This window comes from Lotus japonicus, chromosome 2 (genome assembly GCF_012489685.1).
Source record: "Lotus japonicus ecotype B-129 chromosome 2, LjGifu_v1.2".
NCBI lineage: Eukaryota > Viridiplantae > Streptophyta > Magnoliopsida > Fabales > Fabaceae > Lotus > Lotus japonicus.
Genome location: NC_080042.1, coordinates 13,393,239 through 13,458,031, shown reverse-complemented (window position 1 = coordinate 13,458,031; position 64,793 = coordinate 13,393,239). Strand labels below are relative to the sequence as shown.

Sequence of the window (64,793 nt, the reverse complement as noted above, 5' to 3'; positions counted from 1 at the left end):
TCTTTCCGTCACTGGAGGTTACTCGTGACGAGGTTGTTACTTACAGCGGGGGCTGTTTAGATATTGTATATTAGCTCTATTACTTTTCGCTTTTGGGTTTCATTTAATTCAGTCTTGTCTTAGTTATTATCGAAAAAAAATATTCACGTTTTTCCGCATTAAGTTTACTTTTGGTTACTAAAGTGACGCCACCGAAATCGGGGTGTTACAGTAGCTTTTTGTGTGGTTTTCTTATGGAGATTACAGAGAGCTGGTTGGACTTAGGAGGTCTTCCTTAGGCCGCTGGGCCAATTTGTTCTCAGATTTTGAGGTATGGTGTTGCGGACACAGGTTTTACCTTGGATTGTACATATTGCCTTCGGGCGTTACTTCCTTTCTGTCACCCGTCGCTGGAGGTCACTCGCGACGTGGTTTGTTTTAGCGGGGCTTGTATATATATATATAGATGTATATTAGTTTCTTCTATCTTCCGTCGTGAATGTTTAATGTTTCTGTCTTTAATTATATTATCAAAAAAAAAATAATTCACGTTTTTCCGCTTAAGTTTTTCTTTTGGTTACTAAAGTGACGCCACCGAAATCGGGGTGTTACACATTCTGTTGCATCTGGTAAGAGTGATCCAGGGCTATAAGTTTCGGATCTCTCCAGAACTATAAGGTTCGGACTGGTTGATAATTAAATTTGCCACCCCCCTTTTTAAGACGTCTGAGAGTTGTTGAACTGGATTAATATGAAACTTCAAGATTCGGATCTCTCAAACCAGATACTGTCACAAAGGGAATCGAATTACCTCGGTCGCGATTCTTGTTCGCTTTTGGTCGCTTCTGGGTCGCTTTTGGTCGTGAGTTTTGAGAGCTCCGAGTGTTGAAGTTTTGTTGATAACTGAAAGTGAATCTGAATTGATCTGTGTTCTGTTCTAATATTAATACAATCCGAAAGTTGAACATGCGGATCAATCCGAATGTTCAACCTCTGGAGTAAAACACGGAGGGGCAATTTTGGTTTTTCCCCACTTTTAAGTGGGGTGGCAATTCTAAATGATGGGTTGAGAAATCTAATTCCCAGTTAGTGCACCAAGTGTGTCAAGAGTTTAATTTCGAGTTATTGCTTAAATTTTTTTGAACAAATGATTTATACTTTTTTATTAATTAAAGTTATGTGCTTTTTTAATGTTTTTTTTGCACATGTTCCAAAAAAAACCATGAGATCAATTGTGTTGTGAACACTCACGGGATCAATAATAAAAAAAATACTCTTGATCCATATCCATGAAATTGTTATTTTCAGCGTCTATAGGTCTAATGACACCATAATCCAGTAAAAAAATTGTTGAAAGGGAGTGAGGAGAAACGCATATCAGGGTCAATAACACATGAATTTTGAAGGAATGATATTGGATTACAATAAAACACACCAAGGACATGAAAAATTGATTTCGAAGGAGAATAATAAATTACCTTTGTATAGTCATGAAGAACCACAAAAGGAGATCTTGAAGCCATGTAGAAAACTCAAAAAATCACAACACGCATGAGGCGGCTGAAAGTTCCGGAGACCAAGAAAGGTTGAGAGTTGTGCAAATAAGATGATGGAGAAATTCAAATAATGGAGAGATTAATGAAGAATAAGAGTCTTATATAAGCTTTTAAAGTGAGAGGAGTGTAGGTTAAGGAGAAGGGTGTACATTAAGAGGAAAGAATGAATGAATGTCATGTAGGATTTTTATTGAATTTAGCCAATCATGATGCGCCACGCAGGCGATGATTGGACCTAGAAAAACCCCTGAATGTATATATTATGGATTAATTTACATTTTTTTATTTGAAATATAACCATTTTTACTCTTGTAAAATAAAATAAAAATATACCCATCAGATTCAATCTCAATTTCTTTAATTTTCGTGAGCACCCTATTTCGGTCATATGAGTTGTCAGTTTCGACGTTCGTAAGCGAACCCATGATATCTATGATGATGTTAATATCAACAGTGGTAACTGATAATTTCTTGACCTTACTCTTGAGAGAGCTACATAAAATTGGCCATGTGTGAATATTGGGCAAGAAAGGTATAGAACAACATGGGACAATGACTAACCTTGACTTTTATTTATAGTCATTGCATAGCACAGACTGGTCGAAAATTGCGTCTTTCAAACTTAAACGAGTAACCTAAGTCATATGACACCATGTCCATTCTTGGAATGCAAATGTCATCCCCAATGTTGGTTCATGTTATTACAGTGGAAATGTTTGTTCCAAGATCATCCACAATTAGTCACGTCTCATTGCATAAACCGGCTGCTTGATCTATATTTCTCAAAAGCATTATAAGAACACATTTCTTCAAAGTTATTTTGTGATTTGGAACTTCGGAGCATGAAATATCATTTAAGAACTCAGTAGTAAATCACTCGGACTCTAGTTCGGTGTCCTCATCTTATTTGCAAGTGCTATCAGAGCTCAAGTACTCCGTAGTATTTCCTGGAAGTAACTCAAGGCTAAAATCACTAACCTTCTCAACAGATTCCAAGGTAGGGCATTGTTCCTCAAAAACTTGTCATTCTTCATGTTTTGCAACAGATTGGGGAAGGTGAAGCCAACCAAATCGAGAAGAGGATTTTCACTATCATGTATTAAAAGATCTGCTGAAATTTCAATATCTGATTCACCACGCTTATTTGAATTGAAATCACCATCACCAATTTTGAGAATTCACTCAACAAATTCTTTTATCACTGATGTGTGTTATGGTGACCCTGCCATTCCTAATCTCATGTTTCTAGTGAGCTTCCACAGATCAGAAGAATTTACCGCAGCAGATACGATGTCTTGCCTACCCCATTTTGAAATGGTCGGAAGAATTTGTCTGAAGTCACTACCAAGAACTACAACCTTACCGTCAAATGAATTGTTCTTGTTGCTTTCATCTTCTTGTCTCATGATTCTCTAAAAGTCCTATTTAGTGCATCAAAACAATTCCTATTTAACATATGAGTTTCATCCCAAATGATTCATACCCATTGAACGGATGACCACAGATAAAGTAATCAAGACGAAAATTTTTCCACTTCCTTCATATCCATACAAAAATACAAATCCACCATTATTAGACAACACTGATTGCATTGTGTTGTCATACACACCATTCTATTCATATGTCATCATATTTAGAAAGCATGCATGTTTAGCTGTCATTTCTTCTTTACTATAGTTAAACTCCTCCACTATGAACTTGTTTTGAAATTCTTCCACATCATCCAATATCGAATATGGTAAACAACTAAGATCCTTCATCCCCGTGTCATTTCGTTGGAGGATTTTTTCTATCTCAACCAAACATAATTTTTCAACTGATTATTGTCTATAAAAATATCTAAAAAATGTGTTAAAGGTAAATACACATTAAAGTGAAAAAATAGATAATTAAAGTGAAAAAATGAAAAAGACCACAAAATTAATAGTAATATACAACCTGATATTTGAAGTACTCTCCTTTTTTCATACAAAAATTCGCCAGCTAGTAACCTCCATGTAGCATTCCAAACGAAATCTTGTTTACTTATTGTGCACATGAATAGAAAAGTAGCGAATAACTGTCTTAACTGGAGACTGTAAGACCCTAACCTTAACTATGTATTACTTAAGTGATTTATTGAATAAAAATGAAGGTTTTGACAAGGTTTGAGTTTTGACAGATTCTGGCTGTCACTTTGTGCGAATTTTTAGAGGGTCTTAACGACCAAATTTGGGAAACCTTTCTTCATGAGAGTTGTAGACCTTTACGTTAAGAAAATTCTCCAAATGGTTTAAGGTCATTCCGATCTTTGTAGCTCGAGATATCCTAGTTTTAGTGAAGATGGTTAGGGCTGTACGGTGCCAGCGGATTAATTGGTAATTTTTCCTTTTAATTCCGGTTTTAATCTTGTTTTTAATAAAAAGTGATTAGGTTCTCTTTTGATTCAGACCTGCTTAAGTGTGTGATTAGTGGTAGTGTTTTAAATTGCGGATGCGGTCGCGGTTGCGGTTGCGGATGCGGTCGTTGCGGATGCGGCCAATGCGCTTACCGCAATGCGGGTTGCGGACATTGCAGTGTGATTTTTAAAATAAAATTTACAAAAAGTAAAAAAAATTATACATAATTAATACAAATCTTTTATATATAATAGTAGATTGTTTTAAATAACATTCAAACATATACAAGTATAACAATGGTTCAATTTAAATTAAAATCATGGAATTCCCATTAAAAAAAAACCTTATTCCCTTATTCTATTCTATTTTTTCTACTTCTCCAACACTAATCTTATCTACCTCAGAGAGAAAAAACCACGACTACCAAAGGTCCTTTTCCCCAATTTCACCTGCCCCTCCCTCAAATCAGTTTCCATGGCTTTGTGAGACACCAATATTGGAGGGAGCCATTGACGAACTTGGGGCAGAGGTGCTCTTGTCCCTGCTGCTTGGATCACTGCTGATTTCTTGGTCCCTTGTTTTGTCTATTTTCCCTGTCATCGTGTCCTCTGTTTTCCTTTGTAATTCTGCTATTTTTCCTGTCTTTGTGTACTCAAATACTCAACCACGATCTAAAATGGGACAACAACTCTTCATAACAGCATAGTTGACCCTTACATCGGAAGAAAGTTAGGAGCTTGTGGCGTGGAAAGTTCAGATGCGGCTGAAAGGGTGCATTGCGGGTGGGTTGCGGCAACGTTGCAGCGAGTTGCGGGTGAGTTGCGGTTATGTTGCGGCCGCTACATGAGATTTTAAATCACTCCGCAATTGCGGTGAGATGCGGTTGCGGACACCGCCGCAACGGCAATATTGCGGCCGCAATTTGTGATGCGGTCCGCAATTTAAAACACTGATTAGTGGGTCTAGGGCTTGCCTTGTTTTTGGCTTAAAAAGAAGAAAAATCAAAACCCTAGCCCACCTATAGTGTAGCCGCAAGTGATAAGGGGTGAGGGGGGGGGAAGAAACCCTTATTTTTCCTCCTCATGCAGAAATAGAAGTGCTGCACTCACGTAAGAAAAGCAGAAGAGAAGAAAAGAAAAGAAAGAAGAGAGAAAGAAGGGAGAGGCCGAGAGAGAGAATCGAGTAAGAGAGGGAGAAGAAGAGAGGGAGCAGCCGAGAGAGGGGGAAAGGAAAGGAGAGGAGACTTGAAGAGAACGCAGCAGCAGCCCTAGAGTTTGATCTAGAGCCACCGCCACCTCCTTGAACCCTAGCATCGCCGGCCGCCGCACGCACGACGAAGGGAAGCCGTGCGAGAGAGAGAGAGATCGAGGGAACGAGAGGGAGAGATCGAGTGGAGAAGAAAGAAAGGGACTGGACAGCAGCTGTTGGATCTCTTCTACAGCAAAGAATCCTTCTTTCATCAAGGTTTTAGCAAGGTAAGGGCCGGTCCTAGGAGGGGTAGGTTACCTAGGAATTCTTGCTAAGATTTGCCTTATATTATGTTGTGATTTAGAAGGTTTTCCATGAGGTTTTGGACATGATATGCTTGCTGGAAATCTTTCATACGATGCTAGGTCTGGTTATGCTCTAAATGCTATGTTTGATGTAGGTCATGATGCCCTAGTCTATCTTAATGCTCTCTTATAATCATATGAAATTATGTCAAGAAATTGGTAGTTTGCCATGAGATTTGTGTAATATGATCCTAGTTGCTAAATCTGAATTTTAGGTGATGAGTTATGTGATTTATGATTGCTGGAAAATGGCCTAGGAATTCATATATGAGAAAAATAAAATTGTTAGAGAATTCTGTGTTGTTGTTGTTTCGGCCGTGGCCCTCTTGGGGAAATTTCTGGCTGAATTTCTTGCTTTTGTTATCATGTTCTATTACATGCTGTGGTGCTGAAATTTTTATTGAGAAATTGTAATATATGCAAATAACATGTTTGAATCTAGTTGGAATGAAATGACATGTCTTGAATATTTAATTTACTGGTATTGCTATTTAATTAATAGTTCAAAGGGTCGCTCACCTAGCTGTAATCCCATTTGCCCTCTGTGATTGTTGTGCTGTTAATATTGTTGTGTGAAGAGAATAATCAGACTCTAGGATTGACTTTAGAGCCTTAATATAAAGAGAATGAGACTTAAATCGCTTGCAAGTAAAATGTGATTAATCGGACATAGGTCTAGTGAAGACTATGGGCCATGAAAACGATGGTGCCGTTAGAGACAAACGGTAGCTTGCACGCGAGGAAGATTTTGTGGATCAATGTGGATCCATGTGATTTGGTTGACTGCGGTCACCGTGAGACTTGAGATTGTGGATCATTGCGAATCCATGTGATTATACATCTGCGGATGTATGTGATTGGCCAAGGAGTTTTGGTGGGTTGTGTGATGTGAGGATGCGCTAGTCTAACTGACAAACTGTCATAAAACTTAAATTCCATAACGAATGATTATTGTGCTTTATGATATGGATTGTGATTATTTTGTTTGCGACCGGACCCTTGCGCTACTTGTTTATTTGTTATTTGTGGGGGGGGGGGTAGATGGCCGTGAAGATAACGGCGACGACCCATTCCTGGAAGCTGATACTCCGTGACGAGCCACTACCGGATGACGACTACACTCCTGATGAAGAGGAAGAAGAGAGACATCCATTTTCTATTTGGGTTGAGAGTACCGAGTTCAGGAAGCATTGAACAATTATTTTTCTTACATTTGGATAAATAAAGTTGATGTAATTTACTTTGGTTTTAGATGTATAATCATACTTATTTTATTTAATTCGAAAGTTTTGGGATGATGTTTACTTCCGCAAGATTTGTAAAGGTTAATCTTTCAAGAGTTTTGCAATTAATGAACTTTTGTCATTAATTAAAGATGGCTTAATTGCAGTTTTCCTCCCTCATGTTTCACCGTTGTGCGAAGTTCCTCCCCCATGTTTAAAAGGAGCAGATTCGCTCCCTCATGTTTCAAAATGTGCAGATTCGATCCTTCCGTTAGTTTGCCGTCTGAAAGCTAACGGCAGATGCTGACCTGGCTTTCATTAATTGACGTGTCTCTGTCACATGTCCACCAGGATGCCACTAAGCTGCCACTAAGCTCATTTATGCTTGAGAAAAAAAAATCACGTGACAAACACGTGACTTCCCTAAATTACATCACCATCTTCTTCTTCCTCTTAACATCTGCCCTAGATTCAGAAGGGAGCAGGAGCACGACGGCAAGGAGAGACAAGAGGAAGACGAACGAAGGCCATAAGAGAGAAGAGGAAGACGAAGGCTAGCAGAGGAACACGAAGGCTAGCAGAGGAACACGAAGGCCAGAAGTGAGAAGAGGAACACGAAGGGCATTCGAAAATCCATAAGAGATTGAAGGAGAACGAAGAAGCATGACAAGAGTTAACGATGGGAGCCAATCTTCGACAAGCACTTACAGTGATGCCACTGTTCGTAGAACTCTCTACTGTGACTGTGGGGTGTTGTCTCCGTTAAGGACTTCATGGACAGAGGAAAATTTGGGTCGAAGGTTCTATGGGTGTGGACAATACCAGGTACTTTCTGAAACAAACTTTCAATTAAAATGTAATTTTCTTACATCAAAAAACTAATATTTGTTCTGGGCAAAATTGCAGGGTAGGGGTAAGGAGGTGTGGGTTCTTCAAATGGCATGATCCTCCTGTAAATACACGCCAGAACTTGATGATTTCTGGATTGCTGAGTCAGATTGAAGTCTTGAAGAAGAAGGAGATGTTTTTAATTAGGTGTTTAGGGTTGTGTGTTATTGTGATTGTACTGTTGATCATTGTTATTGGTATCATGGTTATCAAAGCATGATTTTTTAGGTAGTATTTGTGGGGGTATGTAGTTTGAGGTTTGGTATGTTATTGTCATCATGTCTGGCAGCCTGGTTTTTTTTTAACTTGAATATGAATGCAATGAAAATTACTCAGTTCTATCCTATTTTCTTTGATTCCTATGTTACATATTGAATGAATTCCTATTAATTTGTAAACATCATATGCAAATAGCCTAACTGACCATCATCATCCATAAACAACATTCAGAATAACTGAATACTAAACATCATCCATAACAGAACATCATCCATAACAGAAAATAGCATAGTCAAGTTACACACAACTTGAAAGCAAGTGACATAGTCAAGTTACACACAACTTGAAAGCATTAACATACTCGAGTAACACAAAATAACAGTAATAAGGTTCTGCCCAGAACAAGATAACATAACACTTTGGCAGCAGCCTAACAAAAAAATCTTATTATGCATTGTTGCTTTGCTTAACATCATCCTAAAACAACAAGCTTCTGCTTCTTCCCAGGCCTTCCAGTTCCCTGAGAACCACTTGCTACCCCTGGAGCATGAGTTGTTATTGAGCTGGCTGTCTGTGAGCACTGTGTCAGTATATATGGTGCTTGAACTGGCTGCTGAGGTTGAATTGGTTGATGATTTTGAACTGGTTGTGCAGCTTGGGAGGCTTCACCTTGAGGTTGTCTCCTTCTACTTGCCCTTGGAGGTCTCCTTCTAGTTGGAGCAGCTTCATGTGCATTGGTATCAACAGCAACGCCATTTCCTTCACTAGCAGCTCCAATCCCACTTGCTCTTGTAGTTCTCTTTGTAGTAGTCACCCCTGGTTGTTGTGCACCAGTTTCAACAGCAGCATCATTCCCTTGTTGATTAGCTCCACTCCCACTTGCTCTTCTAGTTCTCCTTCTAGTAGTCAACAATTGTTCTTGTTCACCAGTTTCAACAGCACCATCATTTCTTGCTTGAGCAGATCCACTCCCACTTGCCCTTTGTTCAGGATGAAGCATCTGGGAATTATCCTGAAAGGGAAACAACCTCAACCTAATCAGTAATGCATATGACAGAATATAATCAATTGTACTAAACAAAATTAATCATTATCTCACCTTGTTCCCTCCCACTGGTATAGCCCTGTCAGCAGCTTGCTTACCAGTACAAGTCCTTTTGTTATGCCCTGGTTCACCACACCTCCTACACTGAATTGTGGTCTGGTACCTCCTCAGCATATTGGGGTCTCTGGGCTCATCATTTGTTTTCCTCCTCTGCTTTTTGGGCCTCCCAGGTGCCCTTCTCATGAAAGGTGGATCAAGTGGAGCCCCCCTGTTCACTCACAACCTCAGACACAGTCCTCTGTTCACTCACACCCCCATGCACCACAACCTCCTCTCTCACACCCTCAGGCAGCACTCTCTTTTCACTCACACCCTCGTGCACCACACTCTCTTCACTCACAACTTCAGACACCGCCCTTACCTCACTCACCCCCCTTGCAAGACTGTCAATCTCAGCCTCTGCCTCCCTTGCTACACTCACAAAAGCAGACTCTGTTTCAGAGTCAATGTCCTCCACAAATATCTGTGTCCCTTTCTGCAATTCACCAGTTTGTACTCCAGTTTCTTCCAAGTGCTCAACATAAAACTCAACTTCAGAGAAACCCTTGACATCACTCAGAAATTGATGAACATCTCCATCATCCCTAAGTGGTCTGCGGCCATCAAACAACCCTAAAGTAGGAGCCCTATACCACAAACACTTATATGAAGCATACCCTAAATGTGCTGTCACTATCTTGTCTACTTCTATTGAATTTATTTGATCTGGATCCCAACCTGGCAATATTTCAGACTCCCCTTCAACATACGCACATGTAGGCTCAAACACAAAATGACCTTTATGCCAAATAATCAATGTCAATTTACTCACAACAGTAGGCCTGCAACCAACACAGTTAAGATTTCAACAACCCCCATTAAATTCCATTCAATTTACAATGAATGTACACTACCTAAAAGTAAACATTGAACAAAAAATAAGAGGAAAAAAGGGCAGAAATGTTGGTACCTAAATCGGAAATGGTTTGGAATATCGTCGGCTCCAAACAACTGCCACCCTTCGAGGACGGGCTCCTTTCCTTCTCCCTCGACAGGTTCTTGAACGACAGGCTCTTTTCCCTTCCCCTCACGTGTGCTTTGTTCACCGACAGGCTCCTTTCCCTTGTCGTTGCCTCGTCGTTGTCGCCCTCTACCTCCACGCCTGGGACCACCAGCCATTGAAGGGAATCTCAATGAAGAACCGTGCGATTGAGCAGTTTGGGAAGAGATCAATGGACTTTAGAGATTGAGGGGAAAAATGGAGGAGGGAAATCGCACAAAGAGGGTTTCTAATTTTGGTGAAGGCTTATGAAGTCTGATTTGGGGATTTAGGTTTAGCATATTTTCATTTATATTTATTTTTCGTGTTTTTCTTTTAAAAAATAGGGGTGGTATGCAAGGGGGGGTGTGAAAAGGAAGCCAGGTCAGCATCTGCCGTTAGCTTTCAGACGGCAAACTAACGAAAGGATCGAATCTGCACATTTTGAAACATGAGGGAGCGAATCTGCTCCTTTTAAACATGGGGGAGGAACTTCGCACAACGGTGAAACATGAGGGAGGAAAACTGCAATTAAGCCATTAAAGATTAATAATTGAATCGACGAAAATTCTTTACGAAAACACACGTGATTAGTTACTGTGTGACACTCGAGAAATTGGGGCGTTACAGAGACCATAACCTACTTCGCTTGACTCCTTTATTCTGTGTATGAACTCTTTTTCATCAGCCAACAACTCCAAAGCATAGCATGCATCACAAAATATTTCAAATAGTTGTCCATAAATTGTGTTCACATCATCAAAACTCGTGCATCTTTTTTGGATAGTGACCAAAAGTCTCGTGTAAAAAATTTCTCCACAACTAGGAGGGATATGAGTCAACCTTCCAATTGAGGCTCCACATCCTTGCCTCATGGTTATAAATGAACATTTTATTGTATATCTATTAATAATATTTTTCAAAAGTTTATATTATTATTTTTTAATTTAAAAGTAAAAAAAATTGTATCTCTATAGTCCTAACCATTGGTTAGAAGAGCATGCTAATCCTGAGAAGTTTTCGCACTCGAGTGAATAAACTCTTAAAGACAATGTCAATGCGACATGTCTCACACTATTGTGATTATGATTGTAATCTTGATTTCATATTAATGAAATTTTATTGAGTTCCTACTGCAATATTTACAACACATTTGAGGATATTCTGCATAGGTTAGATCTCGACCAGCTTCAAATTTTTTGTTTGCTTCAAACTATGCTACGAATATTGTATTGAGATCCTCATTCTGTCCAACAACTGTGTCAATTCTTTCGTAATCTCTGACTGTGATAGACTGCTCATTTGACAAATGAAATGATAGCATATAAACTGCACTTTGGCAAGCACCACCATCTGCATGGAAGTAAGCACCACCACCAGAATTCTGAAACAATCCTAGACAAAAAGAAACAGTCAAAAAAAGAGGATTAAAGCATATGGCAAGCGAACACTGGAGCCAGATGAAGGAAAGGGATGGGGGAATGAACATAGGAGGTTGCTATTTCAAAAAAACGCACAACCAAATTTTCGGCGGAAAATAGGGTTGGAATTTTAAATTGCACTTTGAGCGGCTCTAACACGAATCAGAGTTAATTACGGGTGATTAAGAGATAGAATTTAAAATTTAAAAAGTTGTTTTGAATGGCAGAAAGTAAGTAAATTTAACAATTCAAATAAATGAAACAAAATTAGGGAATCAACAGAAAGGAATAAGAGATTGAGTATCCTTTTCAATTCAAAACTAATCAATTCAAATTACACATCCTAACTTAGGGAAACATCAAAAGGAATCGTGACATGGCATATTCCATTAACATTGCACCAGCAAAAAGAATTTCCAGTGATTTAACCCAAAGAGAAAAAAACCCAGAATCCAAAATAAGCATAGAGTTACAAAAACAAATTAATACAGGTAGAAAGAATCAAGTTGCGAATAGAGGGTTCATGGCCATTAGCAAGAGCATCTCGGGAAGGAAAAGAGGAATCTGTGTAATTTCAATCTATGTAATTTCATTTATCACCAGTCATCGAATCTATGTAATTTCAATTCCCAAAAATAGTAATTGTAACAATAAAAGGTTGAGAGAACAGAAAAAATCGATGAAATAGAAAAAATGAAGAAGGAAATGAACCTGGTCGCTAGAATCAGGAACAGATTTGAAGCTGCTGAGGAGCTGGTCGTCGATGACGAAGGAATGCTTCCGAGAGAATTGAATCTGCTGTTAGAAATCCTCATTGGATGCGTTCAAATCAAATTGAAAACGGGTGAGAGAAAATGTGAGAGGGAGAAGTGAAATTAAAGAGGGTGAAAGGAAGAAGAATGAAAGAGGGGGAAGGAGAAAGGAATGACAGGGACGACGTCGGTGAGGGAAAACTGGAAGAGATGAACTGAGGTTTGAAACGGCAGAGAAGGAAAAGAGATGAGAGAGGGGAAAAAAACATCTTTCGATATTCATAAGTTCTATTAAAGAGAGATGAGTGCAGGATAAAGATAAAGGTGTAGGATAAGAGGAATGAAGGACTGAATGCCATGTAGGATTTTCTTAGAAATTAACCAATCAGGAGATGCCATAAATGCGATGACTGGGCTGAGATCTTTTCCTGAATGTATATACTATGGATGCTGACTTATACAACTAATTTAAAATAGTCCTTGTGAAACAATTTTTGTAGTTTTTTTTCCTCAACAAAGAAAAAAGTTATTTAAAATAGTTTTTATCACGTCATAAAATTTTATTTTACCCGGTCACTAGCCCCATGTGGTAGTCCTAGTCAGATATTGGTGTACATGTGTAATTTTTACATAAGTTTCAGTCCTTCAAAATTTTCTTTGATCAAATTGAGTTATTCTTCATTTTCTCCTTTTCCTCTTCCTCCTCCCATCTATTACTCATTTTTCCACCATTTTGTCCGGAAAACCACCGACTCAAAGCTCTTTGGTGCCACGGGTTTCATGTCTTGTTGGGGTGTCAAAAAACGTTCTTAAACTTTTATTTTCTTCCCTGTTGGTCGCGGGTACCTGTAGGGGTTTTGGGTTCACTTTTTTCTTTTAGAGCTCGTTTTGATTAAGATGTATTTTGTTGTTCTAGGTTGTTCAAGTTTATGCACTACTATCTCGAAGGTAAGAGTTGCTCGGTCCTAGACCGTCTCGAGTCTTTCTTGCTCTATAATTTATTTGCATATGTTTGAGGTGAATGTGATATTGGATTGTTGTTTTATCGTGATTGTGGAATATTTGCTTACTTATTGCTTTCTAAAATTTTCATGGTAATTGTCCAATTGATTCTTTTATGATGAGGTTTATGGCATGATTATCTTTTTTTTTATGCTTGCTTAAATTTTAGTGCAAATTGCCTATTTTGTTGTAACTTTAAATTGGATACTAAATTTGGAATTGTTGAGGAAAGACTAAAAAGTCTCTTGAGGTTGTTGTCCATGGTATAAATCATTGCAAGAGTTGAATTTGAAGTGGCAATGTGATGGTTATTTGTCTCATGTGATTGTCTCACCTTGCAAATGTGTTTTGACTTACAAGTGGCGTTGTGACAGTGTTTGTCCCGTGTGATTGTCTCATCTTGCGAGACATTTTGGTCGATCCATTTTAGTAATTTTCATGTAGCTTCCAATCTACGTTACTAACCTTATCTCGTTGTTATTATCTTATAATTTGGATATGATGCTTCACATGAGTATTATGTTTCACTTCAATTCCATCTTATTTCTTAATGAGTTAACCAATTATGCATGTTAGTTGATGTTTGGGTGCTTAACATTGTAGGCGACAATGTTGAACCATTGTGTGACGTTTGATCTCTTCAAGCATGATGACTCTACAGCGTGGACGTTTGATGTGGATGCGCACAAATATGTTTATAGTGGACCGTTTGAGTTAGTATCTAGGAGTCGAGATGGTCAAGTTCTTCATGACTTCCACGTTGGAGAAGTTAGCTTTACTCAACCAAGACCTAATATCGTGTGTGACGAGGGTTTGTGTATTGAAGTGGTAGATTTGTCAAGGTCATCCTCGGAGGAAGAATGTCAAGAAGAAGTTCCTATGGAGCTTGTTGTAAGATCAAGTTTTGATCGAGTAGTACAACTCTATGTTTTGATGATTACAAGTTAACTTTTTAGTATGAACAATTATGGTACTCTAACGTGTTTTTTTGAGTGTGCTCTTACAGGCTCTGACCTTAATCCAATCTCACACAAATCAGAAGCACTGTGCTTAAAGAGTGACCCAAGCAACGCTTTCGCAATCTCTATGTTCAGTCTGAACAGTAGAAAAGCTTCAGAAGATCTGAAGTATATCAAGCTCTGATATGGACTTAGTCACTTGAAGTTCTGTAGATTCAGACGTTCTGACAACCCAGACACTCTGAAGGTTCAGATGTTCTGATGGTGTAGAAGACTCTGAAGATCCAGAAGCTGAAAAGTGGAGACTCTGAAGTCCAGAAGCAAAATGGCTCTAAAGACCAAGTACTTCGCTCTGAGTTCAGAATCAGAAGATACAATGGTCAGAGGATCCATGCTTCCCTCTGACTCTGATCAACAAGCTTCACAAGTTCCAACATGAAGCATTCCTCTGATCAGAAGTCTACTAGGTTAAAGGTCAAGTCACTATCCAAAGTACAAAAGCAAATGTACTATCCTGACAACCTACCTAACATTCTCAGCCACAGCAGAAGCTGGAAATTCCAGACCTGCCCTCCAGCGGTAGCATTCCCATGCAGCGTTCAAACCCTAATCCTTGGAGTATAAATAGAGGCGGAAGATTGAAAGATGCGGTTGGAAGAATCTCACACGCGCAAGCTATATTCAAACTTTCTAAGCATTCTTTCATCTTGAATTCATTGTGTTTACTACAAGCTTTTCAGAAGCATATTCTTTGTAAACAATCTTTCTTAAACAGTTGTTTAGTTTACCTTTAGGAGATCAAGGTTGATCGGATCCTAGAGAAGACTAAGAGAGTGAATCTTAGTGTGAGCTAAGTCAGTGTATTGTTAGTCACTTGTAGGTTTCAAGTGCAGTTGTAACATTTACCTGATTAGTGGATTGCCTTCATTCTAAGAAGGAAGAAATCACCTTAACGGGTGGACTGGATTAGCTTGAGTGATTCATCAAGTGAACCAGGATAAAATCCTTGTGTGCTTTTCTATTCCCTTATCTTAAGCACCTTATTTGTTCTCGAAAGATTTGTCAAAATCTTAAGGTGGAAGTTTTATTCTGAAAACGTTATTCAAACCCCCCCTTTCTACCGTTTTTCATACCTTCACTTGTGCCTATCAAAGTTGAGACAAAGACAATCGAGCAACAATTCGAGGTGAAGGTTGATGTCATTCGTGAGGAGACTTTCGAATTTGTTATCGATATCTTATCCAACCTTACCTGTATCGTTTGCTTTTTACTTTGGGCCTTATCTCGTTTACGTTTTCGGATTTATTTTTGGTTTATCTCGTTTTTGGATAAACGCCTAAGTGCTTCGGATATTATTTTTGAATTTTGGATATTAGTTATAAACTGGTATTATATTTATGGTTATGTTTATGATAGAGTTTTTGAATTTGGATTTCAAACTTGTTTTTATCAAGCAAAGCGACGAATGTACTGCTTAATCTTGAGTGAGGAATTCTTGAGACAGTTTTGGATAGAAAAGTATTGGTATTTATGTTGTCCATGTGAAACACCTCACTTTCCTAGGAACATCTCGGATGCACATACACTTGTGAAAACAAGTGGTTTTCAAACTTAGTTTTTTGAAATTCGAAAGTGGCCGTAGATTTTGGATGGTTACTAATGTGATCTGTGATTGAGAAATTGGGGCGTTACATGCATCTTTTCTCGTGAATGTTCGTTATAGCATCGCTATAAGAGGATGGGCAAACGCTCGCTAAATGCTTGGGAGGGGACTTCGCACACGAGGAGTGCGGCATTCCAAATCGTGGATGAGGATCCATCATCGTGGGAGATTGACCACCTCAAACATGCGTGACGTACACTAGACACATTGTTGAGGATCAGACGAATGAGAGAGGCGGTCACTTCGATCGACAGGTCTACCAGCGTACACTTAGCTTCACAATGCCACTCGGAGCTTTTGCGAGTAGCCCAAGCGAGGCTTCGACCTCAGCACCACCTCCTGTAAAGGAGCATACACCACCTCCACCGATGACATTGAAAGAGGAGCCTTGGAGGTCACCATCACCCTACTACACTCCTTCCTCTCTTGTGCATTATCGCCCTAGAAGATTCATTACACCATCATGGTTGTAACACCCCACTTTTCGTTATTAGGTTATTTATTATTTTATCTTAATTATTATTATGCTATATGGTATTTTGATAATTTATGCGATTTAATTAGATGATTATGTGATTATGTGATTTAATTAGATGATAAGGTCATTAAGTGATTTTATTAGATAATTAATTTATTATGTGATATAGATAAATAAGGGTTTTAGGTTTTAAGTGAGTAGTTGGGAGTGAGACCCATTGTAAGACTATTTAAGGGTTATGAGATAATTAAAAAGAGAGAAATCAGAAAATTAGGATTAGAGAAGCAGCAGAACAGAGAAACACGTGAAAGGTGAAGGAGAGGAGAAAAGGTGGAGAAAACCTAGAATTTGATCTTCAAGAAGAAAATGGTCAAGGAGGCTTTGTACCGGTGTCATAGAAGGTAAGGGTTTGAATTTACCTTGTATAATTGTAGAATAACAGAGGTTGAGTTTAACATGAAGGAACCCCCATCTTCTTTCAGAACTGAGAGACTGTGTTGAGTGTTAACATGTGGTGAGCAAAATTGATTTTGAGCGAAATTGAGGTTCTGGGGAAAATTGGGTTCTGTTCTGTTCTGCCCGCAGATACCGTAACAGACTGTGTTGTAGAGAGCATAACTCTCTCTACAGAATTCCAAATTGAGTGAAACCAATTTTGTATGAAAGCTAACTCATAGGTTATGTTGGGTAATATGTTCATAACTTTTCGATTGCTGGTTCAATAACAGAATCATTTGCAAGTTCATTCTGTTTCTGCCCGCAGACACCCTAGCAGCCTGTGTTGTGGAGAGCATAACTCTCTCTAAAGAATTCCGAATTGAGTGAAACTAATTTTGTATGAAATCTAACTCATAAGGTTATATTGGTTAATATTTTCATAATTTTTGGATTGCTGGTTCATTACCAGAATTATCTGCAAGTTCACTTTGTTTCTGCTCGCAGACACCCTAACAGCCTGTGTTGTAGAGATCATAACTCTCTCTACAGAATTCCAAATTGGGTGAAACCAATTTTATATGAAAACTAACGTATAAGGCTATCTTTGGTAAAATTTTCATAATTTTTGGAGTGCTCGTTTAGTACCAGAATTATCTGCAAGTTTGCTATGTTTCTGCTTATTTCTGGGATTGATTGTGAAACTGGTTCTAGTAATTGATATGAGACATTTGATGATTTTGTGTTGCTATTTTGTCAGTGGAATAGGGAATGATTTGATAATTATATTGAAGTGTTATTTTGTGCTATTTTGGTGTGATTTCCGTTATGGAATTTGGTGAGAAAATATGTTATATATTTGGGGCTGGAGTGGTCTCAAATTGCATGTTTTAGTTTATGAGTTTTTGCACGAAATACACTTCATTAAGTCAAGAGGCAACGTGTCGGTTTTCATCGGGAAACTGAGGTTTGTCCCAGAACTGGCGTGGTTCTAGAAGTCTGGAGTGGACTTCATTGGTGGTTAACTGTCTGGAGTGGAAGCGGTGATACCGCTAAGGTTAACAATTGGTACCATATGCATACATTAGAGTCTCACACACTAAGTTTCACGTTTTCAGTGGTTTTATGTGTTTGGTGAATTGTTGGTGAATTGTTTTGCTGTTGTGGTAAAGTCGAATCATTATTCTTCTTAAAACTTATAATTTTCCGAAACAACAATAAGAATTATGAAACTGTCTTGAGAGCAAATATTATAACCACTCAGATTTTAAAAGAAAAGGTGAAGAGTTTATAGAGTAGAATCTGAATTGTTTACTTGCTCTTTGTTATGCTATATTTTATACAATGTAAGTTCTTACCCTTCTGTTGGAATGATGTTCTATGCGACACCTCTCAGGTACTGGAGATAGAGATGTGGCTCATGAGGAGTAGCTTCAGAGAGTCTTAGTTTATGTTATTATTATTATTATTATAATAAAATAAGTGTCTTGCTTTGTAATGTAACACTGGATATATATTTTACGTTACTTTTACATTTCTGTTGAGAGGATTTTATAACCTCTCCTTATGGAAGTTGTTGAATGATTTTCTAAATTATGGCGATGTCATACTGTTGATGGCCGAAATGCTTATGAAATTCAGTTCTGAGTATGATGAATTTTATTGGAATATCATGGAGGATAAACCTATTTAAATAAGTGATCTTATGCATCTTAGGATTATCAGGCTGGATTAGAAATTTTATTGACATAAATAATTCTTTCTTTGAAAAGCATATGAACTTATAAATTTTCAAACACAATCAGTGTTAATTTTAATGAGTTTTCGTGAAGAAGTGTAATACTCCTTTGATATGTTTTTAAACTCTGATAAACATTTTTAAATAAAACAATGGGAAAAATGGGGCGTTACAATGGTGACCACGTTGATGGTGAACTTGGATGTAGAGGTTGTTCTGATTGTATAATCGGACGATGAGGCTGGAGCTCGGACGAGTGTAGGGACGGGAGCAGCTTGCTGAGGAGTCAAAGAATGAGTCACAGCCTAAGGAGCTGCTCGAGGACTTGCTGCTAAAGTTGTAGCGAGGGCGAGGAGTGTAGAGTTGTTGGGTCTTCGTGTGAGCTACTTGTATGTATTTTGAGGGACAAGGTAGAGCCTACTATATTTTCTATGGTCCATCCCTGCGTGGGGACTACATGAGTATATTGGAAACATACTTACGATATATTATCTTTCTGCTTTAGCGACTTGTAGTAGATGATTATTTTGTAAGCATAAAATGAAATTTATATATGATTATAGAGCACCAAGTAAAATGAGATAGATTGTGTACTTGTTAATCCCAAGCAGAATAAGAATTGAATGATTTCAACCAAGTGACTGGAAGTGACTAGGGTTTCCTCTATATCCACACCCGCTTTCACAGTCATCAATGGGGCAAGTTGTGGAGCCATATTAGACCAGTGATTACAGATGGGACCTAGCCACAATATATTTAACCCTTGTCCCTTTCCATCATGGGCCTATGAGTTCAGCCTACACCGTAATCCTCACTAATCAATATAAATATCAAAGCCCAAAAAAATGGATCACTTAAATGATTAAATTGACTTACATACGCACCCTTATCTGGATCCTGAATAAGCCAATTTTGGTTAAAAACAAAACTACAATTGATTCAAGCCCACAATAATTAATAAATAATTCTTACATTCTCCCACTTGGGCAAAATCAATTGCATAATTTTTTATTTTTAAAAACATTTTGAAAACGACTCTCGGGCTAATGAATAATTTTATTATGTGGCCACATTCTGAAAACATATGATCAGAAGTGCGATATCTGAAGCTTTTTCCAACTAAAGTCAAGTAATATTGAATCATGGAAATCATCATAACATTTATTCATATTGGACCTTCTATGGTAAAAAACATCACTAACTCTGTCGACTAGTCATTAGTGAGGACTATAGCAAGAAAATAGCATGTTAATGTGTTCCAACAACCAAACTGTTATTTACTTTGTTAGTCCTAACAGTTTCTCTCAAATTCCTTAAAGCCAAATAAATAGTATGGTTCTTGAAACCATCATGCCTCAGCTGAAAAGTGACATCGACCACCGGCACTGAGGTCCCATTGATGCTGAGCTAAAATACCAATTTCTCTCAAATACATTAAAGCTAAAGAAATTGAATGGTTCTTAAAACCAATATGCCTCAGCTCCAATCTAGTGTCGCCTGTAACACCCCGATTTCGGTGGCGTCACTTTAGTAACCAAAAGAAATACTTAAGCGGAAAAACGTGAATTATTTTTTTTTTTTTGATAATATGATTAAAGACAGAAACACTAAACATCTCAACGAAAGATAAAAGAAACTAATATACATCTACATATATATACATGCCCAGCTAATACCAACCACGTCGCGAGTAACCTCCAGCGACGGGTGACAGAAAGAAAGTAACGCCCGAAGGCAATATGTACAAACCAAGGTAAAACCTGTGTCCGCAACACCCTACCTCAAAACTGAGAACAAATTGGCCCAGCGGCCTAAGAAAAGACCTCCTAAGTCCAACCAGCTCTCTGTGATCTCCATAAGAAAACCACACAAAAAGCTACCGGCAGGAAACTACCCTGTCCTAAAACTGAAAGCATGACGGTCAGAGCATCGACACCACTCCTACACTAATCCCAACTCGAGGAGCCCACACTAGCACTCGATCCTACATGCTAGCGCGGTCGTCGTCCGAATCTACATCCAGGACGACTAAGTCGACATACACAACACTACCCTCTCTATCCACCCGGATGCGCTCCTGCACTGGTCTCTCGGGCTCGGGGCCCGGACCAGGATCCTCGATGACAGCAGCAGTAGACGGACTGGACTCCGTCGAAGTCCCACCCACTGGCACATCCTCAGAGGGGTCCTCATCATCCGAAGATGATGGTGGTGGTGGTGGTCCTCCCAAGCTGGGTCCACAATGCACGCCGGGCGGCAAGTTGAAGCTCACTATGTGTCTCCTCATGACCCCCTCCGTCAAGCGTCCGAATCGGTCAACACGGTCCTCCATGATCCGACCGGTGTAGGTCGCACGGTGGCCTACGGGGTCGACCACCCATGCACCTGGGTCGTCCTGGTCAAGCATCTCGAACCTGGTCCCCCCCGAGGGGCTGACCATCGTAAACCAATCCGCCATACTTATCTGACAATGGCGTAGTCCGCCCAAACACACACAGAAGACGCGAGGGTCAACTCCAAAGAATTATATAAATATTAAAGCCAGATATATAAATGGGATAATAATTATTATTAGCCTCTCAGGCTTATAAGTTTAGGGATAACATCCTAGGGTTGCAGGTATCATAATAAATATAAAAGATCATAACAACAATCATGCCTCAAATAGGATAACAAGTACCAATCACACTCAGCACTAAGTCAGAATGTATGTTGCATGCAATGCAATGCTGGTTAACAAGATGCATTCCGGAAGAAAGGATGGACATCAACTAGACGGCCCTAACACCAGCCACGGTGGGTACCTTCCTGCTCGCGTGTCTCTTAAACCACACAAAAGTAGTCAGATCAGCAGTGAACCCGTAGGTCTGCCATTCAGTCTGCTACTAAGGACCATCGTAGTGTCCTAAATATGGAAATCCGGGTCGTATGACCATTTTGGAATCCACCGAGGTCCGGTATCACGCCGTGTATTAACCTCAAAATGAGTGCATGAATGCAAGTGATTAGCCAAACAACGTCTCCGACCTCACTCGACACGTCGCCACGTGTTCTAAATAACTTAATGTCTCTAAAAGAATACCCTAAGGTAAATGTCGATTCTGCGACAAAATGAATAAATCAAAAGAAGAAGAATGTACTTTGGAACTCATGGTTCCCGGCTAAACTTTAGATAGCCAATCAATAAACTGCTCATCGAGCGAAAAGGTACCGAAGTACTTGGAAACTCATAGTTTCCGGCTAAACTTTAGATAGCCAAACAATAAACTGCTCATCGAGCGAAAGAGTACGATTGTACTTGGAAACTTTAGGCTAAACTTTAGATAGCCAAACAATAACCTGCTCATCGAGCAAAAGAGTATCAACGTACTCAGAAACTTGTAAGTTCCTCAAAACTTGGACTCAACGACACTTCTCATATTTCCAAAACCAATATTCAGGCTCTAAGCTCTTATCTAAGGTTGTTATCATTGTTCAAGGGGTTTGGAGATTGATTAATGTCTTATGAATTTTCCTTGAGAAAATAGATTTCGTTTAGTCTTATGATACTTCCTAAGAGTTTCAGAGATCCCATAATCCCAAATAATTCCCCGAGAAGGTCTCGATCCATTAAAACATAACAAGGTCCGAACTTCGTTCGTCCTTTCAAAACTCTCTCAAAACCTCATAAAAATTCGGCATGACTTGCCCGCAATCCTCACTCCTCAGAATCACAGTTATAGGTGGAATAGCATAAATCAGCTCAATCAATAACCATAAACAGCATATTCCAACACATCCTAGATTAACCATTTAGCACATAACATGTGAATCATTTAGCACACAATATCATGACATCAAGTACTCAACAAGATCGGCCGAAGCCTCAGAAAACAATTCAGGCATTTAGCAAGTAAGTGCATAACACATAAATCAAGTCGAATTCGTCGACACCTAAAACATTATCTAGTAATTCAGAGAGTAGCCCTCACCGGTGGGTCTTCCAGCTTCTTCCTCGCAAGTTCCTTCACGCTCCTATCCTTGATTTCCAGGAAACTCCTCAAAAGAACCTTAAGCAAAAATCACAGAAATCAACACAATGAATCAGAAACTCAGCAAACAATAAATCCTAGGGTCACACGGTACACTACAACTCCGTCGTACGACAATCTAACGCGTTAAGACAAGTTTTCGAAAAGTCGAATTTTCCTCCCCCCCTTGGTATAGCTCTCGGCCACTTTCCTTAATTGGGAGGGTCGATTTTTCTTCGATCAAACTTGGTTCCTAGGTTAACATAAGCCGTAGTTAAGACGGTTCTAAGCTCGGAAAAATTTTCGGATCGAAAACTGATATAAGGGTAGTTTGGTCATTATTTTCAGCTCAGAATTTCAAAACTGGATTTTTGAAAAACAAATTGGATGGGGACGTCAACAACGACGTTTATGACGATTAATCCTACTAGCACTAAGCCAAGTCGATAGATTTCAGCTTAAAGGTTGCGACTTTGCCTAAAAATTGGTATTTGGTGCAAAAATTGATCCCGGCGGCATTTCGTCGACATCTGACAAAATCTAATCCGCAGAACACGCTCAGGAGCATGCAGGGAATAAGTTTAGACACTGAAATCAGCTTATTTGAACAGTTTTACAAAAAGCTCAAAACTTTGAGCACAGAAAGACATAGAAGAAGTCGACAGAAACGACGATCAGAAGAGAGATATAGTTTACCTACCTCAAGGTCTTCGATTAGCAACGATCGGTGAAGCAAACGGGCAAAAATTCGCGACAAACACTTCCTCCTCTTCTCCTCTAGCTGGCCGCGGGTTTGGGGAAAGAAAATGGGTAAGTTTTTGCAAAAAATCTAATTTTCAAGCTATTTATAGGTTTTGGAAAATGCGTAAAAATGATTTTTTCGCGATTCCGATTTTTCCTGCGCGTTCCTCTGCGAATTCTAAGATAGGTTATGGCGACAGAATTCCAGAACTCAAAACAGGATTCTTGGAATTAAACCAAACGATCCAAAGTCGGCATGAGTCGGTGTAAGTCAGTTTATCCCGAAAAACTACTTTTTGCAGTGATCGTCGGAAGAGAAAACTTCCTTCTGAAGAAAGATTAGGAATAACGAGAGAAATAGGAGAACGCGGGTGGAATCTTCATTTGAAGCTCCGAATAGAAAAAGTCTGTAAGATCAAGATTTGGTCATGTGGTACAACTCTATGTTTTGATGATAACAAGTATTTATTTGTGGATGAACAACTATGATACTCTAATGTTTGTCTTGAGTGTTTTGACAAACAGGTTCTGATTCTGACACCAGAAGATATATTCGTCAGAAGTTCTGAAGATCTGAAGATCAGAGGATCAGAGGATCTTCTGATCCTCAGATCTGAAGATCAGAGGATCTGAGGATCAGAGGATCAGAAGATCAGAAGATCAGAAGATTAGAAGATCAGAAGATCAGAAGATCTGAGGATCAGAAGCTCTGAAGGACCAGAGGCTCTGAAGGTCCAGAAGCTCTGAAGGTTCAGAAGCAGAAGTAACGAAGGTCAGAGGATCCAAGCTTCCCTCTGACTCTGATCACCAAGCTTCACAAGTTCCAACACGAAGCATTCCTCTGATCAGAAGTCAATGGTTAAAGGCAAATGTCTCTATCAAGAAGTACAAGAGAAGTGTACTATTCTGAAAAGCCTACCTACCAAGGTTCAGCCACAGCAGGTTCTGGAAGTTCCAGAAATGCCCTCCAACGGTCATATTCTCTCAACAGAAATATCCTTTGCACCTTGGACTATAAAAGGCTGAAGAAAAGAAGAAAGCCAAAAAAAAAAAATCAAGAGCTGCAATACAAGAAAAGATTCAAGCCTCTACTTTCTTCATCTGTTCTTATTTAGTTTACACTCAGCTTATTTAGAAGCAAACCTTTGTAAACACCAACCTCAAACAGTTGTTTGATTTTCCTTAAGGGACCGGGTAGGTCAGTATCCTTAAGAAGACTAAGAGAGTGAATCTTAGTGGTGATTCCTTTAGGAGATCAAGGTTGATCGGATCCTAGAGAAGACTAAGAGAGTGAATCTTAGTGTGAGCTAAGTCAGTGTATTGTTAGTCACTTGTAGGTTTCAAGTGCAGTTGTAACAATTATCTGATTAGTGGATTGCCTTCATTCTAAGAAGGAAGAAATCACCTTAACGGGTGGACTGGATTAGCTTGAGGGATTTATCAAGTGAACCAGGATAAAATACTTGTGTGCTTCTCTCTTCTCTCTATCTTTATCCGCTGCACCATCTATCGTAGAGAAACCGAAAAGATTTACTTTAAATCTTAAGGGGAAAGTTTTTATATTGAAAACGCTATTCAACCCCCCCTTCTAGTCGTTTTTCACACCTTCAATTGGTATCAGAGCGCAAGTTCTGATTACCACACTTAACAGTGTTCAGTAGATCCGGGCCAGTGTGAAAAACTCATGGATTCCACCACTACTACAAGCAAATATCAATACAGTGCAAGACCACCTATCTTTGATGGTCAGAGATTTGATTTCTGGAAAGACAGAATCAAAAGCTTCTTTCTTGGCTTTGATCCTGATCTTTGGGATTTTTGTTGTTGATGGCTACACCCCTCCTGTTGATGTACATGGTGTAAAGATCCCAAGGAAGAAGATGAGTGAAGATCAAAAGAAGGAATTCAGAGATCATCACCGATCAAGAGCTATTCTGCAAAGTGCCATTTCATATGAAGAATATGAGAAAATCACTGATCGTGATTCCGCTAAGTGTATCCTTGATTCCTTAAAGATGACACATGAAGGAAACAAGAAAGTGAAAGAATCAAAGGCACTGTCTTTGATCCAGAAATATGAATCCTTCCAAATGGAACCTGACGAATCCATTGAGGATATGTTTTCCAGATTCCAGTTGATTATTGCTGGAATAAGACCCCTCAGCAATAGCTACACCACTGTGGATCATGTCATGAGGATCCTTAGAGGTCTTCCTGAAAGCTGGATGCCTTTGATAACTTCCTTGGAGCTAACTAGAGATGTTGAGCAGATGAGTTTGGAAGAACTCATAAGCATACTGAAGTGTCATGAACTAAAGCGTGCTGAACATCAGGATCAGAAGAAGAAGTCTATAGCCATGAAATCCAAATCTGAAAAGGCTAAGGCTCTCCAAGCAGAAGGAGAAGAATCTGAAGAAGCCTCTGAAGATTCTGATGAAGATGAGCTGACTCTGATATCCAGAAAGCTCAACTGCATCTGGAAGCACAGGCAGAGCAAATACAAAGGTTCATCAAAGGACGAAAAGTCAAAGAAGCATTTCAAGACCAAGAAGAGTCTGATGGTGACTTTTGATGAATCAGAGTCAGAGGATGTTGACTCTGATGATGAAGTTCAAGGACTCATGGCTATTGTCAAAGACAAAGGAGCAGAGTCAAAGGAAGCTGTTGACTCTGACTCAGAATCAGAAGGAGATCCTAACTCAGACGATGAAAATGAGGTATTCGCTTCTTTCTCAACCTCTGAACTGAAACATGCCTTGTCTGATATCATGGATAAGTATAACTCTTTATTGTCTAAGCATAAAAAGTTGAAAAAGGACTTATCTGCTGTCTCCAAGACTCCTTCTGAACATGAGAAAATTATTTCTGATTTGAAAAATGAAAATCATGCTTTGGTAAATTCTAACTCTGTGCTTAAGAACCAGATTGCTAAGTTAGAAGAAATTGTTGCCTGTGATGCCTCTGATTGTAGAAATGAATCTAAGTATGAAAAGTCTTTTCAAAGATTCCTAGCTAAAAGCGTGGATAGAAGCCTAATGGCTTCAATGATCTATGGCGTAAGCAGAAATGGAATGCATGGCATTGGCTATTCTAAACCAATTAGAAATGAGCCCTCTGTGTCTAAAGCAAAATCTTTATATGAATGCTTTGTTCCCTCTGGTACCATATTGCCTGATCCTGTACCTGCTAAAGTTGCTAAACATTCTCTTAAGAAAGGAACTTTCTCAATGTCAAAATATCATGCTCAAATTCCTTTATATTATCCTGTTGAAAGACCCAAAGTTGTCAGAACTTCTGGGCTAACTAACAAGAAAGGACCCAGAAAGTGGGTACCTAGGGATAAGATTTTATATGTTGCAGATATCTTCAATAGGTCCATCGAAACTCCAACCATGGAACCTGGACAGTGGATGCAGGCAACACATGACGGGAGAAAGGCATATGTCCCAAGATCCAAAACTTGAACCTGAAGGTGAAGTTGATCTTGGAGGCATCAGTAGAGTAAGATTTGGTCAAGTCAAAGCTAGCTGAAAAAGCTTGCAGAGATGAGCATGACCGTTTCAGAAAGAAACAAAGACTCAGAACTTGTCGAACCAGAAGCAACAACATCAGAAGATGCTACTACAACTTCTGACTTGCGTCATCAGAAGAAGAGTAGGTTCCTAGCTTCTCATTCTGAAGTATCTGAAGATGAAATTTTGTCCAGAACGGAGATGTCACCAGAACCACACTTCGGCTCTCATAAGAAGATATACTAATCAGCAGCCAAGTATCCCTTGGTATTCCTTCTGAGGGGGAGTATTTCGTCTTATGCTCTTACTATTTTTTTTTTCCACCTTCATTCTTTTTGCTTATGACAAAAAGGGGGAGAACTTATAGTATCTTGACAACTCCTATATTATTTAGCTCAGAATCTAGATATTACTAACGTTGATATTAAGTACTAGATTCAGGGGGAGCTTAGCTCAGAATCAAGCACGAGTCTTGGATTCAGAAGGAGCAAAATAAACCATACACATCAGGATAAGTTTTAACTCTGATACCTTATACTCTGAGTGTATTCAGTTTATTTGTTTAGAGTTGTTCATCAAAATACATGGTTTTGTCATCATCAAAAAGGGGGAGATTGTAAGATCAAGATTTGGTCATGTGGTACAACTCTATGTTTTGATGATAACAAGTATTTATTTGTGGATGAACAACTATGATACTCTAATGTTTGTCTTGAGTGTTTTGACAAACAGGTTCTGATTCTGACACCAGAAGATATATTCGTCAGAAGTTCTGAAGATCTGAAGATCAGAGGATCTGAGGATCAGAGGATCTGAAGATCAGAAGATCTGAAGATCAGAGGATCTGAGGATCAGAGGATCAGAAGATCAGAAGATCAGAAGATTAGAAGATCAGAAGATCAGAAGATCTGAGGATCAGAAGCTCTGAAGGACCAGAGGCTCTGAAGGTCCAGAAGCTCTGAAGGTTCAGAAGCAGAAGTAACGAAGGTCAGAGGATCCAAGCTTCCCTCTGACTCTGATCACCAAGCTTCACAAGTTCCAACACGAAGCATTCCTCTGATCAGAAGTCAATGGTTAAAGGCAAATGTCTCTATCAAGAAGTACAAGAGCAGTGTACTATTCTGAAAAGCCTACCTACCAAGGTTCAGCCACAGCAGGTTCTGGAAGTTCCAGAAATGCCCTCCAACGGTCATATTCTCTCAACAGAAATATCCTTTGCACCTTGGACTATAAAAGGCTGAAGAAAAGAAGAAAGCCAAAAAAAAAAAATCAAGAGCTGCAATACAAGAAAAGATTCAAGCCTCTACTTTCTTCATCTGTTCTTATTTAGTTTACACTCAGCTTATTTAGAAGCAAACCTTTGTAAACACCAACCTCAAACAGTTGTTTGATTTTCCTTAAGGGACCGGGTAGGTCAGTATCCTTAAGAAGACTAAGAGAGTGAATCTTAGTGGTGATTCCTTTAGGAGATCAAGGTTGATCGGATCCTAGAGAAGACTAAGAGAGTGAATCTTAGTGTGAGCTAAGTCAGTGTATTGTTAGTCACTTGTAGGTTTCAAGTGCAGTTGTAACAATTATCTGATTAGTGGATTGCCTTCATTCTAAGAAGGAAGAAATCACCTTAACGGGTGGACTGGATTAGCTTGAGGGATTTATCAAGTGAACCAGGATAAAATACTTGTGTGCTTCTCTCTTCTCTCTATCTTTATCCGCTGCACCATCTATCGTAGAGAAACCGAAAAGATTTACTTTAAATCTTAAGGGGAAAGTTTTTATATTGAAAACGCTATTCAACCCCCCCTTCTAGTCGTTTTTCACACCTTCAAAGTCTTCATCGTCTGTCGATATTAGGTTTCTCGAACTATCAGGGATTCCGTTTCGGCAAACTTCCGAGAATTGGAATTTGACGTTCGTACTTTCCAGGTTTTCGCGTCGAACCACTTGTTTATGGACGAAAAAGAGAAATTCTAACATTTCTCTGAAGATTTTTGGAATTAGTTTCCATCGTGTCCTAAAGTGTAAATTAACTATTCACTAATACCTTTGACCTAGGATTAGACGTATGTTAGTCGTGCTATAACTCTTATCGGTTTTTCGATAAAATTCTTGGACTTTTCCTGAACCTCTTTTCTTCACAAATTTATTTTAATCAAATAAACTCTTTTATTTTATTCACTTATCCAAAGCTTAAAACTTGGGCCTTACATTACTACCCTCCAAAAAGAAAGTTTCGACCTCGAAACTTAAAGTTCAGTAAAAAGTTCTGGATACTGTTCCTTGATCTTTTCCTTCAGCTCCCACGTCGCATCACCGGTGTCCTTGTTCCAAATAACCTTCACTAACTCGATCTCTTTTCCCCTCAACTACTTTATCCTTGTGTCATCAATGCTGATTGGCGGTGTCTCGAAAGACAAGTTATCCTTCAACTCAATGTCATCCAGCTCGATAACATGTGTCAGATCAGCAATATACTTCCTCAGTTGTGATACATGGAATACATCGTGAATGTCAGCTCGATAACATGTGTCAGATCAGCAATATACTTCCTCAGTTGTGACACATGGAATACATCGTGAATGTTTGATAGGAAAGGCGGTAGTGCGATCTGATAAGCTACCGGTCCTACCCGACGAGTAATCTGATAAGGTCCAATGAACTTTGGCGTAAGCTTTCTTGACTTGATTGCTCGACCAACTCCTGTAGTCTGGGTAACCCGCAGGAACACATGGTCTCCTTCTTCGAATTCCAGGGTTCTACGCCTTTGATCTGCATAACTCTTCTGTCTACTCTGAGAAGTCTTCATCTTCTCCCTGATCTGTTTGATCTTCTCAGTCGTCTGTTAGAGAAGTTCTGGTCCTACTAACAAATTCTCTCCATCTTGATACCAACATAAGGGTGTTCTACACTTGCGGCCATACAAAGCCTCATACGGTGCCATACCTATGGTCGTATGATAATTGTTGTTATATGTGAACTCAATCAGCGGCAATAGGGTATCCCAACTGCCCTTGTTGTCTAACACGCAAGCTCGTAGCAAATCCTCCAATGATTGGATAGTTCTCTCAGTTTGTCCATCAGTTTGTGGATGATAAGCAGAACTTAATCTCAGCCTCGTTCCCAAAGCATTATGAAGAGCTCCCCACAAATGTGAAGTAAACTTCGGGTCTCTATCGGAAACGATACTTGTTGGCACTCCATGAAGTCGTACAATCTCATCTATATATATCTCTGATAGCTTTTCCACGTTGTACGTAGTCCTCACAGGTATGAAATGAGCCGACTTAGTCAATCGATCCACGATTACCCAAATCGAATCATATCCTTTCTGAGTCCTTGGCAACGCCACGACAAAGTCCATCGATATGCTATCCCATTTCCATTGAGGTACATCCAAGCTCTGTAGCATACCTGAAGATTTCTGATGTTCCACCTTCACCTTCTGACAAGTTAAACATGCAGCTACATACTCGGCTACTTGTCTTTTCATTCCTGGCCACCAAAAATTCACCTTCAAGTCCTGATACATCTTTTTCATCCCAGGGTGGATGCTCAACTTGCTTTTGTGACCTTCGTCCATAATCAACCTCCTTAAGTCAGGGTTGTTAGGTACGCAAACTCTACCCTTACACCGTAGGATATTGTCACTTCGTACCTTGAATTCCGGGTCCTTACCCTGAATTACCAAATTCCTTTTTCCGAGTAAAAATTCATCTTGTAACTGTTGGTCTCGGATTTCCTCCATCAATCCATTGGTAATCCTGATCATTCCAAACCTCAGTTCTCCCTCAGATACTCTTACATCTAAACTCAAATCTCGGAATTGTTCCAGCAGTTGCAGCTCCTTAACCATCATTGATGAGATATGCATCTTCCTGCTCAATGCATCAGCAACGACATTAGCCTTTCCAGGATGGTATTGTAAGGTAAAATCGTAATCCTTGAGAAATTCCATCCAGCGTCGTTGTCTCATGTTCAACTCCTTCTGGTCGAACAAGTACTTTAAACTCTTGTGATCACTGAATATGGTGAAATTGCATTCATATAAGTGATGTCTCCAGATTTTCAAAGAAAACACAATGGCAGCGAGTTCTAAGTCATGAGTCGGATAGTTCTTCTCATGAGTCTTCAGTTGTCGTGAAGCATAAGCCACCACCTTCCGATGCTGCATCAGCACACATCCCAAACCTTGATGCGAAGCATCACAGTACACTTCATACGGTTCCTCTGGTTGCGGTAAGACGAGTACAGGTGACGTCGTCAAACGTTCCTTCATTGTCTGAAAGCTAGTTTCGCACGCTTCGGTCCATGCAAAAGGTTGATCCTTCCTCGTAAGTTGAGTCAAGGGTCCAACGATCTTGGCGAAATTCTCGATGAAGCGACGATAGTATCCCGCCAAACCGACAAAACTCCTGATCTCAGTCACGATCTTTGGTCGTTCCCATGACAACACAGTCTCTACCTTTGCTGGGTCCACAGCTATACCTTCTTTAGAGATCACATGGCCCAAGAATTTTACCTCTTCGAGCCAAAATTCACACTTAGAAGGGTTGGCGTACAGCTTTGTCTCTCTCAACACTTGTAAAACCTGACGCAAGTGCCCTTCATGATCTTCAGCATTCTTAGAGTAGATCAGAATGTCGTCGATAAACACCACGACGAATCGATCCAAGAACGGATGGAAGGTCCTGTTCATGTAATCCATGAAAATGGCCGGTGCTTTTGTCACCCCAAATGGCATCACTAGATACTCATAGTGTCCATAACGAGTTCTGAACGCCGTCTTCTGGATGTCCTCAGTCTTTACTCTGATCTGATGGTAACCCGACTTCAGGTCTATCTTTGAGAATATCGCAGCTCCTCGTAGTTGATCCATCAAATCATCAATTCTAGGTAGCGGATACCTATTCTTGACGGTCACTTTGTTCAGTTGTCGATAGTCGACATAAAGTCTAGATTTCCCATCCTTCTTCTTCACCAATAAGACGGGTGCTCCCCAAGGTGAAACGCTTGGTCGAATAAATCCCTTCGACAGAAGATCTTCAAGTTGAGACTTCAACTCCACCAATTCCGCAGGTTCCATCCGATATGGTGCAATCGAAATCGGTCCTGTTCCCGGTACGACGTCAATAGCAAACTCAATGTCACGTACAGGCGGCAAACCAGGTACATCGCCAGGAAAAACATCCGCGAAGTCTCTCGCAACTGGAATATTACTCACTTCCGGATTCCCTTTACTCTCCAAGCTTAACAAAACGGAATACTCTTGAGATCCTTCATTCAAAGAGACGTTAATATGATTGGCGGATAGATACTCGGAAAGATCCGAGTCAGGAAATACCACTCTCTTTCGGCTGCAGTCCAGAAGACAATGGTAGTGGGACAACCAGTCCATCCCTAGGATAACATCTAGGTTCTTGAGGGTTAGGCACACTAGGTTAGCATGGTAAACTCGATCTCTATAGGTTACTGGACAATACATGCATGCAGTATTAGCAAGCAAAGTTTTGGCAGGTGTGGTAACAATAAGATCGAAGCTCAAAGCAGTAATAGGAAGTTTTAATCTAGTAGCACATTCTCTAGAAATAAAAGAGTGCGTTGCTCCGGAATCGAAAAGTACAGTTAGGAGATTACCGTCAATCTCGCAGTCTCCCCTGATCAGACCATCAACTCCTTCAGCTTCTTCGCCATCCATGGTGTAGACTCTTGCCTTGGCAGCAGGACGCTTCCCACGAGCAGTGTTGACAGCTGGTTCTATTTTGGGTGCTCTGCATTGACCGGCAGTATGCCCCAACTTGTTACAGTTAAAGCATTTGGGCCTCATATCAGTACAAGCATTGGCGTAGTGCCCAGGCTGCCCACATCTGTAACAGGTCATCTCCCTGTTCACAGTCTGACCTCCAGAACCACCAGCAGTACCCACCATGGGCCTATAGGATCCTGAAGCAATTCCTCTACCAGCAGGACGTTGATACGGCCTCCTGTTCTGAGATCTCCCTCTGCCTTGAAAATTTTGAGAGCCCGACCTCATCGGCCCTCCTAATCCAACACGGTTCAGTCTCTTGTTCTTCATTATCTCCACTTCCGTGGCTTTCTCAACCAAGGTCTGGAAGCGAGTGATTCCCAACGGTTTCACCGAGTCCTCAATATCGGGCCTCAGCCCATTCACAAAGCGTTTGCACATGTAGGGTTCATCGACCCCATTGCGGAAGAATCGAAAGTGCTTGGCCAATGATTCCAGCTTGGCAGCATATTCCGGGATGGACATGCTACCCTGACGAAGAGTCAGGAATTGTGACTCACGCTCGTCACGAGCACTATCTGGAAAATACTTCTCCAGAAAAGCAGCACGAAACGAAACCCAGTTCACCTCTAAGTTGTTTGCTTCCATCATTCCTCTGGTGCCCCTCCACCAGTACTCAGCATCACCCAACAGTAGAAAGGTTGCCTGTAAGACCCGGATTTTCGGAACAAGTTAATTTCCGACTCACGCGTAGAATCAGTGTAAACGTGACAGGAGTTTGTTGTTTGAGAAAGATCAATGAAGAAGAAAGTTCAGGAATTGCTTGAGGTATGTTGCGTCGTCGCTGTAGGAATTAGTGCGAGTTGTCTGCACACCTGCCTTATGGCGAGCGTGTCCAGAATAGGCTATTTTGCTCTTAAAGCAACGTTTTGAGTGAGATTTCGAACTCTCGGAAAATTTAAAGATTCTCTTTATTTTTCCATCGACCAGCGTTTCATTTCGGAACTCTGGACTGTACGCACGATAGCTTTCACTTTTCGGATGTCCGCCGACGCTAATTTCTTTGCTTCGAAACCCTATTTTCGAGCAATGGATGAAGACTTTTTCTATTCGGGACTTCTAACGAAGATTCCGTTCGCGTTGCCAGATTTGTTTCGACGTTTCCAATCTTTCTTCAGTAGGAAGTTTTGTCGTTTGAGCATCACAGCAAAAAGTAGTTTTTCGGGACAGACTAACTTACACCGCTTTTGAGATTTTCGATATCGTTTTTCCCATATCATAGATATTTGTTTTGAGTTCTGGATTTCTGACGCCAGAATCTCTCTTAGAATTCCTTGGTGAACGTGCTGCAAAAATCAGAATCGCGAAATTTTCATTTTCCCGCGATTTCACCCGCCTATAAATAGGCGAAAAAGCAAAATATCTTCCATTTTCCTCCATTAGTGGCCCAAATTCGTGGAGAGCAAGGGGGAGGAGATTTTCGCGAAAACTTGACCAATCTTCGCGTAGTTCGTCCCTACTTCTAGGTATCGAGGTAACTAACACGAATCATATCTCTGATTGTTGTTTCTGTTGCGTTTCTGACGTCGTTTCTGTGCTCTAAGTTTTGAGCTTTTTCTAAAATGGTCCGATTTCTCTGATTTCTTGCTTGGGTTATGTTCCTTACGTTCCCATGAGCCTAAAACCTCTGTCAGTAATCGCCGATTGCGATTCAGTTGTCCAGGATCTGAAAAACTGTTTCAAAACCTTTTTGTCTCACATTTCGAAACTTTATTGTCGAAAAGTCATAATCTGACTTCGTGCCTTTAGGATTTGTTGTCACGGATGTCATGAGGATCATTGCTGTCAAATTTGTTTTCAGAACTGATAACTTTGAAGTTTTGAGCTTTTATTTTGGACCAAAATGCCCCTGGATAGCCGTATTTCGACCCGTTTGTCAGAAAATTGTTCTGACAGTTTCTTTGCCTTAGTTTTACCCTAAAACTACCTTGTGAATTGATTTGATCGAAGAAAAAGAGCCGAAGCCCTTTTTCCTTTGAGGCCGTGGGTTATTACCTTTAGGGGGGAGTTTTTCGTTTGCGAAAACTTGTCTTTTCGTACCTGATTGTCCTATTCTGAAGCTTTAATGCTTTGTCTATCGTTTATGTATTGTTTTGCGATCGAACTAATCGATTTTGTTTGGATTCTGCTTTGTTTTTCTCCGAGGTTCAGTTGAGGGAACTTTGGAAGACTCAGAGCAATTGTTTGAGGAGAACTTTGTTTGCGAAGCTGGAACAGCTCGAGGTTAGGGCAACTTGCTATATTTAGCTATGATTGCATGATAGGCGTCGATAAACTCGACCTATGCTTTATCTGATGTTGTATATGATGATGATTTCTTGTTATGATTGTTTCATAACTTATGATATTGATGATGTGTTGAATTGAGCGTTTTGACGCAACTTCGGAGTGGGGGTTCATTGATCTGGTGATCTTTGACATTTCGGGTTGGATGAACAACCCTAGGCAAGTCCGAATGTGGGGTTTGAGACTTAGCCATTTGTTGGGATTCGTTGGAATTCCTAGACTTTCCCCGGGAAATGTATTTTGGGTGGTTGATTTTTGGAAACTTAGAATGATAGAGCTTTCGAAAAATAAAGACTTGGGAAACTTAGACTTTGAGAAATAAACTCATAATTTGACTAATTTGAATTGAAATCATTTTTATTAACGTTTAAGCATAGGAGAACTGAAGGGGAAAAATATTTACGAAAGGCGGGGAAAAGTCGACCTTTGTTGTGGGTTTGGAGAGTTATCGGAATTGGGAAAGCCACTAAGGTGAGCTATGGTGATGATTGAAAGTCACCGAGTACGTTAGTACTCTTGGGGAGTGTTGTGGAGCCGTGTTGTATTGACCGACACCTAGTGCTCTTGTTGTTTGGGCTGTGTTGTATTGACCGACACTAGACCCTCGTGTAATCTTGTTGGTGGAGTTGTGTTGTATTGACCGACACTAACTCTTGGGTTGTTTTGAGTTTGGGTCGGAGCAGTTTTTGACCATCGAGATTTGATGAGTCAGATGACTCAAGAAGTCATCAAGGGTGATCGCACTCCTTTCATAAATAATTGTCTTTTGTCGCCGAATCGACATATACCTTCGGGTACAGTATATCTATATACCTTCGGGTACAGTATATACCTTCGGGTACAGTATATCTATATACCGTCGGGTACAATATATACCTTCGGGTACAGTATATCTATATACCTTCGGGTACAGTATATCTATATACCTTCGGGTACAGTATATACCTTCGGGTACAATATATCTATATACCTTCGGGTACAGTATATCTATATACCTTCGGGTACAGTATATACCTTCGGGTACAGCATGCCTTCGGGTAACTCGGGCATTCGTTGGAGGGAAAAGTCGACCCGCAGGGTTAGGACTGATCCGACTATGTCAAGGTTGTAAGTGACACCCGAGGGTTATGGTCGGCACAATGCTAGTGCTAGGACCGACTCGATCGTGCCCAGCCTATTTCTTCCGGAACCTTCTTAATTGACGTTGCATTGACATATCATGCACTCTAACTATATCTGTTGAGATATTGATGATTTGATGTTGATAAACATCGTTATGTGTTTTGATGATTGAATTGTATTAGGGAGTTGATACAATCCATAACTTATATGTATATATACAACATATATATATATACCCCCTTTATCGCATGTTGATTGTATATCTATTGTATTCTGTAAGTTGACCCTAGCACCTTGGCTTTGTTTGTATGTTTGTGTTTGGGCGGTCGGCCTGCTGCCAGGCGTCTGTCAGCCGGTTCGTGATGTTTCGTTGTGCGGGAAAGACCCGGAGCGAAATGTCTATTACTGAAGCTTTCGACGAGGACCCGGACTTCATGGCTGATCGAGGGAGAGTCGATAATAGTAGTGTGGGATATGGGTGGTTAGAGTCTTTTGAGTTGGTTGTCACTGTCATAGCTCTGATTCGTCTTACTTTTGGGACCGGGTAGGTTCCCGATATATGGCTTTTTGTGTGGTTCTCTTGCTGAGGATCACAGAGAGTCTGTCGGACTATAGGGGTCTTGGGTTGAGGCCATTTTGAGGCCGACTTTCTCTTGGATAGTGGTATATTTGATGCTTTTGCATACAGTTCTGGTTTGTATATATTCGCCTACGGGCACGCTACCTTGGAGTCACTGGGTGTGCGCGTGACGGGATAGTGCAGCAGAGGCTGTACCTTTGTATATGTTGCTTATCGGTTAGTTTAGTTGTTGGGCTTTGTCTTTATTTCTTTATTGCTTTTATTAAAAGGAAACAATCAAAAAAAAAGTTACCTGTTTTCCGCGTAAAGTTTATTTTTGGTTATTAAAGTGACACCTGGAAATCGGGGTGTTACATTGTGGTATCAGAGCTTAGTCGAGTCTTTTGGGAGTCTTTGGGGAATAGGTCTTCTGTGCTAGGTTGTGTGACTCTGCAAAGAGTGAAAATTGATTGTCTGCAGAGCGATTTTCGCTCTAATTGCTTGCGTTACTACTCAATCGGATTGAGTGGTTTGTCTAGTGCTACCGTATGGTTAGTACTAATCGGACGTTCGATGGGATATAGGATGGTGGATCTTAACCGGATGGCGGAGGCTACACGTGAGCATCATCAACGACTGATGGCGACAGCAATGTATCAACAAAGAGGAATGAACCGAACTGGAGCTGGGGGACCAATAAGGTCAGGATCTCAAGGCTACAACAGAAGGGAGAGCTACCATCAGTGGGGACCGTATCAGCGTTTCAAGGGAAGAGATCTTATCTCAAGAGTCTACAAACCAATGACTGCTGATACTGGAGGGGAGCCAGTTGGTGACAAAGGTGTGACATGTACTCGTTGTGGAAAGTTTGGGCATTTTGCTAACAAGTGCTCAGTGACTGGATGGAGATGCTTCAAGTGTAACCGAGAGGGGCATCTAGCTGTGAACTGCAAGACACCCCAGGAGGAAACGTCTGATAGTAAGATGAAAGGGAATGATGCTACCGAAGGGACAGGAAACAAGACTTCGGGAAGAGCAGTGACGTGTTACAGGTGCAGGGAAGTAGGGCACTATGCTAGTAAGTGCAAGATCAAGGGAAAACTATGCTTTAATTGCAACCAACCGGAACATTTCTCCCAAGATTGCAAGGCACTCAAGGGCGAATCATCAGGGAATGTTGGGAAAGGAAAACAATTTGCTACAGAGGAAAGGATTCATGCCAAGGAGGGCAAGAGCTGAGGAGTTGAACGAGGAAGAACGTGGGAACGATGTAGGACCTTATTCGAGGTTGCTCGTGATTTAACTATAGAAGTTACACGAGGTTGGGAATAGCACACTAAGTCTAGAAAGTAGTCTTCCACCGATGCGTTTATGAGGAAGCTAGTAGTTGAAGAACGAATCTTAGGGAGATTCCGTATGGGTAGTATACGTGTTATGTTGAGGGTGTGTAGTTCCGTAGCGGGATCATTAAAGGATTTAGTATCAGGATATTTGTGACTACTGGAGGATAGGAACTCATTGACTGTTCCAGTGGGTTTTTCTAAATTTCCACCTTCGATGTATTAGGCCTGATCAACCTAATATTGAGGGGGTGATATTCGGAATCACAGCTGGTTATGGACTTTGATAGAAGGATGTGTAAGATGAATTTGAATTGATTGAGGATTAGTCGGATTTGGGAGGAAAGTTCGTGTTAAGCACTTGATTGTGAAAGATTAAGATTTAAATCTTTGGAATTCGATGAGTGTCGTATAGACATTGATTGGTTAGTTCGTGTGATTACTCCAAGTAGAGGTAGACTAAGTCAAGGGGTTTAATGCCGGAAAAGTATTAAGTAGTTTCTCGGAAGTTATGAAGTCATAGGTTATGTGATTACTGAGTGGAATTGTTAGAGACTAAATAAGTTGAATGTAATCAGGTTTTAGATGATAGCTTGATGGTAGCGAGATTGAGAAGAATTAACTCTGAACTAGATTGTTATAGTCGAGTTCGAGGAATAAGTTTTGCTAAGCGTTGGATTAATATGTGGAGACATTATAGTCTTAAGAGATGAATTTTCGCTTGAAAAGTGTTGAATTAATGATTAAGTTGGAGAAAGAAAGTTTTAGCATAAGTTGAATACTTGAGGTTGTTGATATGGATTCCAAAGAAATATGCTGAGATTACTAAGTGAGATATACTAAGTTGGATTGAAATCTTAGGGTTAAGATTGAATCTTGAGAGTCGAGAATCGCGTACGAGTAGGAGATCTTATGGTTGTAGGTGTGACAATAGGAGTTGAATCTTAGAAGATTGAAGACCTGAAGGTGAGTTTCGGGTTAAGACCATTGAGGTATATTATAAGAGAGATCTTGAAGTAAAGGAATTCTGGGTTGTGTGGAGTGTTAAGGTTGGTGATCGATTGATGTTGATTATGAGGTTGCGGACATAATGACCATGTGACAAGATTTGAATGATGTTAGCATAATAAGTTGTGAATGTGAAAGCATGACGCCACTGGTCAGGTCGTTTGGGTAAGTGAAGGAGTTATAGTTTTTAAGAAACGGATATTCATTTAAGAAGTATTGAAGGATTAAAGGTCACTAGAGGACCAAACTTGGTGAAGGTTTAGGTTTTAAATCTATGAATGTCTGTCTAAGGTGTGTAAGACTCGAAGGTTGTCAGAATTTGATTGAGAGATTAAGAAGTTGATTGACGAGATGGTGGTTGAGTCACAAAAAGGAAGGTGTTAGTATTAAGATGAATACCTGAGGTTGTTATATTTTGACGAGTTTCGTAGAGTATAAGAGTCAATGGGACTTTGTTATGGATTTTGATGATGCATATTACGGGTAACAAGTGAATTTTACTAAAGTTGAATGAGAATCCTAGGGCTAAGGTTGACCTAGTGAGCTGAGATTCATGTACACATAAGAGATTTAGTGGTGTTAGCGGCTACGATAACAGTTAAATCTCAGAATGTTGAAGGATCGGATGATAAAATGGCTAGTTAAGTCCCTTGAGGTATAGTTATGATTTAATCTTCTAGAGGATAAGTCTCGATTTGTGCGAAGTGTTAGGGATTTCAGTAACTGTAAATAGGTTTGAGTGAGGGAAGTTTTGAGGAAGAAGACGATAATAATGGATTGTTAGGTATTAAGAGGAGGATTATCTTATAAGTTGTTGATAAATTGATGTTGAAGGGGATAAGATTAGTGAAGGACAAGAAATAAGGACATAAGTCGAGCTTTAATTCGAATAGTGACTAAGTAGAAGTGTGATTTCTTGGTGTGTGTAAAGATAGTTACGAAGTTAGAGGTGTTTTAATGGACTAGCAGTTTCCAAGGGGGAGGATTCGTCTAGGAGTTATCGAACGAACAAGTGGAGTTTTGGACTGTAGATGAAGATCACGAGGACAAGTTGAGTATCTACTTTGAGATGACAGAGAGGCACCGAGTTTAAGAAGGATTTCGGATGACCGACAGTAAAAAAAAGAAACAAGTGGCTAAGATTGAGCGACTGCACGGAGTGCCAACCGGTATCATTTCAAGCAGAGATCCGACGCAAGTGATCGAGCCAGACGACATGAAGTTGAATGATGGTTTGTCTTTTGAGACACCGACAGTTAGCAGTGGGGATAGAAGAGTGAAACAGTTAAGGGGAAAACAGCTTGCTTAAGTAAAGGTTATGAGGAACAATGACACGGGCAATGCTACATGGGAATTGGAAGACCAGATCAAGGAACTGTATTCCGGAATTTTCTCAGAACTCTGAGTTTCGAGGACGAAACTTTCTTTTTGGAGGGGAGTATTGTAAGACCCGGATTTTCGGAACAAGTTAATTTCCGACTCACGCGTAGAATCAGTGTAAACGTGACATGAGTTTGTTGTTTGAGAAAGATCAATGAAGAAGAAAGTTCAGGAATTGCTTGAGGTATGTTGCGTCGTCGCTGTAGGAATTAGTGCGAGTTGTCTGCACACCTGCCTTATGGCGAGCGTGTCCAGAATAGGCTATTTCGCTCTTAAAGCAACGTTTTGAGTGAGATTTCGAACTCTCGGAAAATTTAAAGATTCTCTTTATTTTTCCATCGACCAGCGTTTCATTTCGGAACTCTGGACTGTACGCACGATAGGTTTCACTTTTCGGATGTCCGCCGACGCTAATTTCTTTGCTTCGAAACCCTATTTTCGAGCAATGGATGAAGACTTTTTCTATTCGGGACTTCTAACGAAGATTCCGTTCGCGTTGCCAGATTTTTTTCGACGTTTCCAATCTTTCTTCAGTAGGAAGTTTTGTCGTTTGAGCATCACAGCAAAAAGTAGTTTTTCGGGACAGACTAACTTACACCGCTTTTGAGATTTTCGATATCGTTTTTCCCATATCATAGATATTTGTTTTGAGTTCTGGATTTCTGACGCCAGAATCTCTCTTAGAATTCCTTGGTGAACGTGCTGCAAAAATCGGAATCGCGAAATTTTCATTTTCCCGCGATTTCACCCGCCTATAAATAGGCGAAAAAGCAAAATATCTTCCATTTTCCTCCATTAGTGGCCCAAATTCGTGGAGAGCAAGGGGGGAGGAGATTTTCGCGAAAACTTGACCAATCTTCGCGTAGTTCGTCCCTACTTCTAGGTATCGAGGTAACTAACACGAATCCTATCTCTGATTGTTGTTTCTGTTGCGTTTCTGACGTCGTTTCTGTGCTCTAAGTTTTGAGCTTTTTCTAAAATGGTCCGATTTCTCTGATTTCTTGCTTGGGTTATGTTCCTTACGTTCCCATGAGCCTAAAACCTCTGTCAGTAATCGCCGATTGCGATTCAGTTGTCCAGGATCTGAAAAACTGTTTCAAAACCTTTTTGTCTCACATTTCGAAACTTTATTGTCGAAAAGTCATAATCTGACTTCGTGCTTTTAGGATTTGTTGTCACGGATGTCATGAGGATCATTGCTGTCAAATTTGTTTTCAGAACTGATAACTTTGAAGTTTTGAGCTTTTATTTTGGACCAAAATGCCCCTGGATAGCCGTATTTCGACCCGTTTGTCCGAAAATTGTTCTGACAGTTTCTTTGCCTTAGTTTTACCCTAAAACTACCTTGTGAATTGATTTGATCGAAGAAAAAGAGCCGAAGCCCTTTTTCCTTTGAGGCCGTGGGTTATTACCTTTAGGGGGGAGTTTTTCGTTTGCGAAAACTTGTCTTTTCGTACCTGATTGTCCTATTCTGAAGCTTTAATGCTTTGTCTATCGTTTATGTATTGTTTTGCGATCGAACTAATCGATTTTGTTTGGATTCTGCTTTGTTTTTCTCCGAGGTTCAGTGGAGGGAACTTTGGAAGACTCAGAGCAATTGTTTGAGGAGAACTTTGTTTGCGAAGCTGGAACAGCTCGAGGTTAGGGCAACTTGCTATATTTAGCTATGATTGCATGATAGGCGTCGATAAACTCGACCTATGCTTTATCTGATGTTGTATATGATGATGATTTCTTGTTATGATTGTTTCATAACTTATGATATTGATGATGTGTTGAATTGAGCGTTTTGACGCAACTTCGGAGTGGGGGTTCATTGATCTGGTGATCTTTGACATTTCGGGTTGGATGAACAACCCTAGGCAAGTCCGAATGTGGGGTTTGAGACTTAGCCATTTGTTGGGATTCGTTGGAATTCCTAGACTTTCCCCGGGAAATGTATTTTGGGTGGTTGATTTTTGGAAACTTAGAATGATAGAGCTTTCGAAAAATAAAGACTTGGGAAACTTAGACTTTGAGAAATAAACTCATAATTTGACTAATTTGAATTGAAATCATTTTTATTAACGTTTAAGCACAGGAGAACTGAAGGGGAAAAATATTTACGAAAGGCGGGGAAAAGTCGACCTTTGTTGTGGGTTTGGAGAGTTATCGGAATTGGGAAAGCCACTAAGGTGAGCTATGGTGATGATTGAAAGTCACCGAGTACGTTAGTACTCTTGGGGAGTGTTGTGGAGCCGTGTTGTATTGACCGACACCTAGTGCTCTTGTTGTTTGGGCTGTGTTGTATTGACCGACACTAGACCCTCGTGTAATCTTGTTGGTGGAGTTGTGTTGTATTGACCGACACTAACTCTTGGGTTGTTTTGAGTTTGGGTCGGAGCAGTTTTTGACCATCGAGATTTGATGAGTCAGATGACTCAAGAAGTCATCAAGGGTGATCGCACTCCTTTCATAAATAATTGTCTTTTGTCGCCGAATCGACATATACCTTCGGGTACAGTATATCTATATACCTTCGGGTACAGTATATACCTTCGGGTACAGTATATCTATATACCTTCGGGTACAGTATATCTATATACCTTCGGGTACAGTATATACCTTCGGGTACAGTATATCTATATACCTTCGGGTACAGTATATACCTTCGGGTACAATATATCTATATACCTTCGGGTACAGTATATCTATATACCTTCGGGTACAGTATATACCTTCGGGTACAGCATGCCTTCGGGTAACTCGGGCATTCGTTGGAGGGAAAAGTCGACCCGCAGGGTTAGGACTGATCCGACTATGTCAAGGTTGTAAGTGACACCCGAGGGTTATGGTCGGCACAATGCTAGTGCTAGGACCGACTCGATCGTGCCCAGCCTATTTCTTCCGGAACCTTCTTAATTGACGTTGCATTGACATATCATGCACTCTAACTATATCTGTTGAGATATTGATGATTTGATGTTGATAAACATCGTTATGTGTTTTGATGATTGAATTGTATTAGGGAGTTGATACAATCCATAACTTATATGTATATATACAACATATATATATATACCCCCTTTATCGCATGTTGATTGTATATCTATTGTATTCTGTAAGTTGACCCTAGCACCTTGGCTTTGTTTGTATGTTTGTGTTTGGGCGGTCGGCCTGCTGCCAGGCGTCTGTCAGCCGGTTCGTGATGATTCGTTGTGCGGGAAAGACCCGGAGCGAAATGTCTATTACTGAAGCTTTCGACGAGGACCCGGACTTCATGGCTGATCGAGGGAGAGTCGATAATAGTAGTGTGGGATATGGGTGGTTAGAGTCTTTTGAGTTGGTTGTCACTGTCATAGCTCTGATTCGTCTTACTTTTGGGACCGGGTAGGTTCCCGATATATGGCTTTTTGTGTGGTTCTCTTGCTGAGGATCACAGAGAGTCTGTCGGACTATAGGGGTCTTGGGTTGAGGCCATTTTGAGGCCGACTTTCTCTTGGATAGTGGTATATTTGATGCTTTTGCATACAGTTCTGGTTTGTATATATTCGCCTACGGGCACGCTACCTTGGAGTCACTGGGTGTGCGCGTGACGGGATAGTGCAGCAGAGGCTGTACCTTTGTATATGTTGCTTATCGGTTAGTTTAGTTGTTGGGCTTTGTCTTTATTTCTTTATTGCTTTTATTAAAAGGAAACAATCAAAAAAAAAGTTACCTGTTTTCCGCGTAAAGTTTATTTTTGGTTATTAAAGTGACACCTGGAAATCGGGGTGTTACATTGCCATCCCCACCTTGGCTCCCTCAGCAGTTTGTAATACACCAAAGATCTTCTCAATCTCCTGGATCCAGAGATCCGCTTTGTCCGGGTCGGTACCCCCCGAGAACTTGGGTGGATCCTGTCTCCTGAAGTCATTCAGGCCTCTGTTCTGGTCCAGTGTCACTTCCCTCTGGCGTTGATGCTAATCACGTGCCACCTCAGCAGCACGCCTCATAGCATTATCGTTTGCCTGTGCAGTCACAGCTTGGGCCATAGTGGCCATCATCTCAGCTAATTGGTTAGCGTTCACCATGTTCTGCTAAGTCAAACAAACAGTTAGTACTCATCATAAGATAGCATCTAATATAACTATACAATATGATTAAGCAATAACTTCAAGCAATTCGAAGCGAGCAATCGCTTGGCAGACAATCAATTTTCACTCTTTGCAGAGTCACACAACCTAGCACAGAAGACCTATTCCCCAAAGACTCCCGAAAGACTCGACTAAGCTCTGATACCACAGTGTAACACCCCGATTTCGGTGGCGTCACTTTAGTAACCAAAAGAAATACTTAAGCGGAAAAACGTGAATTTTTTTTTTTTTTTGATAATATGATTAAAGACAGAAACACTAAACATCTCAACGAAAGATAAAAGAAACTAATATACATCTACATATATATACATGCCCAGCTAATACCAACCACGTCGCGAGTAACCTCCAGCGACGGGTGACAGAAAGAAAGTAACGCCCGAAGGCAATATGTACAAACCAAGGTAAAACCTGTGTCCGCAACACCCTACCTCAAAACTGAGAACAAATTGGCCCAGCGGCCTAAGAAAAGACCTCCTAAGTCCAACCAGCTCTATGTGATCTCCATAAGAAAATCACACAAAAAGCTACCGGCAGGAAACTACCCTGTCCCAAAACTGAAAGCATGACGGTCAGAGCATCGACACCACTCCTACACTAATCCCAACTCGAGGAGCCCACACTAGCACTCGATCCTACATGCTAGCGCGGTCGTCGTCCGAATCTACATCCAGGACGACTAAGTCGACATACACAACACTACCCTCTCTATCCACCCGGATGCGCTCCTGCACTGGTCTCTCGGGCTCAGGGCCCGGACCAGGATCCTCGATGACAGCAGCAGTAGACGGACTGGACTCCGTCGAAGTCCCACCCATTGGCACCTCCTCATAGGGGTCCTCATCATCCGAAGATGATGGTGGTGGTGGTGGTCCTCCCAAACCGGGTCCACAATGCACGCCGGGCGGCAAGTTGAAGCTCACTATGTGTCTCCTCATGACCCCCTCCGTCAAGCGTCCGAATCGGTCAACACGGTCCTCCATGATCCGACCGGTGTAGGTCGCACGGTGGCCTATGGGGTCGACCACCCATGCACCTTGGTCGTCCTGGTCAAGCATCTCGAACCTGGTCCCCCCCGAGGGGCTGACCATCGTAAACCAATCCGCCATACTCATCTGACAATGGCGTAGTCCGCCCAAACACACACAGAAGACGCGAGGGTCAACTCCAAAGAATTATATAAATATTAAAGCCAGATATATAAATGGGATAATAATTATTATTAGCCTCTCAGGCTTATAAGTTTAGGGATAACATCCTAGGGTTGCAGGTATCATAATAAATATAAAAGATCATAACAACAATTAGCATGCCTCAAATAGGATAACAAGTACCAATCACACTCAGCAACTAAGTCAGAATGTATGTTGCATGCAATGCAATGCTGGTTAACAAGATGCATTCCGGAAGAAAGGATGGACATCAACGAGACGGCCCTAACACCAGCCACGGTGGGTACCTTCCTGCTCGCGTGTCTCTTACACCACACAAAAGTAGTCAGATCAGCAGTGAACCCGTAGGTCCGCCATTCCGTCTGCTACTAAGGACCACCGTAGTGTCCTAAATATGGAAATCCGGGTCTTATGACCATTTTGGAATCCACTGAGGTCCGGTATCACGCCGTGTATTAACCTCAAAATGAGTGCATGAATGCAAGTGATTAGCCAAACAACGTCTCCGACCTCACTCGACACGTCGCCACATGTTCTAAATAACTTAATGTCTCTAAAAGAATACCCTAAGGTAAATGTCGATTCTGCGACAAAATGAATAAATCAAAAGAAGAAGAATGTACTTTGGAACTCATGGTTCCCGGCTAAACTTTAGATAGCCAATCAATAAACTGCTCATCGAGCGAAAAGGTACCGAAGTACTTGGAAACTCATAGTTTCCGGCTAAACTTTAGATAGCCAAACAATAAACTGCTCATCGAGCGAAAGAGTACGATTGTACTTGGAAACTTTAGGTTAAACTTTAGATAGCCAAACAATAACCTGCTCATCGAGCAAAAGAGTATCAACGTACTCAGAAACTTGTAAGTTCCTCAAAACTTGGACTCAACGACACTTCTCATATTTCCAAAACCAATATTCAGGCTCTAAGCTCTTATCTAAGGTTGTTATCATTGTTCAAGGGGTTTGGAGATTGATTAATGTCTTATGAATTTTCCTTGAGAAAATAGATTTCGTTTAGTCTTATGATACTTCCTAAGAGTTTCAGAGATCCCATAATCCCAAATAATTCCCCGAGAAGGTCTCGATCCATTAAAACATAACAAGGTCCGAACTTCGTTCGTCCTTTCAAAACTCTCTTAAAACCTCATAAAAATTCGGCATGACTTGCCCGCAATCCTCACTCCTCAGAATCACAGTTATAGGTGGAATAGCATAAATCAGCTCAATCAATAACCATAAACAGCATATTCCAACACATCCTAGATTAACCATTTAGCACATAACATGTGAATCATTTAGCACACAATATCATGGCATCAAGTACTCAACAAGATCGGCCGAAGCCTCAGAAAACATTTCAGGCATTTAGCAAGTAAGTGCATAACACATAAATCAAGTCGATTTCGTCGACACCTAAAACATTATCTAGTAATTCAGAGAGTAGCCCTCACCGGTGGGTCTTCCAGCTTCTTCCTCGCAAGTTCCTTCACGCTCCTCTCCATGATTTCCAGGAAACTCCTCAAAAGAACCTTAAGCAAAAATCACAGAAATCAACATAATGAATCAGAAACTCAGCAAACAATAAATCCTTGGGTCACACGGTACACTACAACTCCGTGGTACGACAATCTAACGCGTTAAGACAAGTTTTCGAAAAGTCGGATTTTCCACCCCCCCTTGGTATAGCTCTCGGCCACTTTCCTTAATTGGGAGGCTCGATTTTTCTTCGATCAAACTTGGTTCCTAGGTTAACATAAGCCGTAACTAAGACGGTTCTAAGCTCGGAAAAATTTTCGGATCGAAAACTGATATAAGGGTAGTTTGGTCATTATTTTCAGCTCAGAATTTCAAAACTGGATTTTTGAAAAACAAATTGGATGGGGACGTCAACAACGACGTTTATGACGATTAATCCTACTAGCACTAAGCCAAGTCGATAGATTTCAGCTTAAAGGTTGCGACTTTGCCTAAAAATGGGTATTTGGTGCAAAAATTGATCCTGGCGGCATTTCGTCGACATCTGACAAAATCTAATCCGCAGAACACGCTCAGGAGCATGCAGGGAATAAGTTTAGACACTGAAATCAGCTTATTTGAACAGTTTTACAAAAAGCTCAAAACTTTGAGCACAGAAAGACATAGAAGAAGTCGACAGAAACGACGATCAGAAGAGAGATATAGTTTACCTACCTCAAGGTCTTCGATTAGCAACGATCGGTGAAGCAAACGGGCAAAGATTCGCGAAAAACACTTCCTCCTCTTCTCCTCTAGCTGGCCGCGGGTTTGGGGAAAGAAAATGGGTAAGTTTTTGCAAAAAAATCTAATTTTCAAGCTATTTATAGGTTTTGGAAAATGCGTAAAAATGATTTTTTCGCGATTCCGATTTTTGCTGCGCGTTCCTCTGCGAATTCTAAGATAGGTTCTGGCGACAGAATTCCAGAACTCAAAACAGGATTCTTGGAATTAAACCAAACGATCCAAAGTCGGCATGAGTCGGTGTAAGTCGGTTTATCCCGAAAAACTACTTTTTGCAGTGATCGTCGGAAGAGAAAACTTCCTTCTGAAGAAAGATTAGGAATAACGAGAGAAATAGGAGACCGCGGGTGGAATCTTCATTTGAAGCTCCGAATAGAAAAAGTCTTCATCGTCTGTCGATCTTAGGTTTCTCGAACTATCAGGGATTCCGTTTCGGCAAACTTCCGAGAATTGGAATTTGACGTTCGTACTTTCCAGGTTTTCGCGTCGAACCACTTGTTTATGGACGAAAAAGAGAAATTCTAACATTTCTCTGAAGATTTTTGGAATTAGTTTTCATCGTGTCCTAAAGTGTAAATTAACTATTCAATAATACCTTTGACCTAGGATTAGACGTATGTTAGTCGTGCTATAACTCTTATCGGTTTTTCGATAAAATTCTTAGACTTTTCCTGAACCTCTTTTCTTCACAAATTTATTTTAATCAAATAAACTCTTTTATTTTATTCACTTATCCAAAGCTTAAAACTTGGGCCTTACATCGCCTACCGGCATAGTGGTCCCAACGACACCGAGCTCAAAATTATAATTGTGCATCAACTACAACTGGTGTTGACCACCGGTATAGTGGTTCCATCGAAGCCGAGCTCAAAATATCATTATGCCTCGAACTCTAATGTCAACCGTAGACATGATGGTCCAACAACATAGAATTCCATTTGCCTCAGACTCCCCACTGGTGTCAACCACAAGCATGACGATTCCTAATATGCCTCAGCTCCAAACTGGCGTCGACTACCGCACAGAGGTCGCAATGACACCAAGCTCCTAATATTTAGTATCCCTCAAACTTCATTCTGGTGCCAACCATGGGCATGATGGTTCTGACAACACCAAGTTCTAATATTTTGCAATTGATTACACATAAACATGTGCAATGATATATAAAACTAAACAATAGTGTATTATCAATTGCTTAGAGCACATGTCAGCCGACGAGCATTAGGTTCTACTCGCTGCTTCTTAATGATTTTGTAATTCTTTTTTTACTTTGTTTTTTTGTAAAGTCAATTTTTTTTTTTTATCAGAAAACTGAAAAAGGCCCTCTATATAAAAAATGTTGTATAAATATTTAAATCCAGCAAAATGTATATATTGTGGGGAAAAGGTTGTGTTTGATAAAAAAATAAAGATAAGACAAAATAAAGATAAGACGAGTGAATACTTAATTTATTATAGGCAATATTTTTGGCTTTGTTCTTAACCTATAATCATACACCCTCCGGTCACTCTTATAAGTAAAAAATAACATTTTAAATTTATTAAATAAATGATGTATTTTGTCTAGATACATAATTTATTTAATGAATTTAAAAAGTTATTTTTTACTTATAATAGTAACCAGAATGTGTATACTAAACTAACACAACTCTTAACCCGTATCAAATATTTCAAAAACAACTAACATAACTAACACACTATAAATGACCAACTAGCACAACAAATAAGGGTGTACACTAAACTAGCACAACTCTTAACCCGTATCAAATATTTCAAAAACAACTAACACAACTAACACAATATAAATGACCAACTAGCACAGCTAATAACCGTGTACAATTTGTAATCAATTGGTGACAACTCATGATGGAGCTTTACTAAACCTTCTGGTGTGATCTATGTTGTCAATCTTTAACAATTACCTTTCTTACCAATTAAGCTTTTAAATGGAAAATGATCAAAGGTAATTCTGCAACCAAGTTTAACTTCCAACAGATTGTTTATTGTTACTTTGATTTTCTTATCCTTTCCCATTTGACAAGAAACAACCCCAAAGAAACCCGTTGACAAGAAAGTGATTTGAAGTTTATAGATCTGAAAACCAATTATCAGCTTATATATAAAATAATTGCTCTACCAAACCTTCACAACACCAAGCTACACTAGAAAAGTAGAAACCTAAAAAAAATACTTCTCACGATGCTCTCATCCAAACACGCCTTTACTACTCATCCCAGCACCACCGCCACCGTCCTCCTCTTTCTCCTCGTCACCGTCGCAATCACACCGCCGACAACCACAGTCCTCGCCGGGAGCCACCACGTAATCAACTTCCAGTCACCCAGCCTCTACCCCGAATCCCTCGCGTGGGACCCAAACGCGCAGCACTTCCTTGTCGGATCCATCCGCCACCGCACCATCTCCGCCGTCTCCGACGCTGGCGTAGTCGAAACCCTCATCTCCGACCCCTCCCTCCCCGAAAACGTCACCATCCTAGGAATCACCGTCGATCCCCGCAGCAACCGCGTCCTCGCCGCCCTCCACGCCATGGAGCCGCTCCCTCCGTTCAACGCCCTCGCCGCCTACGACCTCCGCTCCCGCCGCCGCCTCTTCCTCACCCACCTCCCCTCCGATCCCTCCGAACCAAAACGCCCAATCGCAAACGACGTCGCAGTGGGCCCCAACGGCGACGCCTACGTCACCAACGCCGCCCACAACTTCATCTGGAAAGTCAACACCAACGGCGAGGCTTCAATCTTCTCAAACTCTTCAAGGTTCACGGAGTTCCCGGTGGACCGCGACTCACCGTACAGTTTCTGCGGCCTCAACGGCATCGCTTACGTCAGCGGCGGCGGTTACCTCTTGGTGGATCAATCCAACACGGGCAAGTTGTTCAAAGTCAATGCCGACGACGGCACGGCGAGGGCGGTGCTCTTGAACGAGAATCTTAAGGGTGCCGACGGCGTCGCGGTGAGGCGAGACGGCGTCGTTTTGGTGGTGTCGCCGGAAGTGAACAAGCTGTGGTTTCTGAAGAGCAATGATGGGTGGGGGGTGGGTGTGGTGTTTGACCAAATTGACCTTGACGAGGAAGGGTTTCCTACTACTGTTGTTTCGCGGGAGAGGGATAGGTCAACTTACGTGTTGTATGGGAACTTCATTGAGGGTGTTTCGGGAAATTCAGTGAGGGAGGGGTTTAGGATTGAGGAGGTGAGGTCTCCCAAGGAGGGAGAGGGTGAGAATGTTTGGATGTATGTGATGATTGGATTTGGGTTGGCTTATTTCTTGTATTGGAGGTTTCAGATGGGTCAGCTTGTCAAGAACATGGATAAGAAGGTCAATTAAATTGACTCATTCTTCCAAGTTTGAGGTTTTTGTTTTGGACAGAACAAGATGTAATTCAATTCTGTGTTTTTTTTGTTTGAAAAAAATTAGTTCATAGAAGTGAAAATGGTCTCCGTATGATGTTACATGTACCAATATTTGAATTAATGTTAAATGTGGCTGTGTTTTGTTGTATATGACGAAAGAGTGTTGTTATTTTCAACTGAATGCTTAGATTTCATAGTTTTTCTATTAATTCCAACATTTACTGTTACACTTTCTACATGTGGGTAATGGCTTCGGTGGATCAATTAGAAACCTGCACCACGTGGTACAGGTTTAAAAGTGACCATTAGATATATTAATCTTATAGTTTTTTTTATTTTTATAAAAATGGTAGAGCGGAGAGAAAGTATCTCCAGATTACAGGGCAAGGCGCCAATGGCATGCTGGGGAGGTCAGTAGAGGCCCACTCTTAGAAGGAGCGTCGGGGGATCTCCCCAAGGAGGGTTGACCACCAACTGAGATTTTACTGACTCCAAGGGGATTCCGAGCGATGACTAATACTGCTTCTGAGCTGGTTTGGTTACTTAATCTTCCTCATGAGCTTCGCGTTCGGTTATCTGCAACTCCTCTTCTTCTTAGTGACAACTTAATTTTAAAGTTGAACAGCTGACATTGATTGGGATTAAATGGTTAATTTACAAAACTATCTGTTACACATTTTACCCATTTATCTCCACCATTCTCATCTGATGCCTTGACGAAGAGACTGATTATACGGTAAAACTCAACCCTTATTTCGGTTTTCATTTGAACCAATATTTCCAAGTTGTAGATGCCACAAAGGAGTGACACAATGTCGATCATGATGATTAAATCGAGCATAGCTCGAATTACAACCTGCGCGGCCAAAAACCGAATAAAAACGGCTTTAGAGGCCAAACACATGGCGAGAAACGAGTTTCTTGCCAAAGAAGATAATAGCGTTGAAGTGACCAATGTCCATACTTTACTTGTCGAGATTAACGAAGAAATTGGGGTAATGGCTGATCTAGACAACAAGTGTAGCAAGAATGTCGATGTCGAGCAAGAAGAGAATTTGAGTGAAGTCACAATTGGGCTTGAAGAATGAAGGTTGGATTGTGCTTCTATTTTTACTTACTTAAAGAGCAGAAATAACTGTGATCATTGTTGTTTGTATGTCGTACACAATGTCTTGAACATTGTGTAACACATATGTCCTAGGTATCCAGTTCGGTGCAACGTCACCTACGTCTGGAGGGTTTTCACCCAAAAAAGGAAATTCACTGTCAATAGTTTAGGTACACCCGGTCATACAAGAACACTTCTTGCTCAAAGCCTTACTATCTAACACTACCCAGTATATTTCTACTTAGTACTCCCTCTAAGTATGAGAGCCCCTCTCACTTTCTCTCAATCACTCACCATAGTAATTCAATCACAATAATACAATAATGATGAGATTACAACTCAACTTAACAACAACAGTTCAATACTTAGATTTATAACGACAACACATGAGTTGGTTACAAAACTCACACAATGGACTCACAAGATAAACTCTAAAACACAAGCTGAAGGAGCGAAAAACACTAGAAGGGGGGGGGATTTGAATAGAGTTTTTAAACAAAAGATTCCCTTCTTTTTAAAGATTTTACAAACTCAAAGATAAGAACTAGGTGTTGAAGAATATGAAGTAGAGCACGTAAGTATTTTATCCTAGTTCACTTGAGATAAAAGCTCAAGTTAATCCAGTCCACCCGTGAAGGTGATTTCTTCCTTCTTCTGATGAAGGCAATCCACTAAAATCAATGAATGTTACAACTACACTTGCAACCTGCTAAGTGACTAACAGTACACTGATTTTCTCACTTGTATACTCTTAAGAAGCTGATCTACCGATCCTCTCAAGACTAGCTAATCACTGAATCAAACTTGATTCAGTCCTCTCAAGATCCGACCAAACTTGGTCTCTCAAGGAACTTTACAAAGTGTTTGTAAAAGGTTTTGGGTTTACAAGAATTGCTTCTGAAAAGCTAGTGGTAAACTCAGATGTTTAAGAGCAGTGAAGAAATATTGCTAAGAGATCGGTTGGAATGAATTCTAGAATATCAGCAAAGCTTTCTTAGCTTCTTTCTTCTATCTTCAGCCCTTATATACTCCAAGGCATATGATGTAGCCGTTGCTAGGGTTTTGCCCGTTGGAGTGGCAGTCTTGTAATATTAGACTGCTAGACTGAACGAGGTAGGTGGCGGACAGGCTGTGACTGTATGATGTGTACTATGACAGCGACCTGTCTTTTCACCAGCTGACTTATGATCTGGAGTGCTTCAGATGGATGTTGGTGAAGCTTCTGATCAGAGTCAGACGGAAGCTTGGATCTTCTGACCTTGCAACTTCTGCTTCTGGACATGTTCCTCAGAACTTCTGAACTTCGGAGCAAGAATAGCTTGGGTCTTCAAAGCCAACTTCTTGTAGGTCTTCAGAACTTGAGTCTTCTATTTCTGGACCGTTCCTTCTGGAACATCTGATCTTCAGAACTTCTGACTCCGGTTCTTCAGTACCTCTTGAGAGCTTCTATCTTCAGAACTTCTGAAGGATTTGCCACTGTTCTGAACAAACATGGTAAGCTTTAGAACTCTCTTTTGGTTACCCTTGGGTCTTCTTCTTCTGATGGAATCGGCTTGGGTCAGAATCAGAACCTGTTTGTCACAACTCATAAAGACAAACATTAGAGTACCATAATTGTTCATCCTCAAAAACCTTAATTGTAATCATCAAAATATAGAGATGCAACCACTGATCAAGTCTTGATCTTACAATCTCCCCCTTTTTGATGATGACAAAACAAGTATTTTGATGAACAAAACTTAGTCAATAAACTGAATACACAAGAGAGAAGAGATCAGAGTTAAAACCTATCCTTGTGTAACGGTTTATGTTACTCCTTCTGAATCTAGGATTGCACCTGATTCTGAGCTGGGGTCCCCCCCTGAGTCTATGACTTGATGAAATGATGAAGAGTCTACATTCGGAGTCTTGTGATGTGATCGGAAGATACGCATAGAAGAATGTATACTCATCAGAAATTGATGGTTCATAACTTGCGTAGATCACATGGAAACATAGAGTATTGTCCAGGTGTATTGGGATGAGACATCAGAGGCATGTTTGTTCAAAAGATTGAACAAAATGTATTCCTAGTTTAGGAAGCTTGGCAATATCTATGTGCTATAAGTATTTGATACTTATTCTCCTCAACTGGTTTTATTAAAAGTTTATCAAAAACCATTTTATGTACTCCCCCTTTTTGTCATAAGCAAAAAGAGTGAAAAACAAAAACAATAACAACAAAGAAGTAACGTAGATAAAATGCATGTTATTATTAATGAACGGGAATGAGTACAGAGGATAGAAAATACTAGGAGAACAAGTCCTAGATACATAAGAAGGCACAAGATTCCTTCATGGAAAGAAGCTGAAGGTGCAAAGAACGAATGTCCTGATCAATGGAGGCTAACTAGGCAGCCAGTTCTTCCTTCATGGTCTCACTCTCAAGGATGGTAGGAGTGGAGGCAGCAGCTTGAAGCACTTCACCTGCTTCTTCTTGATCTTCTCGTTCCCTCTTTTCATGTTCAAGGAGGAGATAAATGCTTTCGAATTGAACTTCCAGATCCTTCCGGCGAGAGGCCAGGCGAAGGAGTTCTTTTAGAACATCCTAAAGAGTAGGCAGACAGTGGGTCTGAAACGATGTCAGCCAGCAGTCCTGCCGATACTCAATTTTCCCAAGAGCTTGGGAGATTTGAGTGAGTGAAAGATTGACGCTCCAGGGAAAGGTCTGGTCAAATACCAAAGCCTTAAGTTCAGAAATCAAATCAACAGAAGACATTTTGATTTGAGGAGAGAAAGGAATGAATTGAATTGCGATGGAGAAGAAGGAAAACAAAAGATTATAAAGAAGAGAAGTAACAGAAAAACATACATAAAACTCATCGAATCATACATGCATGTGAGTTACTAAGAGATGTGGACAGAGCATTAAATAAGTTGTAGCAGAAACACATAAAAAAGTAAAACATGGTCAAACATAGAATAAGTTCACAGACAATTAAGATGAATAAGTATGCATGAAAGATAGATGAGAAGGGTTCAAGGCTTTGATGAAGATGGGAGATTCTCGATCAGATACTTCATCATGTTCTCCATTCTGCTTGAAGATTCCTGAATCTGCCGACTTTGTTCACTCTGAATGATGCCTTGATGCTCAACCATCTGAAACAGCCTTTGCTGATCATCTTGTATCCTATCAATTATGGCAGCAAGGAGAGCAACTTCCGGATGTGGAGCTGGTTCTGTAGCTTGAATAGGAACATCTGTAGGTGCCTGAACTTCTGCCGCAACTTGAGTAGGTATTTCCATCTGAACTTTATCAACCTCTGCAGTCTCATGAATAATAATCTCTTTAGCACTGTCCTCTGCAACCTCTGCTGGAGTCATATCAGCATCTTCTGAGGTACGTTCAGAGACAACATGAGTTCTTGCAGCCATTGCCCTTCTCATGGGTTCACAAACCTTGTGTAACACCCTCTACCTCTGCTCAGAAGCTCTCTCTGAGGCATCATGAATTCTCAGACGCTTCTCTCTGCTAAGCTGCTTCTCAATCTCAGAAGCTCTACTTTCTGACCATCGTCCGAAGGCAGACCACATACCATCAACCAAAGATGCATCAAATTGATTATCAATTACCTGATATAGCCATTGCAGTCTTCTGGTTGCTTCATCAGAGAACTCCTGAATGAGCTGAATGAGATTTTGTGGCCTGAAGGAGGGTGCCAGATCCATGATAGGCTGAGGAGTGTTGGTTGCATTAGAACTTGATGCATTAGAACTTTCAGTTCTCATTTGCCCTGAAGGTATGGATTCATCCACATGAACCTTTCCTTGTCCAGAATGATCTGATTCATCCATGCGTTCAATCTCAGGAATGGTCTCTTGTCTTTGCCTAGATGTAGCTGTCTTCTCAGGCGAGGTGAAACTCAGATCTCTTGAGTTTACTGTGGAGTAGTGAGACAAAGACACATAGGAGGACTCAGCAGCAGCATCTGGGAACACATCTTAAAAATAGGAGGCTACCTGCTGGATAGGCTGCACATTGAAGGGAGGTTCTAGAATCTGAACATCCTCATCTTCATCGTCTTTTTCAGCAGGAATCTCACCAGATTCAGTTATCAGAAGGGTTCTTGAGGTGGATGGAGGCTTGGGTGTGAATTGTTGAACCAAGTCCCTCAAGGTGGCCTCACTCTAAGCGATACCCTTAATGAATAAATTGAAGAGAGGTACAGACTCAATGGTGGTGGATGTGGAAGAGGTTTGAATTGGGATGGATGGAATGGAAGTGGTAGCAGTTTGGATGTTTAAGTGAGGAGCTTATGTTTCGGCTTGAGATATGGTTTGTGTGTGAGGTTCTGTTTGAGGTGGAACTGTTTGGATTGAGGTTGGCAGGGATGTAGATAGAGGTACAGGTTGTTCAGGAATAACTACTAAAGCAGAATCTAAATTAATGCTTTCAGTAAGTTCCTTACTTACTTGAATCTCTGAGTATAGTAGATCTGGTGAGTCTAGCAGTCCTTGCAGAATCTGAAGCTATCTTTGATCTCCTTTCTCTTTGTATCTCGGCAACACTCTCAGATGCTTGCTTTGGTTCTGGCTCCTTCTTCTGAAGTCGACCCTTCAGAGGCAGTTTCATCCTCTTGCCTATGGGCTCTTCATCAGAATCGGTGGATTCTTCAGCTTCTGGAGATTCCCTTATAACTTGGAGCACATTCCCAATAATCTCACAATCATCCTGCTCAACTTCTTCCTCAACTTGAATTGCTTGAATTCTTTGCCTCTTGGCCAGAGGAACATCATCATCTTCAGTTTCCTCATCAGAAGATTCTTCCATGACAGCTTTCCTCTTGACATCCTTTCTAGGTGAAACTTCTTCAGAGTTAGAGTGAACAACTCCTCCTTTGTTGGTGTCATCTTCTTCTTCTTGAGTTCCAATGGGGGAAGCCATAGAGCTCTCAGAGCTATCAGACTGAGATTTATGAGGTGACTCCATTGGAGTTCTTTCAGGAGAGGGTTCTGGAATTGGTTCCCTGATGACTACAAATTTTGATTCAACTTTCATCTTCTTGGTTTCCTCTATCAGAATTCCTTTGCATTTGGGATCTGAAGGCTTGCTGCTAGCTGTTCTCTTGGACCTCCTTGTTGGTACCTCAGAAGGACTGTCAGGGAGACTTTTGATAAATTCCTCGAGAGTGATTGGATCTCCTTTACTTTTGAGCATTCTCACATATTCCAGAATGCTGGCTGAATTATCCTTCTTAGACCAGAGAGGATAGTTATCAACAGGGTGGTTCTTCTGACGAACATCTTCGGATGATTCTTCAACAGGTTCAACTTGAACTTTGTCAATGATCTGCATTCTCTTCAACTTAGTCCCATTGAGAGCATCTCCAATGGACATAGCCAGATCCTCATGAAGTCCTAGGTCAGACAGAGTCTTGACCAGTTTGTTCTGGGTGAAAATATCTGAGAGCAGCCTGCCATAAGGAATGTAGGAGATAGACCTCGTGGTCTCAGTTGCAGTAGTTCTTGACTTCTCAACACATTCCTTCAGATAGTTGAAGAACAGAAATGGAAGACATACAGGCTCACCCTTAGAGATATAGTACATGATTACCTTTTGAGTTGCATTGAGGTAATCAGTTCCTTCTGTTCTGGGGTGAATGCAGTAGATGAAAATCTTCTGCCAGATTGTAAGACCCAAGTTTTTAAGTTTTGGATAAGGGAATAAAATACAAGAGTTTATTGGATGAAATAAATTTATGAAGGAGAAGGTTCAGGAAAAGTCCAAGGATTGTATCAAAACCGATAAAAGTTATAGCACGACTAACATTCGCCTAGTCTTAGGTCGAAGACCCTAGTGAATAGTTAATTTATACTTTAGGACACGATGGAAACTAATTCCAAAAATCTTCAGAGAAATATTAGAATTTCTCTTATTCGTCTATAAACAAGTATTTCGATACGAAACCCTGGAATGTACGAACGTCAAATTCCAATACTCGGAAGTTTGCCGAAACCAAAACCCTGATAGTTCAAGAAAACCTAAGATCAACAGACGATGAAGACTTTTTCCATTCGGAGCTTCAAACGAAGATTCCACACGTGTACACCTATTTCTCTTGATGTTTCCCATCTTTCTTCAGAGAGAAGTTTTCTCATCCGACATTCACTGCAAAAAGTAACTTTTTGGGTAAAATAGATTTACACCGACTTTTGATTGTTCACCTTAATTCCAAGAAAATCTCTTTTGAGTTTTGGAATTCTGTCGCCAAAACCTATCTTAGAATTCACAGAGGAATGCGCAGGAAAAATATCGGAATCACTCTTATATTTTTATCTTAACTCTATGAGCTAAATCCTCCGATGTCTAAACAAATCTGTACCGGTTTACAAAATATCTTCTCAAAATATCTTTGATAAATATCTATTCATCCTTATCCGATCTTTGATAAATATCTACTCATCCTTATCTAATCTTTACAAAATATCTTCTCAAAAATATCTATCCATCCTTATCCATCCACCAAGTCATCCTTATCCAAACTTTGCAAAATATCTTCCATTTCCTTCACTATATATAGGTTGTAGCTAGAAAATGAAAATATTGCAAAAATCTTCACCCATTCAACCCCAAACCCTCGAGCACAAGGAGGAGAGGAGAGGAAAAAGATTTTCGCCGATTCTTGCCCGTTTGCTTCACAGTTCGTTGCTAATCGAAGACTACGAGGTATAGTTACTATCCCTCACTTTCGATCGTCATTTCCGTCAATTTTCTCTAGACTTTTCTGAGCTCAAAGTTTGGAGCTTTTTGTGAAATTGTCCAAATAGCTTGATTTCTCTGTCTAAACATCTTCCCTACGGGCCCAAGAGCACTTCTGTCGGATTAATCTTTCCGTAATGTCGCCGGAATTCCGCCGGAATCAATTTTTACCTCAAATACCCATTTTTGGGCAAAGTTTCGTTCTTTACGCTAAAAAACTCACGACTTAGCTTAGCTTTAGTAGGATTAGTTGTTATAAATGTTGTTAGGATCGAGCTCATCTAATTTGTTTTTCGAAATTTTGATTTTGAGTTTCCAAGCTAAAAATAATGACCAAAATACCCCTGCGACAGTTTTCGACCCGATAATTTTTCTGAGAGTTTCCCTGGCCTAGATATCGCCTAAGAATACCGAGGAATCGATTTAGATCGAAGAAAAAGTTCGAAAATCCTATTTTCCATAGTGGCCGAAACCTATTTGCTTGGGTACCGTGTCCAAAAATAATTTTTGGGTCTCTATGACCTGATCCATTGCGTAGATCTTTCAATTGTCAAAATTTTGGCGCCGGTTTCGTGTCATTCCGAGTTCTGTAGCTCGAGTTATGCACGTTTTAGCGAATAAAGTGTTTTTGTACAAAACTTGAATCGAGTCAAGACTCATCCATTCGGGGGAAACCCTTCCATTCGTTCCTAAATGTGTACTCTGAAGCTTCTTGAGCTTTATCGAACATTAGTTAGGATTGTTTCGACTGTATCGACTTGGTTGATTCATTATTGCTTTGTTTGCTCAAAGGTTCAATTGTGGAAACTTTGGGGTTGACTGAACAAGCTTGTGAGCGAGACCTGCACCGCGAGACTGGAACAACTCGAGGTGAGGGCAACTTACTTGCTAGCTAATGTTTTAGGCGTCGATCAATTCGACTTGGTTTATTGTTTATCGCATTGATATGTTGATAATTGACTCGCATGCTTAATTGTTAAATGGTTAACTATAGGCTATGTGATTATTTGTTCACATGATATTTGGATTATATTGATTATATTGTGTCTTTCTATTACGCACTTGAATTGCTGACTATATTGAATATACTGTGCGATTTTGCGACTGAGTGAGGAACGTCAAGATAGTGGATAACGGGTAGTTATGCCAGACTCATGACGAGTTTTTGGATAAAGTTTGATGGGACGGACCGAGGTTCGTACCCTATTATTGTTTTATGGATCGAGACCTTCTCAAAGGAAAATTGAGTTCGAAAATGATATTGGAATAAAACCCATTTGAATTCACGTAAGAACTGGGGTTGTTCTGTCTAAGGCAAGAAGGGCTTTTAATGAGGCATTGTGCCCGGCCAGCTTACCTGGGAACTTCTCGAGCCATTACTTAGGTGATTATGGACCTTTTGTTTTGAGACCTTCTCCAGGGAATCATTGGAATTACGGGATCTTTGAAACCAATAGGATTAGAGGCGAAACTTGAACAATTTCATAATGAACCTCCATAATGTATTAAACAACCTTAAAACCCTTTAAAATAATGATAACAATGTCAGATGAAAGCTTAGGGCTTGGATGTTAGTTTTGGAAAATGAGAAGTGTCGCCGAAATCCAAGTTTTGGGGAAACTAATAAGTTTCCAAGTACATTGGTACTCCTTCGCTCTTTGAGCAGTTTATTTAGCCAACCAAAGGATGATCCGGGAATCTTCACTGAGGCGTGAGACTTCGTGAAAGCATGGAACTTCACTGAGGCGTGAGTCTTCGTGAAAGGGGGCAACTTCACTGAGGCGTGAGACTTCGTGAAAGCAAAAACTTCGCTGAGGCGGGAGACCTTGCGGAGACGGGAACCTTCGCTGAGGCGGGAGACCTTGCGGAGACGGGAACCTTCGCTGAGGCGGGAGACCTTGCGGAGACGGGAACCTTCGCTGAGGCGGGAGACCTTGTGGAGACGGGAACCTTCGCAGAAGCGGGAGACTTTGCGGATGCGTGCAAATTCACTGAAGCGTGAGACTTCGTGAATGCGCGAAAATTCACTGAAGCGTGAGACTTCGTGAATGCGTGAAAATTCACTAAAGCGTGAGATTTCATCGCCGTTTACCCCAGGGCAAACGACAGGGAACATTTGTTTAGTTAGACACTTGTGCGTTGGGAGGACGATACATTGTTTGACTAACCTTATCACCTAACTTCATATGTTGAGATTTTGATGATTTGATATTGGTGAACATTGTTATGATATTTGTTGAATTGTTGAGATATTGAATATTGTGTTGTTACTAGAGATCTGATAACATGTTATGTATATACCTTAGGGTAGACGATACAGAACTTATATGTATATATACAACCTATATATATATATACCCCTTAATTCAACACATGTTGTTTGTATTATCTACTATATTCTGTGAGTTGACCCTCGCGCCTTGGCTTTGTTTGTATGTTTGTGTTTGGGCGGTCGGCCTGCTGCCAGGCGTCCGTCAGCCGGTTCGTGATGATTCGTTGTGCGGGAAAGACCCGGAGCGAAATGACTATTACTGAAGCTGTCGACGAGGACCCGGACTTCATGCCTGATCGAGGAAGGGTCGATGAAAGTAGTGTGGGATATGGGTGGTTAGAGTCTTTGAGTTGGTTGTTAGAGTCATAGCTCTGATTCGTCATTTGTACTTTTGGGACCGGGTAGTTTCCGACAGGTTGCTTTCGGTGTGGTTCTCCAGAGATGGGGATCGCATGGAGTAGTCGGACGTAGGAAGTCTTTTTGGAAGCCGTTTTGGGCTGACTTACTTTTCGGAGGATTGTATTTATAAAACTTATGACTCTATCTGTGAGTCGCACTTGTTTGCCGATGGGCAATACTTCTAGTTATTTGATGTTACATTCCGTCACTTGAGGACACTCGTGACGATGTTTTTAGTTGCAGCGAGAGCTGTACTTATATTGTATATTAATCGCTGTTAATCGCGATTGGGTTGAGTCTTCTTTTCGACAAGTCTTTTTATTTGAACAAAACGAAAAAAATATACCTGCATTTTCCGCTTTATTTATTTTCAAGTTACTAAGTGACACCCGGAAATCGGGGTGTTACACAGATCTTCATTGTTGGCTTCAAATCCTTTATGGTATACTTTGTCTTCTCCAAAGACCAGTTGTCATAAATGACCTTATTTACTAATTTCCTCATGCCAGGAACATTAGCATCTACATTCTTGATTCTCTTGCCCTGTTGAAACTCCATTCCTAGCAATTTTGCAATGGATTCCTCAGAGATAACAATCTTCCTATCTAATACATGAGAAACTACATAGTAGTCGTTGCAGACAACATTCTTCCAAAATTCCACAACTAACTTGTAATAGATAGGACCACAGAGCCTATTGAAATAGCCAGACCAACCTTGCAAATCGACTTGATCCCTGATGTCAAACCCATGATTCTCAGGAATGCGAGGTTTAGGGTTCAGAGAGAAAGGAAATATTGGAGGGAGAAGAGTGAATGAAATGCAATGCACACAAGTGTTTTGAAAACCGTTTGAGTAAGTGTGTGGATTAGATCGTGTGTGAGATCGTGCGTATAGTGGTTTTAATAGTAACCGTTGAGATTTTAAGAAGCATAGAGTAAAAAGCAAGATAAACGGTTTGTAAAATAATTAGTCAGAAAATAGCACTGTGGAGGAGAGTAGGTATCATCATTATAGCAGATACACCACGCGACACAAGGAACTATGTCACAAAAGAAGTGACACGTGTATTGTTGTCTACCACAGAAGTTTAACCGGTGGGTTAAGTGCTTCAGATCGAGTAACTTCTGAATAGGTAACATCTGATGACTTCAGAGGCACCATGGTCAGAGGTTCTGAAAGAACCTTACTCTAGACAAAAGTCCAAGTTCAGATTTTCAAGAATAAATAAAAATCGATCTTCTGCTAAGGGTTTAGTGAAGATATCTGTCCATTGATGGTCAGTATCAACATACTCTAATGGTAGAGTGCCCTTCTGAACATGATCTCGAATATAATGATACTTTACCTCTATGTGCTTTGCTCTTGAGTGTAGAATGGGATTTTTGATGAGGGAGATAGCACCTGTGTTGTCACAGTAGATAGGAATCTTCTTCAGAAACAAACCATAGTCCTCCAGATGATTCTTCATCCATATGGTTTGTGTACATCAAGTGGCAGCTGAGACATATTCTGCCTCTGCAGTTGATAAAGCAATTGTGTTCTGTCTCTTGCTTGACCAAGTGACAAGATTTGCTCCAAGGAAATGGCAACTTCCTGAGGTGCTTTTCCTTTCCACTTTGTCTCCAGCAAAGTCAGCATCACAAAAACCTGAAAGTGTATACTCTGATGTTTTTTTTCTATACATCAAGCCAAGATTAGTGGTTCCCTTCAGATATTTGAGGATCCTCTTAACAGCTGTTAAGTGAGTCTCTCTAGGATCTGATTGAAATCTAGCACAGATGCACACTAAACAATATATCAGGTCTGGAAGCTATTAAATAAAGAAGAGAGTCTATCATACCACGATAGAGCTTCTGACAAACCTTAGAGGAAACTTCCTCTTTCTCAAGAATGCATGTTGGATGCATTGGAGTCTTAGAGATGTTGCAGTCACTCATGTTGAACTTCTTCAGGAGTTCCAAGGTATACTTCTTCTGATGGATATAAGTGACTCCTGGTCGTTGATCAATTTGAATTCCCAGGAAGTACTTGAGTTCTCCCATCATGTTCATTTCAAATTCAGCCTGCATCATCTTAGAGAATTCCTTGCAAAGAGAGGGATTAGCAGAACCAAATATAATGTCATCAACATAAATTTGAACTATAAGAATATCATCCTTACAGGTTTTGCAGAAAAGAGTGTTGTCACCTTTACCCCTTACAAACTCATTTTTCAGAAGAAAGAAGCTGAGCCGTTCATACCAAGCTTTGGGAGCTTGTTTCAGTCCATAGAGCGACTTCTTGAGCTTGTAGACATGCTCTGGATTCTTGTCATCTTCAAAGCTAGGAGGTTGCTTGACATACACATCATCTGAAATGTAGCCATTGAGTAAGGCACTCTTGACATCCATCTGATGAAGAATTATGTTGTGATTCACTGAGAATGAGAACAGTAGCCTTATAGCTTCAAGCCTTGCCACAGGAGAAAAAGTCTCAGTGTAATCAATTCCCTCTTGTTGACTGTAGCCTTGAGCTACCAGTCTTGCCTTGTTTCTCGTGACTTCTCCTTTTTCATTCAGCTTGTTTCTAAATATCCACTTGGTTCCTATGACGTGGAAACCTTTGGGTTTAGGCATTAAGGACCATACATCATTCTTGGTGAACTGATCTAGCTCTTCTTGCATTGCCAGAATCCACCCTTTATCTTCAAGAGCTTCATCAACTGATTTGGGCTCAATGAGAGATACAAGTCCCTTCAGACTCAGAAGAGTCTCTTCTGAAGGTTTGAGCATGGACCTAGTTCTGACAGGAGCATCTTTGTTGTCAATAATTAGTTCTTCTGGATGAGAGGCAGCTATTCTCTTCTTCTTCTGAAGTTGATCAGAAGTTGTTGCAGCATCTTCTGATGCTTCTGCCTCTAGAGCAACATCCTCTGTGCTGTCATTTGGTTGATTTGCTTCCGAAGGATCAATGCTGAGATCTGCAAATCTTTCAAACAACTTTGACTTTTCCAATTGCTCCTTTGTGTTAAGCATGTAGCAAGTACTCCCAAAGGGATGGAAGTAAGAGATATCAGGTTGTCTTCCTTTGCACAGCTCATAAGGAGTCTTCTCCAGAATTGGTCTGATGGAGATTCTATTCTGGATATAGCATGCAGTGTTGATTGCTTCTGCCCAGAAGTGCTTGGCCATACTTGATTCTTGTATCATGGTGCGAGCCATCTCCTGAAGAGTTCTGTTCTTTCTTTCAAC

At 40.5% G+C, this 64,793-nt stretch overlaps 3 protein-coding genes across 3 annotated transcripts; 1 reads left to right on the top strand and 2 right to left on the bottom strand.

The window, feature by feature from the left end:
- Nucleotides 1–8,173: 8,173 nt before the first annotated feature.
- Nucleotides 8,174–9,084, bottom strand: LOC130736088 (uncharacterized). The gene is made up of 2 exons (XM_057587939.1): nucleotides 8,896–9,084; nucleotides 8,174–8,808 (listed from the first exon to the last, which is right to left on the bottom strand). The coding sequence occupies exons 1-2, from the start codon at nucleotides 9,082–9,084 to the stop codon at nucleotides 8,269–8,271; spliced, it is 729 nt and encodes a 242-aa protein (XP_057443922.1). The 3' UTR covers nucleotides 8,174–8,268.
- A 10-nt stretch (nucleotides 9,085–9,094) lies between these two features.
- Nucleotides 9,095–10,068, bottom strand: LOC130736086 (uncharacterized). Its single transcript, XM_057587938.1, has 2 exons — nucleotides 9,851–10,068; nucleotides 9,095–9,722 (listed from the first exon to the last, which is right to left on the bottom strand). The coding sequence occupies exons 1-2, from the start codon at nucleotides 10,057–10,059 to the stop codon at nucleotides 9,095–9,097; spliced, it is 837 nt and encodes a 278-aa protein (XP_057443921.1). The 5' UTR covers nucleotides 10,060–10,068.
- Nucleotides 10,069–49,748: 39,680 nt separating this feature from the next.
- Nucleotides 49,749–51,187, top strand: LOC130737626 (uncharacterized). The gene has a single exon (XM_057589443.1). The coding sequence runs from the start codon at nucleotides 49,871–49,873 to the stop codon at nucleotides 51,011–51,013; it is 1,143 nt and encodes a 380-aa protein (XP_057445426.1). The 5' UTR covers nucleotides 49,749–49,870; the 3' UTR covers nucleotides 51,014–51,187.
- Nucleotides 51,188–64,793: the final 13,606 nt, after the last annotated feature.

Bases quoted from the DNA above. Each gene is read 5' to 3' on its own strand.
- LOC130736088 (XM_057587939.1), bottom strand. From the start codon at position 9,084: ATGAGAAGGGCACCTGGGAGGCCCAAAAAGCAGAGGAGGAAAACAAAT. The intron at 8,809-8,895 runs GTGAGATAATGA...TTTCCCTTTCAG, and splicing joins TACCAGTGGGAGGGAACAAG to GATAATTCCCAGATGCTTCA.
- LOC130737626 (XM_057589443.1), top strand. From the start codon at position 49,871: ATGCTCTCATCCAAACACGCCTTTACTACTCATCCCAGCACCACCGCC.
- LOC130736086 (XM_057587938.1), bottom strand. From the start codon at position 10,059: ATGGCTGGTGGTCCCAGGCGTGGAGGTAGAGGGCGACAACGACGAGGC. The intron at 9,723-9,850 runs GTACCAACATTT...TGTTGGTTGCAG, and splicing joins CCAAACCATTTCCGATTTAG to GCCTACTGTTGTGAGTAAAT.